Source organism: Coffea eugenioides, chromosome 8 (assembly GCF_003713205.1).
Source record: "Coffea eugenioides isolate CCC68of chromosome 8, Ceug_1.0, whole genome shotgun sequence".
NCBI classification, from domain to species: Eukaryota; Viridiplantae; Streptophyta; class Magnoliopsida; order Gentianales; family Rubiaceae; genus Coffea; species Coffea eugenioides.
Window position 1 is genome coordinate 6405602 of NC_040042.1, and position 72089 is coordinate 6477690.

The window sequence follows — 72089 nt, forward strand, 5'->3', positions numbered from 1 at the left end:
TGAGCCTCCATTGCTGAACGAGGAAGAAAGTTGGGAGCTGCTCCGCAAAAAGGCATTACGAAATAGAAGTGACGAAGGTACGTATGTGTATTTCTTCTTTTTTTTTCCCATTTTTGTTCACAATTTACATTATAAGTTTTAGAGCAAACTCCAATTTATCCCCCTGTGGTTTAGTGTTTTTTACATAACCCCCCTATGGTTTCAAAAGCTATACATAACCCTCTTATGGTTTGGATTAAAGTGTTAAAGTGAGGGAAATGATCATTCATAATGGAGTTACCTAAAATGTCAAAAATAATCTTATGCAAAGTTGAAAATTACTTATTAACTAAGGGGAGTTATATGTATATTTTGAAAATCATAAGGGAGTTATATGTTAAAATATTAAACCATAAAGAGGTTATATGGTAAAGTATAAAAATTATACAAGATTAGTGTGTCATGTATTTATAAGGGTAATTTCAACATTTTCAAAAGTTCCGTTACGAATTACTATTTCCGTTACTTTAACATTTCAGTCTAAATTATGAGGGGTTTATGTATAGTTTTTGAAACTATAGGAGGATCATGTAAAAAATACTAAATTACAAGGGGGTAAAATGTAATTTGTCCAAAGTTTTATGGACAGGCCTTAACTGTACATGACAAAGAATTAGCCATGCACTGGATAAGCTCAATTGCATATCTTCTCATTAAGCCTACATCTTCACGAACATGAATTAGCTTGCATAGTTTCCATCTTTTTTTTTTAAGCAAAAAACTTTTTCTTTTGTTGATCAACAGAAGAGAAGCTTGTACATGATATTGAATGGGAGAATGATTTTCCAATATGGCTGACTGACTTAGCTAGGACGGATATGAGGGTAGTATCCCTTTTTTGTAACTAATCCTTGTAAGGTCAAGTGTTAATATCTATAAAATGATATCGTTTGTTGAAAAAAAAAAAAAAAAAAAACAGAAGAGAAGCTTTACAAAGGAAGGAACTTCCTACTACATCAATCACCGCTGTATAATCTATACTATACAAATTCTATACATGTCAGGATAACTAATCAAGATAACAAGTTAATCCATGAGGCATGCCTGATCTAACCCCCATTCCATCATCAATTCCAGATTCGCCTTAATACAGAATTTCCATCTTATACTCTTTATGTTTAAATGGAAATGTAAAATAGACTTGGTTACCATTTTCCTGGTTCATCTTTTTGTCTGCTAAGAGATGTACACGTCTAGTATTTAGTCATTTATTTATTTTTATTTTTATTTTATTTGTTTTCAAATGGGACTGTAAAGTCTTGCGAGGAAGAACAGAGTAAGGGGAGGGTTTTATAGTCAGAATCCTTATCAGTTTTAAGTAACTCTCTATACACAAACTCAATTGAGTTAAATCTTGAGGGCCACTGTTAGTTATTCTAACTAATATTCACTTTTAAGATATTTTTAGTGAGGTCTTAACGTGTTAATAAAGGTGGAGTGGAATTGAAACTATTTAGAACTATACTCAAATGTTATCTTCTGCAGTTGGTTCTATTAGTTTAGGTAACATATCTAATTTGCTAAAAGTAGTCGCCATACCTTATGTATGGGTAGAGGCAAAGTTATAACTTATGTTTTGAAACTCAGATTGGCTAGCAACTTGGTTGAAGAGGTCAAGAGTTAATGGGTTTGACTGATCAGACCAATATTCAATACATCAATAATATCATTCCGATGACATAAATATGCATCAATTTTTTATATATAAATAATATAGAAAATTGACTATAAATACATTAGTTATATTCATTTTCACCCTTATACTCCTTCTCTATCAAATTCATTTAAATTAGTTATATTCCTTATCCATCAAATTTGTAAAAGATCACTAAATTGCTAATTCAACAAATGTCCAATCAACAACAATTACTTAATAAGAATTTTCAACAAAAAAAAAAACAATCAAGTTTTGAATTAATTTGCTAATGTTTCCAAAGTTCAAATACACATCGATGAGCCGAAATGTTTAAAATGGATAATAAGTCTTCAACAAATCAAGGCTTATTTGTAAAGAATACAAAAACTAAAACTGCACATGAAATTATAATAACGGTTTGGGAACGTACTTATAATTATTCAAAACATCAGGCTCAGAACAAAGTACTAAAAAATTTTTACACTTAAGAGGCAATATCTTGCTTAACTTCGTCTTCTTCAACATTCATCATCACCAACATGACGCGAAGTTCCAGGCTTGCTCTGCATCTTTTCCATTTTTTTTTTTTTTTGACGATTTTCCCTTCCTTGTTGTTTCCTTCCTTCAAATTGGCACCCTTCAACCTTTCTTTAATTTCATTCTTTTTTGCTGTTTTTCTTTTCCCTAATTTTTATTTAGATCTATAGATCTTAGAAAAGACATTCATAGATATAAAGATCCATTATTTTTCTTCCTCTCTTGCTATTTGGTTGGAAGTTTTTCCTTGTGGTTTCAAATGTGTCATTGATTGTTGGGGAAATAAAATTAGGGCTTTAGAGATGAAGGGAATTTAGGATAAAACAAACAAATCAATAACTTTTTTTTTTTTAAAAAAAAGAATGGCAACAAAAAAATGAATAAAACACGATTTTTTACCAATTTTTACGGTTTTCAGTTCAACCCAATTTTTGATCGAGTTTTTGTTGAGTAACTTTCTAAGTAGACTTAGACCAAATGCCTAATCGATTCCCAATTCAACTAGTTGAACTTGCCAGTCTAATCCAAGTTTTAAAACACGGTTTACAAGTATAGTAAAAAGTTATTTTATGACTATGAATTTAAAAACTATCAACTATATATCATTTTTCTCTTTTTCTTTTTGTTTCTTTTCCTTAATGATTTAATCTTGATATTGAATTACAATTCAAAGCAAAATAGTTTAAACCAAATATCTATATGAACCAGTTTTTTGGGATCTCATGATGACGTGAAAGATAGCAATAGTAAAAATTAAGTCTTTATTCGCTGCAAAACTTGAACCCGATGGGAACCATCTAAGAAGTCCTAATCAACAGAACAACAAGAAGAAACCCAGACCAAGAGAAACAAAGGACAAAATAAATCAAAACTCTCCTCGCTCCTTGATATATACAGAGTCAAAGGCTTCTGTTCTGAAAAGCACACCATGAAACTTCAGATATTCTTGGATTTACTAAATCATTTATGCTCTGGTGCGTTCTGAAACTGAACTGACGGTATCACGGTGTCTACCGGTCTACATTCAAATTGCAATGAAAAAACATAAAACCAAATATCTTTCTGGAGAAGTAAAACAATCATCTTGATACTCCTTTCAGTTATATACTCCTATCAAACATCTTTCTTTCAAAAGGCAGTTAATCACCATTTCCTAGTCCAAATCAGAATCCTGAGAACTATTCTCCCAGTAATGCCAGATCAATCAACAGATACCAAGTCTTGGGAGTAGAGAATGTTTCACCAGAAAGGGATCCTTGACTAAGTCAGGTAGGAGGATAGCAAAATGTTGTACACAAATCAACATGTGCAATTTTGGTATGCCAAAACCATGGTAAGTAGCATACGCAATGAATGTCCCAGAAAAATCATTGAAAGTCAAAGTCAAACCATAAGCACTAAAAAAACGCCCAGATATGTTGCATCTTATAAGCCAATGATAACCCAAAGGGTCTCACATAGATCAAGAATAATCACTCAACAAGAAGAAGAATAATACATTCAAAAAGAAAAAAAACACATGCCAAAAAGGAAATACAGTTTGTGCTTAATAACATCATGTCAAGTAACTACAACGCACTTGAACAATCAATCAAAAAGAGAACTAATACATGCAACAGAACTCATTTGTGAAAACTGCCGTCAAATCTCAGTATCTTTTTCATTTAATCCAACCTCTAGCAAATCATATCAACTGGGTATGGTATAAATTGAGTACTAGTGTTGGTCTTCTCCACACTTACAGGATAGTACACAAATAGTTTATTACGTAATACATGAATATGCAGACCCACTCATATATAATTGTATTACTCAATTTTCAATTTTCAGGTCCGGGATGTGCTTAATTTTGTGCCATTCCTCTCCTCCCCTTTTACACTGTCGTCCCAGTCGGTAGCAGCGAAATATAGTCAAATGTTGGAGTGTCGTCATCTTTTGAATGCTGGATGGAAGTGTTTCAAGCGGACAATATTTTAGTGTCAGGTCTTGAAGAGAAGTGAGGTGGTCTCCAAACCAATCTGGCAATGAAGTTAGATTGGAAAAACTCTGCAGCTCCAGTTTTTGTAGTGCAGGCAAATGTTTGACTTCCTCTGGCAGAGCTGTCGCGTGTGACCCATTGATGCATAGACGAGTCAGGGATTTGAGGGCTTTAGTCCCCATTGAGAGACTCACCAAATTATAGCATCGGACCAAATGGATTTCCTGCAAAGAAGCAAGGCCTCGCAATCCTTCTTCTGGCAGAGAATTCAGCTCGGGAGAGTGCTTGATGGTCAATTCCTTCAAAGCCGTGAGATTGGAGATTGAAGCCCATGCCATGTTCGGGCAACGGTCGACGCATAACTCCTTTAGGGACAGCATACGTGGCAGTGGCAATGTCAACATTGGGCAATCCTTAAAGGACAAGGATTGAAGTTGAGAGAATACCCCTGGAGTACCTTGGACTTCTCTTCCTAACATTCCTTTTAGGTTGGGCATGTTCTCTAACTCCAGCTGTTTCAACGATGGGGACATTGCAGCAGCAGCGGCAATACTCTCTTGGACCCCAACTATGTACTCCGCTGCACTCTCGTGCACAACAACTTCTGTTACAGTTGAAATCCAAGATGGAAATGATGAACCGTTGAAGCCTAGGACACGTAGTAGTTGAAGGTTGGGCCGGGGTTTGAGGGCTTCGAGCACTTCCTTATCATTGTACCGTTGAATCGTTCTTTCGGAATCCCAATACAAATTCAACCCGTGGAGACTCTGTTTTTTAATTAAGCAAGCTTCTTCTGCATCCTTTTTGTCTTCAATCCTCTCAAGGTGCATAATTGTTAGCCCTCCTCTAAGCATATTTAAGTCTCGCAACTCACTTAGTCGGAAGCCTTTTTTGCCACTCGGGACGACCATACTTAACGTCCGTAGGCAAGTCAGCTTCCCAATTCCACTTGGCATGTGAGTCAAACTCCAACACCCATGTAGACAAAGATGTCGAAGATTTCTAAGGAATCTCATGCCCTTGGGTAGACTCCAAAGAATGAGACAATCATTTAGGTTTAAAATTTGCAAATTCCACAAGTCACAAATTGAATTGGGTAGTTCAACAATTAAAGATCTTGAAAGATCTAGATGCCTTAAATGTTTCAGTTTGCTTATTGCATGTAAAAGCTGCTTATTGTATGACATTACCTTGAGAGCCCTCAGGGAGCCACATTTTGACAAGAAAGAAAAGCATTGGTCAATGCCTGTGATTGTAATAGGAAAAGCCACTGTTAGCTGATCATCTGGCATACCTAATATCATGGTTCTATTTGACTCTGTTCCACCGTGTTTTGCCTCCATTACTGATCGAGCCAAATCATGGACAAGGTCATGCATCTTAAAAGTGAGGGCATTGCCAAATTCATCTTCCTTTACTGCTTGGAATAGTGATCTATAATATAGATCAGTCAGCACAGCAACACCAACATCTTCCACTTCCATTGTTTCATTAGATGAAAGCAATCCATTTGCCATCCACAAATGTATTACCTCTTCTATTTCAAATTCATAGCCCTTGGGAAATGCTGCACAATATGCAAAGCAACCTCTCAACTCTATCGGAAGATTAAGATAGCTCAATCTCAACGCGGGCAAGATATGTGTTGTATCTTGAGGTAAGTTCCAAATTTCACTGCATTTCACGGAGTTCCATTCATTTTCTTGCCTTTTAAATCGTAGAAAGCCTCCAAGAGCCTTTGCAGCCAGAGGAACACCACCACATTTTTTCACAATCTCTTTTCCGATAACTACAAGGTTAGGATATTCTTCAGCCTCTTGACGGCCAAATGCCCGTTGCCTAAACAGTGACCAACACTGATTCTCTGACAAACTCGACAGATAATATGTTTTTAATGTGCCCATTATTGTGGCAACCTTCTCCATGCGAGTTGTCATGATGATTGAACTACCTCTTGATCCGCATTCCAGAACAGATTTCAGTTTCTCCCATTCCTCTAGATTCTCATTCCAGACATCATCCAGTACAACCAGGTATCTTTTCCCTCTCAACAACCCTTGAAGTTTTCTTTGCAGAGGATCCAATTCTAATTCTTCAACAGGAGTCCCTCGTATTGAATTAATTAAGGCTTTTATAATCCTCTTCACATTGAAATCCTCTGAGACCCAAACCCAGAGTTTTGGCTCAAAATGCTTGGCTATGCGCTCATCATTAAGCACCAATTGGGCAAGTGTTGTCTTTCCAAGGCCTCCAACACCCACTATAGGGAGCACTGATACATTTTGATTATCTCTGACTTGATTCACCAATATTTTCACAATCTCGTCTTTCGCCTCGTCCCTTCCAAGGACTAGATCAGGTTCCTTTAGCAAGGAACCAGTCTCACGTGTTCCAGTAGAATCAACCTGAAAGTGGTTGCTCCCACGCTTCTGATCAATCAAACCAAGCTTTATCCGCTCATCAGCTATTGCATTAAATTTTTCAAGGATCTCCTTCATCCTTGTCCCAATCCTGTGACGAAACACTAAGTTTCCTGCTATAGGGTAACACATCAAACTAAAACAACCAGAATTTTTGTACTTGACTCTTGAGGCTTCAGCTGCGTAATCATCCAATACATCATCGATTTCATAGGCAACACCATTGAGCTCCTGAAACCAGAGTTGTATTGCCTTGTCTGTGAATTGCTTCTGCTCAGCATCTTCAAGGACTGCCTTGATGGTGGAGAGCAAGCGTGCAATCTTTTCCATGTCAGTTGCAACACCACAAAGCAATCCACTCTCCTTCTGGATCATGGAATTCAAAGTATCGACGAGAATTCCCACAAATGCTTCCATCACGTGTGACCTGAAACTCACAGTTCAAGAAAGTTAAATCAATGTTAATAAAGTTATTAGAGATTTATAACTTGATAGACCCAATAGAAAATGAAAAATTGGATCATAATTATAAGCAAAAGTTTCTGTTACTAGGAAACGAAGAAAACATATCTTCTACATTAACATGAAAACATTGTTCGGATTCATTTTAGGCAGCCAGTCAATGACCACCAAGAATACTTATCGATTAATCAAAGAAATATTTTCAGAATAATTGGTGGACATGCATGGTTACAAACTCGAGGAACATGTTAACAAAATACATACATAAGGTGGAAGATCTTTGAATCATGAGCCATGGAAGATAATTTAAAAAAACCGATTTAAATGAAGTATTGTCCCTATTCCAAAACCAAATTATCAAGAATGTTATGAAAAAAAAATTGGGACAATCCTGGTGAATGAATTTTAGGAAGAGTTCAAAGCATACGATATAGAGTCCCAGGAAAATGGAATCTTTGGATGTTTCAACCCTAAAGCCTAAAGTGAGATAGGAGCACACACAAAGGCGATGACCTTTATTCATTTACAGGGTTTTATAAGCCCGAGGTTTTCACAAGGAAAAATGGACATTACTATTTGTAGGAAATGCTTTCAAACACCATTTTTATCTCGAGTAAAATTTTTTGGGTAAATGACTTCCAATTGTCCCTCAACTTTTACCAATGATTTTATCTAGTCTTTCAACTTGTATAAGTGTTTATTGAGTTCCTCAACTTATAAATTAAGTTATGAATAGTCCATCCAAGCTAAATCTCATTATGGTAATATTTACTTTCCCACTGAGGTTCAATTTAATGTCTATTTTCCTACTCTAATTTTAAATATAAAACATATCTGTCCTTTTTAATAGTTTCAGTTAAGTATCTAATAGTTGACTTATTTGAATAATTTAATATGTGTTGAAAATTCTGAATTTGGTTTTAATTCATCCCAAAAACTGAATCTAATCAAGACAATTTTCACTCTATTAGACTAAGATTCATTTTAATGTAAGTTTGGCTCCTCCCAAGTTAACTTATAAAGTAGTCAAATTTGCCATTTTAATGGTTTCCATAAATATTGAGTTGTTGACTAGTTTGGTTACTAGCGGCGAGGGAGGGTTCTTAGAATCCTAACCACAACCTTATTTAGAATTCAAATTTTGTACCTAGCAGCTGGGGGTGGAAAGGGTGTGGAGAGGGATGGAAGAGTTAACCAAAAGAAAAAAAAAACTAGTTTAACTAAAAAAACTGATAACAATCTCCTTTAACAAATTTTGTCTGAGCATATTAATTCCAAGCTACTGTTATGCAAATTATCGTTCTAATTTGGGGCTAATGATATATTTAGATTCTAATGACATGTTTAGCCAAGAAGCACACAAATTATCGTACTTAAAAAAGAAGCACACAAAGAAGAAGAAGAAAAAAAAAATCAAAACAAGATATTGGGATTTTTATTTATGTGTATCTTTTTTGTAATCTTTTCATTGTTAAACGTTATGTTCTTTTCTACAATAACAACTATACAAAAACATTAAATAGTTAAATAAATCTCTATTATTTATTTTGTATATAATCTTTTCTTATTCTTGTTGGATTAATGTTTCTTTTTAGATTATTTTAGGTTTATTAGAATTTAAGCAGAAAAATAATGATGATGACATTGTAACAGGACTAAATAAGTTAGCAAAATTTGTAACATAAGGCGATGCTAACTTCTCATGTGTTGAAGAGTAATTTTTCAATTTTTTTAGTATATGTAAATCGTTAGAAATATTGTGAGTGTGTTTGGAAAACAAAATTATTTCAAATAATATTTTGCTTGTATCACAAATACAATTTTCAATTAATTTTTTACTTTTTAAACTACTTTTATATTTCACATGCATCACTTCTCAAAAAGTGCTATAGCAATTTTTTTCCATATATTATTTCAAATAATCTCCTATTTAAACACACTCAAATTATTTTTTTGTTAGTCAAATTATTTGGTTATTAAATACTTAAACTATTAAGTATCATAAAGTAAAGTAAAGGATTAATTTTATATACATTGACAATGCATGAACTATCATTGTTAGATTAATGACACATATGCAAAAGTTGGATTTTAAATTCAAAATTTGCATAGTTGTTATTTATCCAACAATGAAATAGTTGATTTTAGACAATGATAAGCAAAATAAAAATCAAACCTTAAGAGCAAAATGAATATTACCAAAATTGGATTTGATTTGGAGCGACCATTTAAAACCAAATTTATAAGTTGAAGGACTTGATAGATTCAACAAAATTATGGCTGAAAGTTGAGAGATTATTGAAGCCTGATACCTAGTTTTTTAGAGAAGTTGTAATTTTTTTGGCAACAAAGGGAACATCATGCAGCAAACAAATTAAATGTTTTCTTTTTTTTTGAGAAATTTAAAAATCAATACACACCTAAATTAGGGATATGGAACTTTCTTTTTACACTTAATAACTTAAAAAATATTTTCGTTGGACATGCCACCCAAAATATTACTTTATGCGTAACTAGAAGCTATAAACTCATAGAACTAAGCCAGAGACGAATTCAATATCTGTCAAGATCAAAGAGCAAAGCGGAAACTATATGCATAACTATACAAGAAAAAGTGGAAGCAAAATTCCAGCCCAAAAATTTATTTGACGACAAAGGAAATATTAGCAGAAGATATTTGGAGAACAAAATAGTGGAAGCTATATTTCAACCAAAATTTTATTTGATATAAAAGTTAAAAGAGCATGAGAACTTACTCCAGAAAGTTTAAATACTCTGGCAACAGCTCTGATAAATGTATTGAAACTCCCTGTATGTTGGAAAGCTATGTACTCAAAATTTTGAATTTAAGCAAAAGAGAATATTAGGACGAAGATGATAATTTCCGCAAAAGAAACAAGCAAATTAACAAGTAGAAGAGATGAAGATTTCGACAAAAATAATAATTTCAACCAAAGAAAGAAGCAAATTAATAATAGCAAAAACTTTTGCAGTTATGGTGGAATATACAGGAGAAAGTAACAATAGTAGGTAAGGAATCACTAATTTTATTGATTTTTATTCACTACCTTTATTGATTTGTGTAGTATATTGTTATAAATATTATTATTCTATTGTGGGGCTAATCGATTTATTTGGATTCAAATGACAGATGTAGCAAAAAAAGGTACCTTAAAAAGAAGCGAACAAATTAAGAAGAAGATGAAGAAAGATATAGGAATTTTTGTTTACTTTAATCGTTTTACAATATTTTGTTTTCACATTTTATCATCTTTTCTGTAGTATTGACTTAAAAAAATGTTAAATTGCTAAAAGAAAATTCTTTTAGTTTATTTCTGTACTAGTTTTCAATGTTTTCAGAACCGGACCGGACCGGCCGGTTCGACCGGTTGGACCGCGAACCGGCCATGTCACCGGCCCGGTCTAATGCTAAAGCTGGAAGTTCATGGAGAACCGTTGAAACCCGGACGAACCGGACGAACCGTGCGAACCGTTAAGAACCGTGAACCGGCGGTTTTTTAAATTTTTCAACAAAATATCAAGAATGGTGTAGCTAAGATTTGAACCTGGGTCTCCAAGTTTAAATATGACAATCTTACCGCTAGACTGTACTTAAGTTTGTTGAAAATTCTACTTGACTAAAAAATATATTAAAACATCAAGTTCTTCTCTTATTTTTTTTTTTTTCAATTTTTTCTTCTTAACCATTTTTAACCCAAATATCCACAACAAGATTTTCTCAAGTCTTCACCATTATTATCTGGTTATTATCTTTAGCAGATTGTAAACAAGTTGAAAATTTCAAATTTTCTTGTTTTCCAACATTTTAGTAAGTTTAATTTTTTTCTTTTCAAGGTTTTTTTCTATATTATTATCTTTAGTAGATTTTTTTGCATTTTCTTCTTTTCCCCTCAATTTCATATGTTCCCTCATTTTTGTTTTATTTTTATTCGTTAATAAGGATGAAATTTTGGCAAAAGTAAGTGCACATCCGTGTAGGAATTGGGTAGGAATTACAAATTAAAACAATTGGGTGGTCAAAAATATGGTAGTTGCACATAATCGAAACTATTGATAATTGAATTTAAAATAATTAATGGTATAGGATCATTGAATTTAATATAACATGTTAATTAGTAATGTTTTAGTAGCAATTAATTTTTATGTGTTTAACTGTATATTTGTTTTTCAAAATTTTTAGTTTTTTTTTAGTTTGAGCAATTAGATTTATATTTTTATAATAAAATTTTAACTTTTTCAGCTTAAGTTGATGAAATTGTGAAGGTGGTGTGGTTGCTTATCATGCCACTGATAAAAGTTTGCTATTCAAATAGTTTGTCTTAACTTGAACTCTTTTATGGATTTTTTTAAGGGTTGTAAAAGAATTTCAATATTTAATTAATTTATTTTTTGTGTTTTTATTTGTGATAATTGGTGAACATTTGGATTGTATCTATTTATGTTTATAATGAATTTATGAAAACTTGTGGTGAATTATGATATTTTAATTATATTTATCATTCCATGTTTTATGTATAACTTTTAGAAAATTTATTATTATCATAACTTAAATTAAGTTATGTTGGTAAAGTTCAAGTGTAGAATGAAACCTGCTTAGTACTTAACACTAAAAAAAAAAAAAAAAAAAAAAAAAAAAAAAAAAAAAACAGTGAACCTTTGAACCGGCCGGTTGGACCGGTCGGACCGGTTGAACCGCGAACCGGCCACCTCTCCGGTTCACTGACCGGTCCGAGTTTAAAAACATTGCTAGTTTTCATTATTCTTGTTAGATTAATGTTACTTTTAGATTTACTAGTTTAGGTTTATCAGGCTTTAATAGAATAATAATGATGATGGCATACTAATAACAAAAAACAAAGGTAGCAAAATTTATAAGCATAAGGTAATGCTAAGCTTGTGATGTACTAGAGAGTAATTTTTTTACCTTATGTAAATTTTTACAAGAATAGTGTTATTTTTTTGTTACTCAACCTGGTCAACCATAAAATACTTAACCAAAAAACTATTCAATATGGTTATACTTTATTTTCAAGCTTTGAGAAAGAAAATATACCTGAAATCAAATGAACGTTACCACGCTTCGATTTGGCTTGGAGGGAATCATATGAACAATTTGGAAACAAATTTATAAGTTAGGGGACCTGATAGACAATTTTAAAAGCTAAGAGATCAAATAGAAAAATCACTGGTAAAAGTTGAGGAACAAATTGAAGCCATTCCCTAGTTTTTAAGACACATCTCCAAAAATTAGTGTACAAACCATCTTTTTGGTGACAAAGGCGACATCATGTAGCAAACAACTTAAATGGATTTTCTCTTCTCCGAAATTTCAAAATCAGTGCAGACCTAAATTAAGAATATGGAACTTTCTTTTTGCACTCAACAATTTTAAAAAAAAAAAATTGTTAATGGAAGTATTACTCGAAGTACGTCTTATGCCTCACTGCAGGCTACTGAACCATCAGATAAAGCCAGAGATGAATTTGACACCCGTCATGATCAAAGCGCAAAGTGCAAAATATATGCATAATAAAACAAGAAAAGCTGGAATTAGCTGAAGAAATGTTCCCAAAAAAAAAAACAGTAGAAGCTATACTGCAACCAAACAATTATTTGATCAACTAGTTAAAAGCAGTTGAGCACTTACTTGAGAGGGAATGAATAATCCCGAGAGGCGACAACAGATGCGAAAAATATGTAGAAATTCCTTGTATATTGTAAAGCTACGTTCTGAAAACTCTGAATTTAAGCAAAAGAAAATATTTAGATGAATTGAACCAAAGAAAGAAGCTAATTTATATTGGCGAAACCTTTTGCAATGCTGGTGGTCCAGTATACAGGAGAAAGTACTAGTAATAGGTAAGGAATCACTACTTATATTGATAAGAAAGCAAAGCTAAGTTCTTGCATTTACTTTCCAGGTTGTGTAGTGCACAAGTATTGAACATTACGTAAAATCAAGCTAACTCTTAGAAGTCTCACAAGTTTTTTTTTTTGTTTTTGAAGGAAGAAATCTCAAAAGTTACAAGCAAAGGATTTGTGACATTCTCCTACAATCTTAACTTGGAATCATTAGGTCCAAATTTTGGCCCACACAACCCTGGATTCTTTTCTTTCTTTTTCAACCTAAGTGTGAGTAAAAATTGATTCATTTGATAACGTTAAGACGTTTCGTATAAAAAAAATATTCAAAACCCCCTCTAACAATTATTCTATGGTAGGTAATTCTTTTCAATTTTGTGAAATATCTAACCATCTTAGTTTCAGAATGATATAACTTCTTCTTCTCCATAGCTTTCGACCATTATAGGAAACATGTTTTGCTTAAGAGATTCTCCTATTCTTTCCTACAAAACAAAATAAATTCTTCTTCAGAGAATTTTTTGCCCTTTCCAGAGAAGTTGGATTCACGAGGGAGTTCTAAGACATTAATTAGTTGGATTTTGTCCTCCTAAATTTATTTAATCATCATGCCTTGATTTCATGTTTCTAGTCCTTCGGTCATATTTGGCGGTTAGGTCCTTTATGGAAGTAAAAGGATATAATAAATGTGTACATTCATAAATATTTATAAAAGAAATGAAAAATCCCTCACCACAAGCAATCACCCGCAAAGCCTTTAACCGGCTAATGATGCTCATGCACAACTGACACATATGCATTAGAATTGCGAGTTGAGGTTTCAAGGTGTAGGATTAATATTGGTCTTTGTATATCTTCATCCAGTTGCTGCAGCAAAATTTTTTTTGGCGAAGTGGATTTAGATATAGAAAAAGTAATTAATTCTGCGACACTAGCTCATCATTATTCTTTCATTATTTTGCTTTCCTCTATTCATTGAACAAATCTATTAGCCCTTATATTTAGTTTATAAATAGAGGAGGTAAAATGAGCGGGATGGACGGGATTTGCTTGGTTTTGAGATGGAACCGAGTCATATAGGTTTGGGCCCAACCTTACCCATATGTGTTTTGAGACTAATTTGAGTGGGATCACTTTGGAATGGGTTTAGATTGATCCCGCCCAATACCCAAATCTATTTTTTACATTTTTTCCCTTTAATTCATTTTTTTATTTTTTATATAATTTTAATATTTTTGATTTATTAAATTTCTTTTAGTTTTATTAAATAAACATGCAAGTGCTTTATACTTAGGATTTGCACCAAAAATTGGATTAACAAATAAAGGAAAAGATAAATATACAGCCATATTCCAACATATATCAAGATGGCCAAGGTACTTAGAGTGTTGAATATTTATCCTCATCATTGTCCAAGGATGACAGGTCTAAACTGATTGAAATGCTTGAAATTCTTGTGGATAATGACTAAAAAGACTACTAGATTATATTCGCTGATATGACTATAAAAATTATTAAAGATAATTTTTGAATCTAGACTCCGTTTGGATTGACTATTTTTTCAAAAAATAAGTTTTTCAAATACAATGTTACAGTAATATACAATAACTCAAAAAACATCCCATCCATATTAGTATATCAAATATTTCAAAAAAAATTATAGTAAAAATTTTTCATATACACTGCTACAATAAAATATTTCAAAAACACCCTCCAAAAACAGCTAATCCAAACGGAACCTTACTATTTGAGCCCAATGGGTACCCAAGTATTTCCCAAAATTTTTCATCAATTAATGGGTACAATTGAGATTTGTCCCATTTTAAATCCAATATCAAATTCTAGTACTCATCCCGCCCAAAGTCCCCATGGGCATGGGTAACCCATTGGGGCTTGGGACAAATTGTCACCTCTATTTATGAATTTCTCAATCTTCAGTCTTTGTTTAAGGAAACTATGCCGCTAATGTCACAAAATGGTTAACTCAAATTACAAAGTAACCGTTGGATCCATCATTTTAAAAAAAAAAATTGTTAATGGATGGGTCACTCGAAATACATGCCTTATGGCTAACAAGCTTTAGGGGTACAAAATTTCTACAAAGTAAACGTAGAAAAAGCTCGATGTCATCAAATACAGAAATGAAATGTTTAAAACCTTATGATAAAAAAATAAATAAAAAAGGTTCTCATATTAGACAGCCATCGGTTACCTGGCATATTAATCCCCAAAAAAAAAAAACAAATGGTTGCAAAACCCAGAAAAAATCTGGTAAAAGATAGACTAAAATTAATCAAAATCTGAAGAGATAGGAAAATTCTATGTATGGTCCCATCAGACAATTATTCCTACAATTTTAGTTGTTAAGAAATGACAGTGGTTCACATTTTAAAATGATTGAAAATATTACAATCTAAGAGTCTAAAACAATTACTGTTTCACCATCCAATGGTGAATTTAATTTGAGAATATGACCAAAAGGAATCTTAAAATCTGCCGAAAAGATAACCAAATAACATTACCTTCATCAAGTTTAAATAATTAAATATTTTACCCTTCTCATTTCTTTCATGAAATATAGCATTCAAAATAATTATGTACAAAGAAACACGGGTAATGTACAAAGCACTTTTTGCAGTGGAGACGGCCCATTTCAAGTTTGTAACGGACAAAGCAGGTAAGGGGTCACTATTTGTTATTGAAGAAAGAAAAGTAGAGTGAAATTGCTTGAGTTTCCTGGCCGTATTGTAGTACTATAATTGAACTTGTTGACTTAAAGAAAGTACATGACTACAAGATACTTAAAAGTAAATTTTACTTTGAACCCTTAGACGGTAGATGCATTCCACTCAATTTGGTTTTGGATATTTTACTTTCTAAAATAAGAAATCCATTCCACGAAAATATCAAAATTAACAAAATACTCCCTCCCTTTTTTTATAACTGACGTTTAAGGTTTTGCACACCAATTAAGAAAAGTTTTTCATTGTTTAAATCTATACACTACTTTCCTTTTGTACCCTCATTAATTGTCCAATTCACCCATATTTTCTCTCACTAGAGTACTAAATGGTGCTGTTTTACTAGGCCAAAAGCAATGCAAACTAACTAGGAGTAGTAATTAAGAGCCCTGTATTGGAAAAGAGAGATAAAAGGATAAAATTGTGAAAAAATAATTAATGCTGCATGGGGATAGTAAAACGACAGATAAAAGTACTTAAGAGCAAATTTCTTAAACGTCAGTTATAAAAAAAGGGAGGGAGTAGTAAGCAAGTGATGCTTAAAATTTAGGAATTAAAACTACTTCCTTTGCCCCAAGAATCGAGACATGCACTTTTCATATTCTTCTAGTCTTAACCATTGTTTGAACACGAAAATTACCAAACTAAAAACAAAAGGTCATGGAACTTGTGAAATTGTGCATGTGTTATGGTGGGTCATAGCAATTATTTATTATTAATTAATGGAATCTTGTCATTATTAGTCAAGGGTATAAAAGAAATGTAGCATTGAAAGTTGTTTGACATTTGCAACAAGACTCTTATTTTGGGATAACAAAAAAAGTAGAAGCATGACATTAATAATGAAAAAAATGGAGTAGATAAATTTCATATTTTAGGGATAGAGTAGTGAGAGAAGGGTGGATTTTATATTAATAGGGGTAAAGTATTCAAAACTAAATTTCAATGACTAAGGTGAGAGTGAGTCTATAACTTAAGAGAGTCCAAAATGGAATTTAGCGAGTTAAAAATTCAAGGGTAAATAGTAATGAATCGGTGAAATTTCTTATTCACCAAGTTGAAAATAGTGCTACAGTTGTTCGATGATAGATCAAGGCTTTCTAGTTAAATATTTGTTCATACTAGGTTTAATAACACTTTGGCACTTTGAACTAAGGGGGTAGTCACATCTACTCCTTTAATCTCCAAAATATAACATTTGACACCTCCCATGACAACTAGTCAAAGTTAAAAATAAAAAAAAAATAGTGTAATGACATTATTATCCTTTTATTCATGAACTTATCTATAACTAATAATCATTTCCTTTCATTGCTAAAAGATTTACATCTTCTTTATCATATCAATTGTAGAAAAATATCAACTAAAAAGAGTTAAAATAGTTAATATTTAGTTTATACTCTTGAAACTTTTTTCATTAGATCAATGTTCACTTTTGTATATGTTTTATTCAATTTATTAGACCTTAAGTCAAATAAAATGGATAAATAACACAATACTAAAAATAAATACAATTGCCAAAATTTCAAAAACAGGGGTACTACAAATCTCATTATTTTAAGGAGCTTTTTATTATTTTAATTTATTTACACTAATATTATTTCATTTATCAAATTAGTCAAATAAGTCCAATATTAGATTCTTAATCTAAATTTGCTAAAAATATCTAGTATGCCGTATTTTTAAACTTCAAGAAAGAAAACAGAGATTAAATCAATTTTATTTTTAAAAAGAAAAGGCAATAATAGTAAACTGTAAATATATAAACAAAAAATGAAAATAGTATGAGCCCAATCCCCAATGTTCACATAAACGAAAATAATAAAAAATTAAACTTTTAAACAAAAAAGTTAGTATTACCTACTTAAAGTATGATAAATTGAACAATCCATACATAAAAGTGAATAAATTTTTAAGGATATAAAATAAATATAAACTTGTTTTTAGCTTTTATGATTATTTCGGTTGTACAATCACCATAGATTTTGATGACTTTGTTATACTTCCAAAAGTAGTAGTGACTTTTCATGATTATTGAGGGTATTTTGGTAATAACAGAATTGAAATTTTAGTTTACGAATATACTTTTGCTTGAAAAACAATTTCCACAATTTTCTTGAAAATAAAATCTTGGATTGAAGGAAATTATTTGGTCTTAGATTTTTTTTAACCATTTATTTTAGAAACTAAAGAAGAACACTAAGAATCTATAGTTTCCCTTCCTATATTAATTAGGCTAAATTCTTAGAACATCTTTAAAGAATTTCCTACTCTAGTATCTATTTAGTGGTATGCTGCATTGCTTCAATTATATACATTATATTCTTTTGAACTCTGCATCCAATCAGGAAGTTATCACTATGGCTTTCTTCTAGGGTTGCTTCCAACTTAATTTGAACTTATAGTAGGCTTGTATCATTTCAGAATATTTTAAAAAAAATTTTGAAAGAAAATTAGGACTTATATTTGGAAAAAGAAAGAAAAGGAAAGCACGCAAAGGTGCACAAAATGTTCAACCGTACACGTATTCTAAATCCCACAGCAAAATAATTTTTGTATTCCTAACTCTGCAAAATTCTATGCCGAACCCACTAATTAATTTTGGTTAGTCTGGTTTGTAGAGAATTCCTAACTGGTGCAATCAAATCACCACAATTTCTTTTGTTTATGTCCCTTCATTTATTGAGTGTGACTCCACACTCAATATAATTGTGTTAGTAAACATCCTGCTAACTAAACCATAGGTGTCCGTGGTTAATTCGGTCGGAGCTAGATACGTTATTGGCAAGGCTTGAAATGGACAGTGGGGCATTGTTCTCACGAGGCAAATTAGGTGGCAGATGCTTTAGCCAAGGTGGGGGCAAGTCTGAGGATATTGTCATGTATACATCATAGTTGGATTTACCAAGATTGGCGAGGGGGGCCTTGAGTTTAGATAGATCACAGACCCCGTCATGCGCATTAGAGCTGTTCGCAAATAAAGACTTTTGTAATTTAAAAAAAAGGGTTTAGAATTAAAATTCAGAAATTCATATATTTCTTTTCAGTGCTTAAATTTCAGCAAAAAAAAAAAGTGTGTGACTCCACAATTATTTTTTTTGTCTTTTTTGAAAAGAGAGAGAGAGAGAGGGGGGGTTAGCAAAAATATGATGATATTAGAAAGCATGTCAACCTAGAGTTTCCTACTCCAACCATTCCCTTCCAAAAGATAGATTATTCATCTATACATCCATAACGGACAAGAGGAATTTATTCTAAAACTTGCTTAGTATTTCTTTAAAAAAAACCACACAATAAAATTTGAGTGTCTAAAACAAATTAGCATACTAACTCTAAAAATTACTATGGTAGGAACGTAAAACTTGAAATCTCAAAAAACAGCATTACGTTGAAAGGAAAAGTGTAAAAAACAAAGAAGCCAATAGTGCTTGATTTTTTTTTTTTTTTTGACCAAAACTGTGCAACTTTATATAGAGGATTAGCAAAATTGACAAAGCCTTAGTAATATTATAAGGAAAAATTTAAGTATTGAAAAAGCACATTTAACAAAAAGCAAGTAAAATAGAATATTTATGGCAGCTGTAGTAACAAGTATCTATGCCTAAACAAAAGGGATAATTTCAGAAACCTCCCCTGAGGTTTCTGACATTTACACTTACCTCCCCTGTGGTTTAAACAATTACACTGACCTCCCCTGAGGTTACTAATCCTATACAAATTCAGTCCAAATAATTAAAATATTATTTTAGAGAGTGAAATTAGAATTTTGTACCTGATTTGTGCTTTGTGTTACATGTCCAATGAATGATAAAGTGTTACAAATTAATTAACAATTAATAAACTTTAAGAAGCGTAGTTTATATGCAAATACGTATTACATATTTAAAATATCAACTTTTTACGGGTATTTTACTTTCAAATATTTACTTTATTACGAATATTTATTCTCAAATACAGATTTGTATTTACTCTCAAATATTTAATTTTTGTTAAACACAAAACCTACCAGTTTTTCTTCCGTAGAAATATTAATATAACACTTTTTTAATTTTAGTTATAAATATTTATGTATTTAACATAAATTAAATGATTCAGGATAAAATATCCATAAAGAGCCAATACTTTACTCATGTAATGGATAAAAGTCATAAAAAATTAATATTTTATGAGGCCATTTATTTTTTAAAAAATATTTAATTTATATTAAATAGATAACCTACTGATTTTTTTTGCAAGAATATTACTGTAACACTTTTTAATTTTTAATTACAAATGTTAATATATTTATCATAAATTAAATATTTGAAAATAAAATATCTATAAAGAGCTGATACTTTAAATAGGATATGCGTATTTGCCTATAAACTACACTATTTAAAGTAAGGAGTATAGTTTATTGATTTAAGTTAAGGAGTGTAATTTATTGATTTAAGTAAGGAGTGTAGTTTATAGGTAAATATGCATAACTTATTTAAAGTACCAGCTCTTTACAAGTATTTTATTTTTAAATATTTAATTTATAATAAATATATCAATATTTGTAATTAAAAATTAAAAGGTGTTACAATAATATTCTTGCAAAAAGAAAATCGATAGGTTATCTATTTAATATAAATTAAATTTTTTTAAAAAAAAAAGAAATGGCCTATAAAATGTTAATTTTTTATGGCTTTCATCCATTACACGAGTAAAGTATTAGCTCTTTATGAGTATTTTATTCTGAATCATTTAATTTATGTTAAATACATAAATATTTGTGACTAAAATTGAAAAAATGTTATATTAATATTTCTACGGAAGAAAAACTGGTAGGTTTTGTATTTAACAAAAATTAAATATTTGAGAGTAAATACAATTCTGTATTTGAGAATAAATATTTGTGATAAAGTAAATGTTTGAAAGTAAAATACATGTAAAGATCTGGTACTTTAAATAGGCAATACGTATTTGCCTATAAACTACGCTCGTTAAAGTTTATTAATTGTTAATTAATTTGTAATACTTTGCCATTCATTGGACATGTGACACAAAGGACAAATCAGGTACAAAATTCTAATTTCACTCTCTAAAATAATATTTTAATCATTTGGACTGAATTTGTAAAGGATTAGTAACCTCAGGGGAGGTCAGTGTAATTGTTCAAATCACAGGGGAGGTAAGTGTAAATGTCAGAAATCTCAGGGGAGGTTTCTGAAATTATCCCTAAAAAAAAAGTATGTATGCCTAAAGATTTGTCAGTGTTGAATAATTTTTTGCAGAGAGTACAGTGGTTTTCACCCTATAATTCATTTATTGGTACCCTATAATTAATGATGATGCAAGAGATTATGGATCGATACATTTATGAATTTAAGTGACGCATTAGCTTGATCATCAAAATTTATGAATAAAAGCCATAATAGATCCAGAGTTTAGAAGTTTAATTCATGATGCATTAATTAGTTGACATATGGATCGTATATATTGCCCTTTTCTATAATGTAAACGAGTCATATTGCACTGTACTATTTTCAGTGATTTCTTATCGGTTTCAAGAAAATAATACTCCAAACGATTCATATGTACAAAAAAAATTACCCAAACTAATATGATATACCAAGAATAACAGGAAGCTACTCGGCAACATATAAAAGTATATGCTAGCAGAAGAATAAATGTCAAAAACACATGGAAGCCAGATATATATTTCAACCAAAAATGTGTATAATAAAAAAATAAAAGAAAAACAGAACTTACTTTGGAGAGAATGAACACTCTGGCAAAAGCTGATCCGTTGGATTTGCAGAAGTTCCCTTTATAATGGTGAGTCTACGTTAAAAAAAACATTAAGTTTAAGGAAAAATAAATAAAATTCAGCTCTTACTTGAGAGAGAAAAAGAAATCTCTGGGAATAGCTGATCCGATGAATATGGGAAAATTCCTAGTATAACGTGAAGCTACTTACTCAAAGTAAAGTTTAAGAAAAAACTTACTTTTAAGTTTGAAGGAAAAAAAAAATGAAATTCTGCACTTACTTGAGAGAAAAAAAGAAACATCTGGGAATAGCTGATCTGATGTATATCGGAAAATTCCCAATATTTCGCGAAGCTGCTTGATTACTCAAAGTAAAGTTTAAGAAACAATATTCGGAGGAAGATGATAATTTGAACCGATATAGAAACAATAAGTGTATGCAAAGCTTTTTGGCAATGAAGATGGTCTTTTATTGAGGAGAAAGTAGTGATTTTCCTAATAGTGTAGTAGTACAATTATTGAATGTGGTGGACCTATAGATTACAAATTTTCCAAGCAATTGCATGATAGAGTAGAGTGAAAATATTACTGCATGCCTTTTCAGGCTGTCTAGTGATAAACTTTTGAACATGTGGACCCAAATTAGATTCCATCCTAGAAATTTGGTTCACGAGTGGGAACTTGGAAGCTAACTGTGAACTTTACCGGTAGAACAAGTGAAGGTTGATGATAACCATGCTTCTTTTTTTTTTGCTTATACAGTTAAGCTTTTTTTTCACAAGATTATTTTAAGTTGAAAATAAAGATACTAAAATGAAATTATGAGAAATCCACAGTTAAAATAAGTTTTAGGACAAGTTGTATCAACCTAATTTTTGGAAGTCTTAGGGGTGATATAGAATTCGTGGCATTATCTTGCAATCTTGAATTGATTGAGAAAGTTGAAATATTGGCCAATGGGACAGTAAATTATTGTCGTTTTTGTCCTTATAATTGTAAACAAGAATTGGCTCAAATAATAAGATTTAAGTATTTTTGTAGGAAAGTTTAGTCTGTTTTCAAGTCCTATCCTCAATATTGTTTTCAAACCCTATATTTAATATCTTTTTCTTATTCGTAGTTACAACCATATGATCGCTCTGAAAATTATTGAACATATGATTTTTTCTTATTCTTGAGTAAGATAACTTCTCTTCCAAAACATTTCACCGCCACAGGATACATGTTTTTCTTCAATCACTCCATGATTCTCTCCTAAGAGCATCATTTGCACCTATTGACTAAGTAAGTTGAAATTTCTCAAATATGGCATAGGAAATTTTTTTTAAATATTTTACTTTGCCTAAAGTAAATGACCATGTTTTCTTTTCTTCACATCATGTGTTGGCCTTACACTGAATTGTTTCGTGACAAATGGTCAAAACCTAATGTAAATTCATATTATACCTGCAGTATACGTTCTTACACTTAGTCCTAAATAACTACAATATTTTGTACATTTTGAAAATATTTTAAAATACTTATACTTTATAACTAATAGCATAAGGCACGTAAAAAAGTTTAAAATATTATAGCTCTCCAACAGTTACCATTTGTAATAAACTCTAAAATTTATGAACGATTATGACATATCTCATGAGTCATGCAGAAAATAACGAACTATTTTTATCCTAATTTGTTTTTTACATTTATACATATAAAGCCTCAACGATGTCAAAAGTTACTGAGTTAATATCTTATTATGATAAGAAGAGATAAAATTGATATTCATGTAGTATAGTATGTGGAAATTATAGTAATTTTACTCATATATTTAGTTGTGTAATTTTACTCGAAAATCAGTGGTGAAAGTATTTTTACTTTGTCTTGGGAAAGAGACTATAATACCCTTGATATTTGGTCGCGCATCTTACAAGATGATGCTTCCTGTCAATTTTAACTGCTGGATTTGACAGAAGGACCACGAATATGCTATTTTATTAGATCGAGGGCCAAACCTTTATCGTTAATTGTTGGAGGGTTAAAACTTAATCTGGAAAAGAGTTGGAGAGCCATTAGGACTCTTTTCCTTATAAAAATATGTGGAAAGAGGAGGAGAACAAATACTCAATAATTTATTTCACTCAAAACTCAATAGTAGCAAATATCAAGTCGTTTCACTCACGACAACTCACAAATCTCAATTATGAGATTTTCTCTCAAGTCTAATCTCTCAACTCAACTCAACTCTCCACTTCTATTAATAACCTACTAGACTGCTAGAATTTAGAGACTCTAAAGTTTCCTACAACAAATATAATTGCAAACCAAAACTTATTTGGAAACTAACTTGAGATTTCCTAATCTAATATGGAAACTAAACAAATAAGCTACCAAAACAAATTAGGAAACTAAATACTAAAATAGCTTGGTAATTTTCTACGGGAAATTATAGTAATTTTACTATTTAGTTGTGTAATTTGTGGATATGCTTATATTATTCATATAGTGCAGAAATTCTGATTATATATGCCTTGCAATTACATATGATTCGGAAAAAATTGTTGAATCTGATATGCCACCTTTAAATGATCTATTTCTCTATTGATTTGACATGAGCTTCAAATCTGATGGCACATCTGTCCGACCCCAGCCAATTTGCACTTGGTATGAGTGATGCTGCAGTTCATGTGATGGAGCCATTGGATGCAAAGGCCAAAATTGGGTTAGTTTGAATGTATCGTCTAATTCCTCAAGTTTTGTACTGAACAGTCAGCCATGTGAAACGCCTTCTAGGTGACATTTTGCATCAGTTATTGGTTTGATAGGATGAAGAATCTTGTGTGCTCAAGTTTTGCCCAGATAGTTATCTGTAAAGTTATGGTCCATGTCCCTTCCTAGTTTGAGCTAAATGTTAAAAAATGCAAAGGATACAATTTTGATTGGTTGTTTGTTTGCTTTAGGGGCCTGCAAGGTTTTCTGATTTTCAACCACTAATAGATTTCAATAGATTATTGGTTTATCCTGCTCTTCTACAAAGTCCAATTTATCACTCTTTAATTCAACTCTGGCCCCTTTTTATTCGATCTTTTCCTGAGGAAATTTAGGTCAATACCATTTCTGCCTTAGGCATTTTAAGATTATTTTAATCAAATCCCTAATGTTGAGCCAGTTTCCTTACTCCTCTCCAAAGTAGATGCAAAATTATCATGTTAACTAGTGATCTCTGTCCAGTGCTCTATTGTAGTGCTCTCCTCCTTGTTGTCATGATTTAAACGGTTTATTCTATTGCAGTGGTATCCATGAGACGCACTTTCTGCCTCCATTTCAAGTGCAATATACTCTTGTGATGGTCTGTTCGTCTACACAGGATTTTTGGTCTTTAAGTGGTGCGTTTCTATGGATCTGACGTGAGTTTTCAAATGTAGCAGCAGCAGTAGTGCTTTTCCCAGCCAATTTGCTCTTGGTATGAGTGATGGTGCTGTTCATGTAATCCCTCAAGTCCTGCAGTGAATGGTCAGCCATCTGAAACGCCTCCTAGGTGACATTTTGCACCAATTATTGTTTTGGTAGGATGAAGATACTTGTTTGCTTGCCTTTCGCCCAGATAGTTAAAACTGTAAAGTTATGTTCCTTGTCCCTCCTAGTGAGCCAAATGTTGAAAGGCAAAGATACTTTTTTTTTTTATTAATAAGATGTTTGCTTTTGAGACCTGCAAGGTTTATTGATTTTTGACCAATGATTCATTTGTAAAATTTCAGCAGTTAATCCTGATGTTGCAAAGTCCAATCACTCTCTCCCTAATGCAACTCTGGTCTCCTATAATTGGATCTTTCCTTGAAGAAACTTAGGTCACTACCAGAATGATCAAAACAGACTGTTGACATAGTTGCCATTTCTGCCATGGGCGTTTTAAGACTTTTTTAAAGACACTATCGCTATTTTATACCATTTGCTCCTCCCCTTTTACGCCACGGTCCTAATTGTTTGCATCCATAAGAATGCAATACTAACGTGCACTTTGATTTGCAGTTTATAGTTTCATTAAGAAGAGGAAGGTGCGACTGCTGAAAATTGCAATGATTTGAATTTCCAAACTTCCAACTTCCACATCGAGAATTTTCCAATCATATCTATTTAGAATTCTAATTTTGCAACTTCAATGCATAGGTCCATATGTACTTTGAAAAATTTTATGTCGGTCCAAATCAATTGCTTGACATGCCTAGTAATTGGGTAACACATCTAAAATTCATCTAACCTATCATGTATATACGCATAATAATAATTATTACTCGCTCTTACATTTATGTACTTTTCTTATTTAATCTTCCCTACACTTTCTTGTATTTATTTATTTTTCATAATTAATCTTACATTTTCAAATGTGGATGGTCTAAAGTAATAACATTATGAAAAAAAAAAAACTAGAACTACAATCAAATCCCAATATCTTCTTCATTTAATCCAAGCTCTAGCAAATGACTGAATTCATATCAACTAGGCATTGTATCAATTAGGTACAAGTGTTGGTCTTCTTCACACTTACAGGACAGTACACAAATACTTTATTACGTAATTATGTTATAAGCAGACACACCCATATATTAATTGTAATGCAGAATCTTCAGGTCCGGGATGTGCTTAATTTTGTGCCATTCCTCTCCTCCCCTTTCACACCGTGGACCCAGTAGGTAGCACTCCTCTATAGTCAAACTTTGGAGTGTTGTCATCATTTGAATGCTGGATGGGAGTGTTTCAAGCTTCGGACAATCATCTAGATTTAGGTGTCGAAGAGAAGTGAGGTGATCTCCAAACCAGTCTGGCAATGAAGTTAGATTGCGAAAACCAATCAGATGCAGTTTTTGTAGTGTAGGGAAATGTTTGACTTCCTCTGGCAGAGCTGTCGCGTTTGACCCTTTGATGTGTAGATGAGTCAGGGATTTGAGGGCTTTAGTCCCCATTGATAGACTCACCAAATCATAGCATTTCTCGATACGGAGTTCCTGCAAAGAGGCAAGGCCTCGCAATCCTTCTTCTGGCAGAGACTCCAGCTCGGGACATTCCCTGATGGTCAATTTCTTCAAAGCCGTGAGGCTAGCCAAGCTTTCAGGTAAGGCTCGCAGACCCTTCATGTCACCAATACCCAGGGATTCAAGAAGACTAAGATTTTGTAGCATCTCTTCTGGAAAACAACTCAATCCTTCAATCGACTCAATTATAAGGCATTGAAGACTAGTGAGATTGGAGATTGAAGCCCATGCCATGTTCGGGCAGTACTTGACGTCTAACTGCTCTAGGGATGGCATACGTGGCAATGGCAATGTCAACGTTGGGCAATTCATAAACGACAAGTATTGAAGTTGAGAGAATACCCCGAGAGTACCTTGGACTTCTCTTCCTAACATTCCTTTTAGGTTGGGCATGTCCAATAACTCCAGTTGTTTCATTGATGAGGACCTTGCAGCGGCTGCAGCAGTACTCTCCTGGGCCCCATATATGTACTCAGTTGAACTTTCGTTCACACCAACATTTGTTACAGTTGAAATCCAAGATGGAAATGATGAACCTTTGAAGCCGTCTATACACAGCAATTGAAGGTCGGGGCAGGGTTTGAGGGCTTCAAGCACTTCCTCATCATTGTACTGTCGAAGCGTTCTTTCGGAATCCCAACACAAATACAACTCGCGGAGACTCTCTTTTTTAATTAAACAAGCTTCTTCTGCATTCTTTTTGTCTTTAATTCTCTCAAGGTGCTCAATTATTAGCTTTCCTCTAAGCATATTTAGGTCTTGCAACTCATTTAGTTGGAAGCCTTTTGTGCCACTTAGGACGACCTTACTCAACGTCCGCAGGCAAGTCAACTTCCCAATTCCACTTGGCATGTGAGTCAAACCCCAGCAGTCTTGTAGAAAAAGATGTCGAAGATTTCTGAGGAATCTCATGCCTTTGGGTAAACTCTGAAGTTGGACACAACCATTCAGGTTTAAAATTTGCAAATTCCACAAGCCACAAATTGAATTGGGTAGTTCAATAATTAAAGATGCTGAAAGATTTAGATGCCTTAAATGTTTCAGTTTGCTTACTGCAGGTGGCAACTCTGTAAACCCTGCTTCCTCCAACGGCATTGATCTTACAATGAGTGCCCTCAGGGAACCACATTTTGACAAGAAAGAAGAAAACTGGTCAATGCCTGCGCTTGTAATATGAAAAGCCACCATGCCTAATGGGTCTATTTGACTCTGTTCCACCGTGTTTCGCCTCCATTACTGATTGAGCCAGATCATGGACAAGGTCATGCATCTTAAAAGTGAGAACATGGCCAAATTCATCTTTGTCCACAGCTTGGAACAATGATCTATGATGTAGTTCAGTCACCACAGCATCACCAACATCTTCCACTTCCATCGTTTCATTAGATGAAATCAATCCATTTGCCATCCACAAATGTATTACCTCCTCTTTTTCAATTTTAGATCCCTTGCGAAATACTGCACAATATGCAAAGCAACCTCTCAAATCTACCGGAAGATTAAGGTAGCTCAATCTCAATGCGGGCAAGATATGTGTTGTATCTTGAGGTAAGTTCCAAATTTCACTGCATTTCACAGAGTTCCATTCATTTTCTTCCCTTTTAAATCGTAGAAAGCCTCCAAGAGCCTTTGCAGCCAGCGGAACACCACCACATTTTTTCACAATCTCTTTTCCGATAACTACAAGGTTAGGATATTCTTCAGCCTCTTGATGGCCAAATGCCCGTTGCCTAAATAGTGACCAACACTCATTCTCTGACAAACTCGACAGATAATGAGTTTGTAATGTGCCCATTATTGTGGCAACCTTCTCCATGCGAGTTGTCGTGACAATTGAACTACCTTTTGATCCGCATTCCAGAACAGATTTCAGTTTCTCCCATTCCTCTGGATTCTCATTCCAAACATCATCCAGTACAATCAAGTATCTTTTCCCTCTCAACAACTCTTGAAGCTTTCCTTGGAGAATATTCAAGGCTAAGTCTCCAATAGAAGTCCTTTCTACAGACTCAATTAAGACTTTTATTATCCTCTTCACATCAAAATCCTCTGAAACCCAAACCCACAGTTTTAGCTCAAAATGCTCGGTTATGCATTTGTCACTGAAGACCAATTGGGCAAGTGTTGTCTTTCCAAGGCCTCCAACACCCACTATAGGGAGCACTGATACATTTTGATCGACTCTATCTTTTTCTTTCGTCAAGATGCGTACGATCTGCTCTTTTTCCTCGTCCCTTCCAAGAACTTCAGGTTCATTTACCGTGGATCCAGTCTCACGGCTTGCATTGAAATAGCTCCCACGCTTCTGATCACTCAAACCAAGCTTTATTCGCTCATCAGCTATTGCATTAAATTTTTCAAGGATCTCCTTCATTCTTGTCCCAATCCTGTGACGAAACACTAAGTTTCCTGCTACAGGGTAACACATCAAACTAAAACAACCAGAATTTTTGTACTTGATTCTTGAGGCTTCAGCTGCGTAATCATCCAATACGTCATCTATTTCACAGGCAACACCATTGAGCTTCTGAAACCAGAGTTGTATCGCCTTGTCTGTGAATTGCTTCTGCTCTGCATCTTCAAGCACTGCCTTGGTGGTGGAGAGCAAGCTTGAAAGCTTTTGCATGTCAGTTGCAAAGCCACGAAGCAATCCAAGCTCCTTCTGGATCATGGAATTCAAAGTATCTACGAGAATTCCCACAAACGCTTCCATCACGTGTGACCTGAAAATTACATTTAAAGCAAGTTACATCAATGTTAATAAAGTTATTAGAGATTTATAACTTGATAGACCCTATAGAAAATGAAAAATTGCAATATAGTTATAAGCAAAAGCTGTTTTTCTGTTACTAGTAAACGAAGAAAACATATCTTCTACGATAACATGAAAACATTGTTCGGATTCGATTTAGGCAGCCAGTCAATGACCACCAAGAATACTTATCGATTAATCAAAGAAATGTTTTCAGAATAATTGGTGGACATGCATGGTTACAAATTCGAGAAACGTGTTAACAAAATACATACATAACGTGGAAGATCATGCATGGAGCTTAGTCTTTGAATCATGAGCCAAGGAAGATAATTTTAAAATAACCGATTTAAATGAAGTATTGTCCCTATTCCAAAACCAACTTATCAAGAATGTTATGAAAAAAAAAATGGTACAATCTTGGTGAATGAATTTTAGGAAGAGTTCAAAGTGTACGATATAGAGTCCCAAGGAAAATGGAATCTTTGGATGTTTCAACATTAAAGCCTAAAGTGAGATAGGAGCACATACAAAGGCAATGACCTTTATTCATTTACAGGGTTTTATAAGCTCGAGGTTTTCGCAAGGAAAAATGGACATTACTATTTATAGGAAATGCTTTCAAACACCATTTTTATCTGGAGTAAAATTTTTGGGTGAATGATTCCCAATTGTCCTTCATCATTTACCAATGATTTTATTTGGTCTTTCAACTTGTACAAGTGTTTATTGAGTTCCTCAACTTAGAAATTAAGTTATGAATAGTCCATCCAAGCTAAATCTCATTATGGTAATATTTACTTTCCCACTAAGGTTCAATTTAATGTCTATTTTCCTACTCTAATTTTAAATATAAAACATACATGTCCTTTTTAATAATTTCAGTTAAGTATCTAATAGTTGACTTATTTGAATAATTTAATATGTGTTGAAAATTTTGAATTTGGTTTTAATTCATCCCAAAGACTGAATCTAATCAAGACAATTTGCATTCTATAATACTAAGATTCATTTTAATGTAAGTTTGGCTCCTCCCAAGTTAACTTATAAAGTAGTCAAATTTGCCACTTAATGGTTTCGATAAATATTGAGTTGTTAACTAGTTTGACTACTAGTGGTGAGGGGAGGGTTCTTAGAATCTTCACTACTTCCAGGTTCAGAATTCAAATTTTTTGCCTGACAGTAAGGGGTGATAAGTGTGTGGGGAGAGATGGAAGAGTAACAAAAATGATTTAACTAAAAACCCTGATAACAATCTCCTTTAACGAATTTTGTCTGAGCATATTAATTCCAATCTACTGTTGTGCACATTATCATTCTAATTTGGGGCTAAATGATATATTAGATTCCAATGACATGTTTAGCGAAAATAGGGTACTTAAAAAAGAAGCACACAAAGAAGAAGAAGAAAAAAATTCAAAACAAGATAGTGGAATTTTTATTTACGTGTATCTTTTTTGTAATTTTTCATTGTTAAACTTTATGATGTTCTTTTCTACAATAACAACTATACAAAAACATTAAATAGTTAAATAAATCTCTATTATTTATTTTGTATATAATCTTTTCTTATTCTTGTTGGATTAATGTTTCTTTTTTATTTTTTTAGGTTTATTAGAATTTAAGCAGAATAATAATGATGATGACATTGTAACAAGACTAAATGAGTTCGCAAAATTTGTAACATAAGGCGATGCTAACTTCTCATGTGTTGAAGAGTAATTTTTCATTTTTTTAGTATATGTAAATCGTTAGAAATATTGTGTGTGTTTTTGGAAAAACAAAATTATCTCAAATAATATTTTGTTTGCATCACAAATACAATTTTCAATCAATTTTTTACGTTTTAAACTACTTTTATATTTCACATGTATCATATCTCAAATAGTGCTATAGCAAATTTTTTCAAATAGTATTTCAAATAATCTCCTATTTAAATACACTTGAATTACTTTTTTTGTTAGTCAAATTATTCGGTTATTAAGTACTTAAACTATTAAGTATCATACAATAAAGTAAATCCCTATAATGTCTAAAATAGTTGATTTTAGACAATGATAAGCAAAATAAAAAATCAAACCTTAAGAGCAAAAAGAATATTACCAAACTTGGATTTGATTTGGAGCGACCATTTAAAACCAAATTTATAAGTTGAAGGACTTGATAGATGCAACAAAATTATTGCTGAAAGTTGAAAGATTATTGAACTTTGATACCCAATTTTTTAGAGACATTTCCAAAAGCAACCCATGTAATTTTTTGGCAACAAAGGGAACATCATGCAGCAAACCAATTAAATGTTTTTTCTTTTTATTTTGGCAAAATTTAAAAATCAATATAGACCTAAATTAGGGATATGGAACTTTCTTTTTACACTCAATAGCTTAAAAAATATTTTCGTTGGACATGCCACCCAAAATATTACTTTATGCATAACTAGAAGCTATAAACTCATAGAACTAAGCCAGAGACGGATTCAATATCTGTCAAGATCAAAAAGCAAAGCGGAAACTATATGCATAACTATACAAGAAAAAGTGGAAGCAAAATTCCAGCCCAAAAATTTATTTGACAACAAACAAATTATTAGCAGAAGATATTTGGAGAACAAAATAGTGGAAGCTATATTTCAACCAAAATTTTATTTGATATACAAGTTAGAAGAGCATGAGAACTTACTCGAGAAAGTTTAAATACTCTTGCAATAGCTCTGATAAATATGCAGAAACTCCCCGTATGTTGGAAAGCTATGTACTCAAAATTTTGAATTTAAGCAGAAGAGAATATTAGGATGAAAATGATAATTTCCACAAAAGAAAGAAGCAAATTAACAAGTAGAAGAGATGAAGATTTCGACAAAGATAATAATTTCTAGCAAAACTTTTGCAGCTATGGTCGAATATACAGGTGAAAGTAATAGTAGTAGGTAAGGAATCACTAATTTTATTGATTTTTATTCACTACCTTTATTGATTTGTGTAGTATATTGGTATAAATATTATCATTCTATTATGGGGCTAATCGATTTATTTGGATTCCAACGACAGGTGTAGCAAAAAAGGGTACCTTAAAAAGAAGTGAACAAATTAAGAAGAAGATGAAGAAAGATATAGGAATTTTTGTTTACTTTAATCATTTTACAATATTTTGTTTTCACATTTTATCATCTTTTCCATAGTATTGTCTTAAAAAAAATGTTAAATTGATGAAAGAAAATTTTTTTTATTTATTTCTGTACAAGTTTTCATTATTCTTGTTAGATTGATGTTACTTTTAGATTTACTGGTTTAGGTTTATTAGGCTTTAATAGAATAATAATGATGATGGCATACTAATAACAGAAAACAAATGTAGAAAAATTTATAAGCATAAGGTAATGCTAAGCTTGTGATGTACTAAAGAGTAATTTTTTTTTACCTTATGTAAATTTTTACAAGAATAGTGTTATTTTTTTGTTACTCAACTTGGTCAACCATAAAATACTTAACCAAAAAACTATTCAATATGGTTATACTTTATTTTCAAACTTTGAGAAGGAAAATATACCTGAAATCAAATGAACGTTACTACGCTTGGATTTGGCTTGGAAGGAATCATATGAACAATTTGGAACCAAATTTATAAGTTAAGGAACCTGATAGACAATTTTAAAACCTAAGAGATCAAATAGAAAAATCACTGGTAAAAGTTGAGGAATTATTGAAGCCATTCCCTACTTTTTTAGAGACATATCCAAAAATTAATGTACAAACCATCTTTTTGGTGACAAAGGCGACATCATGTAGCAAACAACTTAAATGGATTTTCTCTTCTCCGAAATTTCAAACTTAGTGCAGACCTAAATTAAGAATATGGAACTTTCTTTTTGAAAAAATTGTTAATGGAAGTGTTGCTCGAAGTACGTCTTATGCCTAACTGCAGGCTACTGAACCATCAAACAAAGCCAGAGATGAATTTGACACCGTCAAGATCAAAGCGCAAAGTGCAAAATATATGCATAATAAAACAAGAAAAGCTGGAATTAGCTGAAGAAATGTTCCAAAAAAAAAAAAAGAAGCTGAAGAAATGTTCCAAAAAAATAAAACAGGAGAAACTATGCTGCAACCAAACAATTATTTGATCAACCAGTTAAATGGATTTTCTCTTCTCGGAAATTTCAAAATCAGTGCAAACCTAAATTAAGAATATGGAACTTTCTTTTTGCACGCAACAACTTAAAAAAAAAATTTGTTAATGGACGGGTTGCTCGAAATACATGTCTTAAGCCTAACTACAGGCTACTGAACCATCAGACAAAGCCAGAGACGAATTTGAAACCCGTCAAGATCAATAAGCAAAGTGCAAAATATATACATAATAAAACAAGAAAAGAGGGAATTAGCTGGAAAAATGTTCCAATAATAAAAAAAAAAACAGTGGAAGCTATACTGCAACCGAGTAATTATTTGATCAACTAGTTAAAAGCACTTACTTGAGAGGGAATGAATACTCCTGCGAGGCGACAACGGATGCGACAAATATGTAGAAATTCCTTGTATATTGTAAAGCTACGTTCTGAAAACTTTGAATTTAAGCAGAAGAAAATATTTCGATGAATTGAACCAAAGAAAGAAGCTAATTTATATTGGCGAAACCTTTTGCAACGCTGGTGGTCCAGTGTACAGGAGAAAGTATTAATAATAGGTTAGGAATCAGTACTTATATTGATAAGAAAGCAAAGCTAAGTTCTTGCATTTACTTTCCAGGTTGTGTAGTGCACAAGGATTGAACATTACGTAAAATCAAGCTAACTCTTAGAAGTCTCTCGAGTTTTTTTTTTTTTTCGAAGGAAGAAATCTCACAAGTTACAAGCAAAGGATTTGTGACATTCTCCTACAATCTTAACTTGAAATCATTAGGTCCAAATTTTGGCCCACATGACACTGGATTCTTTCCTTTCCTTTTCAGACCAAGTGTGAGAAAAAATTAAGACATTTGGTATAAAAAAAAATATTCGAAACCCCCTCCAACAATTATTCCATGGTAGGTAATTCTTTCCAATCTCGTGAAATATCTAACCATCGTAATTTCAAAATGATATAACTTCTCCTTCTCCATAGCTTTCCACCATTATAGGAAACATGTTTTGCTTAAGAGATTCTACTATTCTTTCCTACACGACAAAATAAATTCTTCTTCAGAGAATTTTTTTCCCTTTTTAGAGAAATTGGATTCACGGGCGAGTTCTAAGACATTAATTAGTTGGATTTTGTCCTCCTAAATTTATTTAATCATCATGCCTTGATTTCATGTTTCTAGTCCTTCGGTCATATTTGGCGGTTAGGTCCTTTATGTAAGTAAAAGGATAAAATAAATTTGTACATTCATAAATATTTATAAAAGAAATGAAAAATCCCTCACCACAAGCAATCACCCGCAAAGCCTTTAACCGGCTAATGATGCTCATGCACAACTGACGCATATGCATTAGAATTGTGAGTTGAGATTTCAAGCTGTAGGATTAATATTGGTCTTTGTATATCTTCATCCAGTTGCTGCAGCAAAATTTTTTTTGGCGAAGTGGATTTAGATTTAGAAAAAGTAATTAATTCTGCGACACTAGCTCATCATTATTCTTTCATTATTTTTCTTTCCTCTATTCATTGAATAAATCTATTAGCCCTTATATTTAGTTTATAAATTTCTCAATCTTCAGTCTTTGTTTAAGGAAACTATGCCACTAATGTCACAAAATGGTTAACTCAAATTACAAAGTAACCATTGGATCCACCATTCATTTTCACTTCCTTCCACCGAAGTGGGAATGTGGGATGCTACTTCCTTCTGCCTTGCAAAGCGACAGGCTTTAAAGGTGACTCCCATTGGATGCGATAATTAATCCCGCACAGCACTTAGATTCTTATAACTCAGTTGGCTCGAACTCATCCCACACATAGACTTGTTGACAACATTTCCTTATATAGTCGAAACCATAACTCGTTGGCCAAAAGTCATCCCATGCAAAGAGCATGCGAGATTTGCTCTAATACCATTATGCCCAGACTCATCCTATCATTGTATCTCTAAAACTTTGAAAAATTCTTTCCTGCCGGGAAAACGAAAGTTTATAATGTAGTCACATTTATTGCCTACTTTAAACATTAAAATTCAAAATGAGAATCAAATATTATTTGAATGCAAAAGAAAAATTTTAAAATTGTTTATACACAAAAATGAACTTCAGTAGTCTGCACTTGAATTCATATTTCTTGAACTATGATTATCAAGTCCAAAAAACGCTAATCATATCATTGCTTTGACATTATTATTGTATGTAAAACTCTTTATGGTTTTGAAAATATTGGCATGTTCGTCTAATGTGCCAGTTATATATAGTTTTCTAGTACGCTAAAACAGTTGCCCTCAAACCTTGGGGTCCTAACTCCGGATGCGACCTTCAAAAGTCCATGTCCATGTCTACTAGTGTAGAAATATTTTCTATCCTCTTTCTCCTAAAATATCAGGATTGATGGTGCTGTAAGCTTTACATGATAACCGGGAAAACTCATCTATACAGCAAAAATTTAAGCAATTTTGCTCCCCTCTTTGTCATGATCTTAACTGTTATCCTACTGCAGTCGTATCCACTAGACTCATCGTCTACCTCCATTTCAATTGCAATGTACTCTTGTGATGGCCCGTTTGCCTACACGGGATTTTTGGATGGTGATAGCTTGAGGCTCCAATCTCAGATAGCACCATCGGCTTATATTGCTTCATCAATTGTCAGGTATCAAATGATGATACTTCTCCTGCTTTCCATTAAAGAAGTTGGTCATGCTTCGTAGTTCTTTTTAAGTTTCTGCCATGGTTTGAGTCAGTCAAACAGGTTCAAGATGCACCATGGTCTAAAAATCTCCCTTTGCTAGCGCCCGTATCTCAGTCTAGATCCTTAGTTTGTTGTTTCTAGTGATCCACCCATATGTCTTTGACTAGAAGACTGGAATAAGTCATTCATGAAGTCTGCGGTTGTGTACTTTGAACTTTGAAGGCATCCTATTGCATCAAGTATACAACCTGGCATTTCCTGGTCTTTAGAACTATTCTGAATCCCAAAAGTAGAAAGTTAGTTGAAAATGTTCATTTTTGACCAATGATTCATTTGTAAAACTTCAATAGTTAATCCTGCTATTTTGCAAAGTCCAATCTCTGTCTCTTCCCCTAATTCAACTCTTATCTCTTATAATTGGATCTTTCGTTGAGGAAACTTAGGTCACAACCAGAAAGATTAAAAAAAAAATGTTAACTTGACAATGTTGCCATTTCTGCCCCTGGTATTTAAAGACTTTTTTAAAGTTCCTCGTGTCTAAGCCAATGGAGGAGAAACTACTAAAGTGTTTTGTTTTGGGTTATTATCAGTTTACCCCTTTCAACTATAATACTACTATCAGTTTATCCCCTAACGTTATCTTTTAGTCACTTCACCCCATAAATAATTCAACTCAACATGTTAAGAAATTTTGAACGAAAATACCCTTTTATTCTATAGCATTACTATATTGTTATTATTACTTTATTCCTCTAAATTGTAGTGATATAATCGCTTTAATTCCTAACATTATTTTCTAGGCATTTTACTTCATCGTTAATCTAATTAATACGGTAAATTTTTTTTAAATATATTGACCTTTATATATATATATATAATTAAAAATAAAAAAAGTTGGAATGATTATTCTTTTTTTTTTCACTTTAAGAGATCCAAAAATATAAAAATAAAAGGATTTTCTCAAATCTCTTTTTTCACACTTATTAATATTAAGAAAAGAAAAGGAGATAGGAAAGAAGGAGATAGAAAATTAGATTTTGCAAAGAAAATAATAAAGACAAGTCTAACATTATCGTATTAATTTAAAGTTGTTGGGATTAGAATTGAAATCTGGTGGTAGACAGTAAAGTAAAATAATTTTAAAATAATAAAAGTATTTAATTCTTTTTATTTGTATTTTTTAAAAAAAATTGGGCTCTCTCTCTCGCTCTCTATCTCTCTCTCCCCCTCTCCCTCCCCCTCCCAATCTTTCTATTTGTTTTAATATTAATAAGGTTGTCACGAAGAAAGAGATTAATACTTTAACTTTTTTTCTTGATACTAAAGATGAAAAGAGTCACTTTAAATTTTTTATCATTGTTATTATACAAAGAGGAGGGTACTTTCTCTAAAATTTTTCAACTTGCTAAATTGGTTTAATAGTGGAATAGATTACCTAAAAAAATAACTCTATGAGATAAATTGATAATGAGACTATAGTTTATGGGGGTAAAGTGATAATAACTTTTAGGGCTAAACTTGTCTTTTTACTTTAGTTAACAAACTCCATTAAGCTTGACCATTAGTCTTAGGGGTAAAAGTGACTAAAAAATAACGTTAAAGGAGAAATTGATAGTGGCACTAAACGTTTAGGAGGTAAAGTGATAATAACTCTTTTGTTTTTGATACATCTCTTCCTTCCATGAATGATAAGAAGGTTTTTAGACTCACCAGATATCAGATACCTTGAGATAAACTTGTTATCTAGCTGTAGCTAATTAATTATCATGATAAACCGCAAAGTTCCTCTGTAGATCTGCTCCAAATAAATAACATATTTAAATTCTTGAATCATATGTCGGTTCTCTAAAGAAATTCAAGGATTAACTATTATTTGTTATGGACCACTCTATGCTAGTTATCAGAATAAAACTAAATTGATGATTTTTCTTTGAGTAAAGCTATACAATTAATGAAACGCTAGTTTATATATAGTCGTGCAAACATGAAATTTGAAAATGTAAACAATTTTTGGATGGTCTATGAGTTTCATCTAAGATTTTGTTGCTTGAGTTGCATGGAGATATTTGGATGGTATGGTCTAACGCAATACTATGGCGAGAAAACATAAAACTTTAATCAAACACCAAAAATTTTATTTATCTAATCCACGCTCTTGCAGATGACTAAATTCATATAAAAAAAATTATTGGTGTGAATTTAGTAGGTGAAATTAGGTGTTTTTGGAAATATTTATTATTCCTGTATTTAATCGGAGAAGATTCTAATCTTATTTTTTCCCCTAGCTCTAGCTGTAATAATTTGCTTTCTAGAATAGTCAGGCTAGTGGGTGATATGACACTTGGAAAATTTGATTTTATGCCCCTTAATTTGCAGTCATTCATATACATAGTCACATTCACATTCATATTCGTCTGTTTTTCAATGATAGATCGACTTCTAACCTCTGTTTTAAAACTCGAACCGGACCGGTCGGTCGAACCGATCGAACCGAGAACCGGCCAGATAGCCGGTCCGAGTCATATTAAAAAACCGGAAATTTAAAATCCGGTCAAAGCCAATAAAAAATCGGGTTTGACCGGGAAAAATCGATTTTTTCGGTTCAACGTAATTTTTTTAAAAAAAATTCAAACTTTTTAATATTATGTTTTGACCCCCTAAATTGTTAAAACTTATTGATATACCTCAAATATTTGATACTTTATAAATATTGTCCTAAAATTTGATGTTATTTTTCAATTAAATTCATAATTTTAATTCTAAACTTGTTAATATTTATTAAATAATACAAATTGCTACTTGATTGTTCTAATTTCTTTGTATTTTCTTGTTAAATATATTTGAAACATCAAATATATATGAATATATCTTTATTAATATCAATATATTATTAGATATTATATATATAATATTTTAATTTTTAAATAATTTTTATTTATGACGTCATCCGGTTCGACCCCCTATCGACCCCCGGTCGAACCCATTGACCCCTGACCCCTGATCTCGACCGAGTCGCTATCCAGTCCGGTTCTGAAAACATAGCTTCTAACTCTCGAGTGTTTATGATAGAGGAGAAAAGTACCTTTTTTTTGTTTCATAATAGGAGCGAAATAATAGCATATTTATTCTTCATAAAAATCAATAACATCTTTCATATACATAAAATTGCAGTAAAGAACAGAAAGATTAATCGACCTAAATAGCGGATCCATTAATGGCCAACTTGTCTGAAGCCTTGGAAGATGCCTTATATTTTGCCATTTACAGTTTTGTGCCGTCGACCCATTATTTCCAAATATTGGAGTGTGGAATATGCTTTATTTTATACCATTTCAATCCTTCCCTTTGCATTGTGGTCACAGCAGGTTGCAGTCAAATATAGTCAAACCATTGAGTTTTGATTCAATGGTCACCAAAATGGATTAAATCCCTCTTTGGGTTGAAGGTGGAGGGTTCGAATCCTACGCGTAGTGAAAAAAATTAGAAGAGTTTCATTTACTTTATCAATTTCCTACATTTGTTGGCACTAATTTCAATCACTCTACTACTTTATTTTTTCTCTTTCTTAAAATTTCTTTTCATTTCTTATATGTATCATTTAATGTATATTAGTATATGTAATAGAATTGATATTATCAATTATACTGCTAATTATACATGTCCCTTAATAAAAATTATTAATTATTTATACCAAATTTATTAATACATTTATATTAAATTCCTAACTACACTAAATACAATAACACTTTTTTCTAAAAAAAACACAATAATAATTTAGTAATTGTATTTGTATCAAAAGTGAAAACTTAATTATTGCAGTTATATTTGTTTTATCATATTAGATTGTATTCAAATAACTTTCATTTAATTATTTCTATGAGTTTCAATTGTGAAGTTACAATGAATAATAATTTGGTGATGTGTTGATGATTTAGTACTTGATTATTTGTAAAAATTTAATTATAATGAAATTATATAACAAAATTTTTTTAACTCCACGGGTGCCCCGCGAGGGAAGCGGGGCGGGGCGGGCCGGGGGAAGCCACCCATTGCCACCCTTAAGCCTGAAGTGATGACTCATTTCGACTTGTAGGCTGATTTCTGTCCGATTTCGTTCTTGTGGCTAGGTATCACTAGAAAAAATAATTCTCTTTTTAATAGGAGTAGATCCTAATCCTTGTTTTCTTAATAATTCCTCTTTTTAATAGGATACGACACATGTTTTTTAACTCATTGATCACATGTTTTTTATTATCTTATTATACAGATTCAATTTTTGTTTTAATTTTTTCCTGTTTGATCCATATCCAACTTCAAGTATTTAGAACAAAGATGCTACCATTTTTTGTTACGACTATCCGAACCAATTAAAGTTCAAGAAAAGGAAACAAATCTCAGCACTTATTTTAGAAAAATGAAACCTCTGGCAATAGCTTTACTGTAAATATGGGAAAATTACCAGTACATCGTGAAACTACCCAGTCAAATCCAAGTTTGATAGAAAGAGAACACGGGAGAAAGATAATAATTTGAATCAAAATTAAAGCAATTCAGTATGTGCAAGACTTTCAGCAAGGAAGATGGACTATTATTATTTAACAGATGCAGATCCTAATACTTTTTTCTTTTTCCCCCCTTGGTTCTATCTTTATTATACTCTCAATCAAAGGTTAGGAAGAGGATATGACACATGTTTTTTGCTATCTTATTATACAGATTCACATTTTCTTTTTATTGTTTGATCTATATGCAACTTCAAGTATTTAGAACAAAGATGCTACTAATAATTTTTTTAAACTATTCGAACCAATTAAAGGGAAATTTTTTTGGGGTTGTTTAAAAAACTGACATAGCACTACCATAAAGAGGGAAAAAAACAAAAGATCAATTATTTGGAATAGGAGTTCATTCATGCCTACATTCTCCTTTTTTTTCCCTTCAGGGAAGGGGTCAGGGTCTTCTCTACATGACTTACAGGATAGTACACAAATAGTTTCTTATATAATGCCAAAAGAAAAAGAGCAAATTTATTTTATTTTATTTTGTACAAGTAAATATCAAATATGGTAATGAATGCTATAAACCTTAGCATGAAATCAAATAAGTAAAAAGGTTCTCATCTTAGATAGCCAGTTATCCTGGAATATTAATAAGAAAAAAAGCAAATGGTTGTGAATGTGAGGAGTCGCAAAATTCTTCTTATTATCTTAAAATTTTCTTTTATTTTGAATAAATTAGTTTATAATAGCTTTACTACTCATTTATCTTTCCCATAGTTGCAATAACTCATAAAATTAAGAGTTTCCCCTTTTACTTTCATCGTTAGGGTATATTAGGGTTTTCGCGTATTTTGGTAGTGTAATTAATTAGTGAATTTTAGATAAGAGGAAGTGTATGATTAGAAGTGCTATTAATAAGTTAGTGAATCATAGGTTAAAACCCTAGTATGCGCGAGTTAAGAAAAATAAGCTTGAACCGACGCGCACCGTTTGCTACCGATTGAGTGCACCACTTGAACACTACTTTATTACCTTAATCTCCGTATTATTAATTGAGCAAAATCAGCCCCAAAATATCCTCAAGCCAGCCGAAATTTTTGACCAAGAAAAAGAGAGAAAAGAAAAAAAAAATGACCACAAATCAAAGTGTGACACTTGTTGTTTTTGACCAAGACATTTTCCTTTCTTCTTATCTTTCCTTTTGGCTAAAATCCTCTTCATTTTGCTTCCTTCTTGGCCGAACTAAAGAGAGAGAAAAGGGAGGAGAAACTTCATATTCCATCTTGCCAGTGGCGGAGCCAGAAAAAATTCTCAGTTGGGGCAAAAGTAATTCTAAAATTTTTTTTACCTACTCTTTTTCTAGTTTTTTAAGCAAAAAAAAATATTTACCAATAAGTACAAATGATGTATATATTCCAGGAAAACATAAAGAGACAAACTCAAAATTATTAATATAATAATAATTTTATTTCAAAAAGCAAATAAGCAATTTACAATTACTCACGATGAATTTTCATATTTTGATAACAGTTTACAACCTTCTCATTTTGAACTTCACAAAGTATATTTTTCTCAATGTCAGTAACTAAGCAATAATTCATTCAAGTGTCTTCCATTCTATTTTGTAATCAATTCTTCACTATATTTATATTTATAACTAAAAAACCCATTCTACAGTAGCTGTAGCAATAGGTAAAATCAAAGCCAACTTTAAGAGCATATAAACTAATTGGATACACAAAACTCCAGGAGGCACACTTGAAATTATATCAAATTTTTATGAATACTATAGAAATTTAACGGGAGCAGTGGGGGCCCGTGCCCCCATTGTAGATCCGCCCCTGCATCTTGGGTTTTTCTTGATTTGGAGAGAAATCAACAAGAACCACAAATCTAATCCGAACAAAGGTGCAATAACGTGACAAGGAAGCTTGAGGTGGAGTGATCTTGCATAGACAGCTCTTGTTTTGTATTTTTCTTGGAGGTTTGAAGGTATGAAGTTGAGGAACTTCCTTCTCTTTCTATTCTTGCAATTTATTAGGAAGATGAGTTGAAATTGGAAGTTTTATGGAAGATAACCTAGATTTGTGAAGTTGGTCAAATTTCCAGCTTAGGGTTTCATTTTCCAGCCATGAGATGATAAATTTCAATTTGATGGATATTTTCCAGATTTGATATAAGTTATTCCATCTTTGATTTGGCATGTATATGATTAGTAGAAGCTATTTTAGTGTGAAGGTGGAATTTCTAGCTTTTAATCGCAATTAGTGATGGTTATTTGCAAATTTTAGCTTAAGAAGTGTAATTTCAGTTCTGCCCTGTTTTTGGAACTGATCTGACTTGCACATTCGTCCATGATAACGTTCGAATCAGTCTTTGCTCAAAACATAAAAGTTGTAGGGAATGGAGTTAAATATTTTCCTGTAAAATTTCAGCTCAATCGGAGCACTTTATCTTGTTAAATGACTAAAATACCCCTGACTGCCCAAATACCCAATTTAACCGACAGTTTTGTGTTTTCTCTGAGATTTCAAATTTTGACCTTGAAAATGCACGAACTGAGTGTTGATGTCTTCAAAGGAAATGTAGGTATCTGTCTTAGCTTCGAAACGCCATAAAACTTACTCCAATCTGATAAGCGTAGCTTCAAATGTGACCAAAATGCCAAAAGATGTCAAACCTGCTACTTAGCCATTCGTCTTTAACACTGGTTTCCAACTTTGATTTTGATTGTTACATTGCTAGAATTGCCTTGTATTTGTGTTAAGATTGTTTATGTGTGAATTTGGACTGAGTTGAGGAAAATAATGAAGCCTTAAGTGGCTGAAAAATAGCTAAATACAAAGGGCATGCCGCATAAATTTCTATTACTTGCTCTTATGAATATTAGTAAGATGTAAGGTTTGATTTTAGGGTTAGTTGGATCTTAAATTACATATGTATCCTTGAATGCACTTTAATAGTAATATATGAGTTGTTTTGACCAATATTTGATATCAACTAAGATGAAAAGTGTTAGTTTTATTTCGAAAATTTTGAATTACATTTGCTCACTTTAATTTGGGATTGGTTATTCTTAGGGTTTGTCGGTGAGCAAGGGCATAATCCAGAAGGAAACTTTTGACGTTATTTTGGCTTAGACTGATGAGTGTTCCTTGTGTGTTTGTACAATAAGTGACTATGCGACTATTTGTGAATGTTTGCTTGAATGTTAAATGCTTTCTAAGGATTGCTAAATGGATTTTTGATGGGCGAGTGTGTACTTTATCACACTCGACCCAAGTCAAAGTGAATTTTCAATGATTGAATGCTACTTGTGCATGAATGTAAACCTTTTGGCTGAATTAGGCCCTTTCGTTGCCAAGCGACTCGAGTCAGAAGCTGATTCGGTCGGGCAGTTGGTGACCCTGGGACATTATTTTGATATACTCGAGTATGACCACGAAGATTGGTAGAGACTGGCCAGTGAATTGGCTAGTGGCGGGAAATGAAATGAATGAATGAATGTGAAGAACATTGGAGGAGTTTCCACTTGCCCAAGCAAATAAAAAATATGGCCCGATGGCCCAATTCCTTAAGTGATCTAGTGACAAATTTGCAGAACAGTCCCTATACTTTTGAGTAATTATATTGTGGCTCTAAATACTTTATGTTTCTTTCAATTAGATTCTTGATTTAATTACAAATAGGTCCCTAAACTTTACTTTTCTTTAATTTGGACCCTGTATTTTTATGATAATTATTATTTGACCCTAAAACTTTGTTAATCTTTGCAATTAGGTCCTTGGCAGATTTTATTTCTCAAATAGAAGTTGTTTTTCCTCTTTATTTATGAATTATATTCCATTTGAATGATTCAATTGATTGATTTCATGTTTATTTCTATTTTTATAATTTATTTGTTAAATAAATTGGTGTCTTGATGGTTTTTGTTAATTTTGGAATTAAATAGGCAAATCCAAACCCAATTAGCTACTATTTCGAGGGAGGTATCTTCTTGTTTTATTTTAAATTTTGTTATGTGCTTTTATGTGTTTTCATGTGTGAATTTGCATGTTTTGAGTGATTTTCTTTTAGTTATTTGGTTTTATTTGCTTTAAGTTTCATATATTTGATTTAATTTTGATGATTATTTGAGAGGTAATTGAATGCGAAATTATAATAGTTAGATTATTATTTATTTCATTCTTTACCCCTTTAGATTGTAGTTAGGGTTCTCAAATGTAATAGTTAGGTCTCTATTTATTTTTATTCGCTTATGTGCTTACATGCTTATGTGTTTACTCGTTTTTCTTAGGATCTTTGCATCTAGATATCATGCTTATGTGTTATGTACTTTAAGTGATTTATGTGTTTATCTGATTTTATTATGCTTCATATAATTTATTTGATTATAATAAATGCATGACGTCACCACACTAGTCCAACGCTAGTTGTGGCTCTTTTCCGTTTCTCACTAGTCCAACGCTAGTGGGAACTTATAGAAATGGACTAGTCCAATGCTAGACCCTTAGATTGTTAGTGCGTTAGATTCATTTTGTGTGATATTTATCTATTTCATGCATATTTTTATTCTAGGATCTTTTTCTCATTTGCATGATATTTCCTATTGTATTATCCTCTATCCCCTATCCTCTATATGTGTTAATCATATCATTTAGAATTACATATCATTTAAGAAATTGTGGAATAAGTTAGTTCATTTGCTTGTTCATATTAGGAGAATTATTCTTTGAATATAGGAAATGGGTGATTATAACTTTTTAGTTTAAATACCCCATTAATCCCTGTATAAGAAATTATGTCACGAATTTTTGCCTTCCATACCCATTATGTTGCATTCCCTATTCTTTGGTCACTTATACCTATGTATATAATTTAATTTTCTTTTCTTTTGATTTCATCATTTGCATACTCGTGACCCTTTCAAGGAATTATTTTGGCATTCGCAACTAATGCGATTGGTATCAATTAAACCCTTGAATGGACATTTTGTCCCTCTCAATATTTTTATTTGCATCCTTATAGGAAACATTCAAATGTGATAAATTTAAGGGTTAGATTAAGAAAATTTTGACTAAAGCACGCAACTAGTTTAGACTAGGTTGAAAGGGTGCCTTAGGTTTGAGTCAATTGAACCTTTGCCTTCCCTTCCTCAACCGTGACTCTCGAACTCATTTTCTCTTGTTTTCAAAGACCTGGAGTTGTCTAAAAGGGTTTTATTTTATTTTATTTTTGTTAAAAAATATTTTTGGGTGACTTGGTACATCAAAACTCAATACCAAGTGGTGTCTCCTAATTTTTCTTAAAAACCTTTTTTAGACTAAATTTTGGACCTTAATTGTCGCATTTTTTTAAAGTCCCATTTTAGGTCCTCTTTTATTTTAAAATAAAATCACATCTTTTTATAAATACATTATATTTTATTTCCATCGCGAAAAATGGGGCGCGACACTTTCAATGAGTGTGTTTTCATTGCTTTTATCTGGTGAATATTTTCTCAATTAATTGTTCTTCAATGAATAATGTTCTTGTTGAAATTGTTTGATTACTTGTTTGGGAACCTCACTGGATTTTTAACTCATTTCTTTAGTTTTGTTTTTCTTACAGAGGATACAAGCGAGGGCGTGAGACTGGTACAGGCTAGCATAGTCTAGTTTTTGAAATTTTGCGATTGTACTCGCGCTAGTGCTCGGTTAGGGTTGAATGTATTTGGAATTCATAACTTTTGTTATATTTGAGATTGTATGAATGTTTGGAATAGATATGAATGTAAGTACACGTTCCAAGTTTGGAAACTGTTATTTCTTTTACTCTCGTGGGTGCAACATATATTTTTTAAGTGAGTGAGTGAGTCCTGACGAGAATTGGGTAGATGGTCCGCTAAACCTTGAGGTAAGCTCTAGGGGTAGGTGGGGTTGTCACAATGAAACTTTAAAAAGATCTGGCGAAACTTTTTTTTTTTTTTTAATGTAAGTGGAAAGTCTCTAACTTGGGATCTCTCAATTACATTCCTTTCCCTACATATCACCCAACCCTGCGTGCAATTATTCCCACAATTTTTGTCCCTAAAAAAATGACATGGTTCAAATTTTAAATGATTGAAATATTGCAATCTAAGGATCCAAAATAATTGCTATTTCATCATTTAATGGTAAATTTAATTTGAGGGTGTGACGAAATGGACCCTTAAAATCTACCAAAAGATAACCAATTAATAATAGCTTCATTAAGTTTAAATATTTTACCCTTCTTATTTATTCATGTACAAAGCACATGCTTCCAAACCAGTGTACTAAAACATGAATAAGCCAAATTGCAGCCCTAAAGGTTATTTGGCAGCAAATAAGAATATACCCGCAGAAGAAATGTTAAAAACAAATAGCAGAAGCTATATTTCAACCAAAAGATATGTCTGATGAAGAGAAAAGAAATTCAGCGCTTACTTTTGAATGAATGAGTACTCTGGCAAGAGCTGATCTGTAGAATTTGCAAAACAAATCCCTTCATATGGTGAATCACTCATAATTTTGTATAAGAAGAAGAGAACATTCAGAAAAAGATGATTAATTTCAACCAAAATACAAACCATAAGTTCAAGACTTTTTGCAAGGGAGACGGTCCATTATAACGGACAAAGTAGTAGTTGCAGGTAAGGGGTCACTATTTTTTTTTTTTTTTGTTGTCAAAGGTCAACTTCTATATATAAGGGGTCACTATTTGTTGTTGAATAAAAAAACGTAGAGTGAAATTGCTTATGAGTCTCCTGGCCGTGTTGCAGTATAATAATTGAACTTGTTGACTTATAGATTAGAATTTTGGGATAATTTCATAAATCTCCCCTGAGGTTTATGATAATTTCACTGAACTGCCCTTAAGTTTGAAAAATTACGTTTACCTCCTTTAAAATTGATAGTTTAACAAAACTTTAAAATAATATTGATTTGGTCAAATTTTTAAATGAATACCCAAAATGCCCTTGTGTAATGAGTTTTAATTTATTTTCGTATACAATTATTGTGACAGCCCCACCTTCCCCTAAGGCGAACCAAAGAGGTTAGCGGACTGCCTGCCCAGCTCTCGCCAGGACTAACAGTGCAGTTTAGAGCGATCTATTTTGTTCCGGAACTTATAACGCGCGTAAACAAGGCAAAAGGGAAAAATAACCCAAAATAAAAAAATGAAATTCGGAGTCGGCCATGAATAGTAGCCGACCCGTCAGAACCCAACCAACTATCAAGTAAACATTCACATATGGAATTTGAGCAATTACAACCCAAAGTAACATACAAAAGTTTTCAAAAGTGAATATATACACGGTTTGCCAAATTGAAAGTGAAATCGGCCCTAAAGATACATTTAGGGTTTCCCTTCATATACAATACAAAAGAAATATACATCTAGTTCATTCGGTAACCATCTGTCAAGATTCATTCCAAAAAGAGTCATATTCCTGTAAGGAAAACAAAAGAACGGTGTGAGCTAATTGCCCAGTGAGATACTATCACTTACGCACCCAAGTGCATATAAGCATCAAGCTTTCATTCAATTTAGTAAAAATAAGCAAAGGCACACTTCAAATATGGTGATAAAAGGATACAGATGGCTTTCAAGAGCCCTTTCCTCGTTTGCATTTCTTGATCGGACGTCATTGACTCTCCGTCAATGTTCAAAAGTAACTAACCGTAGACTCCACTTCTCTCCCAATCCTTCCACCTAACATCCCCCTACCGGGCCCGCACTCCAAACACTTGCATTGTGGTATTACTCGAGTATACCGGAATCGAGAGTCTCTCATACTACAAGATTCCTTATAACTTTACCCAAGGCTCATTAATTGTCACGACCAAACCCTTGCCGGCTCGATTCAATCAACTACCAATGGGGTTGAGCTCAATGATAACATTTGTAGTCGTTGGATACTCGCCCGATCGACACCAAATCATGTATTTCATTTCATATAACATTTCATATAACATTCCAATAACTTTTCAATAACATGCGAAACAATAAGTGAGAGTGATAAAGTACACTCTCACTTCATTCAATTAACATTCAACATCTCAAGTTCAAATATCAAAGCCATATAATAGCACACAAGTGAGTAGTACACTCACCAGGGTCAGTGCAGATACCTCCCAAAAGAGAGCTTTAATCACCAATAAACCCTAAAATAATCCAAGGAAAACAATTGAAGGTTCCACTTTCAAAATTGAGTATACAGAATGCACATGTGAGACTCGACTACCAGTCGTATGCCTCGCCAAATAATTACTAAAGCAAGGTGCAAAACATGATTTTTGGTAACGAAAAGGTAACATGAAAACCTAGGCTCAAACAACCCAAAAGCCCTTCGTTCAAATCACAAGTAAATCCAACTAGCCCTCAAGAAAAATTTCGGCAACATATCCCTTGTTTTTACCTATTTTCCAGCCATCATGGCTTCATTATATCCTCAAATCAGTCCCAACATCTCGTACAAAAGAATCTCATTCCCAAAAGCCGTTCACTAGGCTTAATGGCATTCAAGTACAAAATTTAACTAAGAAATGTCCGGATATGAAAGTCAAGCCCTAAACTATTCAAATAACCACAATAATACTCGATTACAAGTCATAAACCAATTCTATCTACTACCAAAACAGGGTTCCCTAAGCATATACAAACATTAGAGGAAACCAGAAAATTCGGAAATGCAATTAACTTTGGCCCTGAAAAAAACAGTTTTTGTCCTCATTTTGCGGTAATGGCACCAATTTCACTACGATTATCGGATGAGAGTGAAAGACCCACCATATCGAAGCTAAAAGACAGGGCTACAACATCACAGAAGGTCACTCAACCCAGTTTTGAGTGCAAACAGGTCAAAAACGCAAGATACTACATCAAAAACGTAAAACAGATTCACCAAAACGCATTCTAGCGGAAACATCATAACTCAGGCTCTACAAGTCCAAATCCAGAAATTCCAAAACCAACTGAAAACTAAGAAACAGGGATAAATTTCATAAGAAGGCCTCAACAACTAATTCGGAATCAATTCCAGCCAAAACAACCAATTACAGGCGCAATTCTCCAATTCGGGTAAAACCAGAACAGCAATAGTAATTTCGACTTATCTCATTTTACACTACTCCGATTGACCTGAAATTTTGTAGACACCTATAAAATGTCATTCCCTACAACTTTCATGTTTTAAGTCAAGGCCAATTCAGCCTCTATCTAGGACCTAAAATTTCGGACAGAATGCTCCCTCAAGAACCCTAGTTTTCTGAAATTTCTTCCAAACCAGAAATTGGTTGCAATTAATCACTTTTCCCACCTCCTTAAGTCATTATAGACCATTTCCAATCATCATAGATAGCCACACAATCATGCTTATATTAAAACAGAAAAATCCCCAAAAATAATAAAACTTGATCATTTCAACCACAAATCAAGAATTAATCCATAAACTTGCATCTTCTACTACCACTAAGCATGATTTAAGCATCAATTAAAGGAGGAGGGTGGTTCTTCACAACTTACCTTAAAACAAGAGAGAGAGAGAGCTATTGGTCACCTTAGCTTTCCAAATAATTCCACACAACAACTCACCAACACTTCCTTAAGTGGTTTTATGGAGCAAAATCAAGGTTGGATGGTTGAGTAAGTTGATTGAAGCAAGATGGAAGCCAAAATCTTGAAGAGTTTTCTTTCTTTCCTTGCTTAAGAGATTCGGCCAAGAGGAAGAGAAGAATGAGGGATTTTTGGTGAATTTTTAAGATATTTAAGTCAATTGGTAAGACATGCAATAGTAGTCAAATGGTCCAACCAATAGCCAAGTGACACTTGTCACCTTTTATTAAATACCTACCTAACTTGTCTCTCTCATATCAATCCAAATTGCAACCTCTACTTATCTCTTAACACCCGATAAATTAACTCCAGTATCTAAAACTTAACCTAGTTGGTCGAATTTTTCTGAACTTTTCGCACTAGTGGGTCCCACGTCCGGTATACGCTCTTAATTTCTCAAAATCCATTCGATACTAGAAAAAGCATCTAAAAATTATATCTGCTCCTTAAAATTATCTAGAAATTTTTTCTAATCACGAAAATGCAGAAAACAAGCCATAAAAATACGAGAAATCTAGAAAATGAAAATTACGAGTTCTCACAATTATAGGATTATCTAGTACAATTATAAGGAAAAGATACCAAAATTTTCATTTCCATACCTACTATTTAATAAACAACTACAATGATAATTTTATCACTATGATAGGATACTTTTAATGGTATTTTATTATGGATTTAGATTTATAAGATAGAAAAGAAAATATTGAAATAATTCATTTAGAGTTTATGAATTTTTTGAATAGTAGGATTATTATAATTTAGTAGTGGTTTTGGGCCATTTTATTGATTTATTATTAATTTTAATACCCAAAAATAGAAAACAAAGATCAGCAATTGCATGTAAGTTAACTCATAAAAACAAATCATTAGTTCGACATTTGGTTATAATAGAAACTAGAGGCAATAGTGCAAGTTCTACAGTTTTATTAGCAAAAAATTAAAAAAAGGAATAAGAAGAAAAATAATAATAAATAATTTTAAAAGTCATTCTAAATATAAGCATACCAAACAAGGAAATTTCAATAAAATATTTAAGGGTAGTATTATTATTTTAAATGATAAGAAAGATACGTATAAATTTTAAAACCTCGAGGCAACAAAATGAAATTGTTAAAAACCTCAGGAGAGGTTTTTGAAGTTTTCCCTAGAATTTTTCCAAGCAATGGAATAAGAAAGTAGATCGAAATTACTACATGGCTACAAGATACTTAAAGTAAATTTTACTTTGAACCCTTAAATAGTAGATACATTCCACTCAATTTTTAAATTTATTTTTAGATGCTTTACATCCTAAAGTTTAAAATACATTGCACTCCAGTTTTGGACACTTTACTTTCTTAGATATGAAATCTACGGAAGTATCAAAACTAATGAAATAGTAAGCAAGTAATACTCAAAATTTATGAATTAAAACTACTAGATAAATTTCACACTTTAGACAGTTAAAATTTAAGAACTAAAAGTAGGGTGGATTTTATATTTTGAGGGTAAAGTATTCACAACTAAATTTTAATGAATAAAGTGAGAGTGAATCTATAACTTAAGGTCCAAAATGTAATTTGGCGAGTTAAAAATTCAAGGGTAAATAGTAATGAATATGTGATATTTCCTATTCTTTTTTTTTTAAGGAAATATGTGATATTTCCTATTCGCCACGTTGAATATAGAAAGTACTACAGTTGTTAGATGATAGACCAAGACTTTCTAGTTCCATATTTGTTTATAGCGGGTTTAATAACACTTTGGCCCTTAGAACTAAGAGGGTAGTCACACTCTACCCTTCAATCTCAAAAATATATATTTTACCCCCCACGAAGACTAGTCAAAATTAGATATACAAAAAAAAAAGTGAGTGCAATGATATCTTTATTCATGAACTTATCTATAACTAACAATCATTTCCTTTCATTGCTAAAGGATTTACATCTTCTCTATCGTATCAATTATACAAAAAAATATCAACTAAAAAGAGTTAAAAAATAGTTTATATTTAGTTTATATCCTTTGAAATTTTTTTTTTTTGCATTAGATTAATGTTCAATTTTATATATGTTTTATTCAATTTATTAGATTTTGAGTCAAATAAAATGGATAAATAACACAATACTAAAAATAAAGGGTAATGTTATTTGCATTCTATTTACCCATTTTTATCTTGATGAGACTATATTACCCCTACTCTAATTTCTTTTCCTGCCCTATCTCGTGTTCACATGCAATGAAGTTAGGTACAATTGTCGTATGTGCTCAGAAGGTATAGAAATTTAACTTTTGCTTTTCTTTTACCAAATCTACATAAATGTTTTTTAATTTATTTTTCATAGTATTATTTCAATTTCAATTTTGTAAATTTGAGGTTCCATTGCACCATCAAGATACTAGATGCTATTATGCTTTTGTTGGAATATACTATAAAGCTTCACTCCCTCTATGGTGGCTATATGAGTTACTCTTAGTAGACTTTTTGAAGTATTAGTATTTGATTTACGAGACATGTAGTTATAAACTTTTTTTTAGCTTTGTTTATAAATTATTATATAGTTTATATGATAGAGAAGATGCATATTTTTTTAACAATAAAAGGAAATAACATTAAGTTATGGATAATTTCATGAATAAATAGACAATAATGTCATTGCACTCAACTTTTTTTTTTATTTTTTGAGTAATTCTAACTTTGACTAATCCTTATAATGGGTAAAGTGTATATATTTAAGACTGAAGGGGGTAAAGTATAACTACTTACTAAGCTCTAGGGGGCAATGTTGTATTGACAGTCTATTTTGTGTAACATACTAAAATGTCCCCAGGTGGACGCAGGTATACACGTAAATGCGTAATTTTGCAGTCCACAAATCATGACACGGAGTCCTTCCAGATAGAGGGACAAAAAGAATGTCGCCAAGGCATGAAAATCACTAGCGTTTGCTTTCGGTGGGCTTATTCTGCAACGGCGATGGAGCAATGATTACATTTTCGGACTCGTTAACCAAAATTTAAATCTTAATCTAGCTAAATATGTGGTAAACATCAGATTTTCCTCTGATTCACTGTGCTATAGTTTTAGTCTGGTACTAAACTCTTGACTGTCCCATAGTTGACATTAGCTCTGATCCCACTGCTACTATCTTGATTCCCTCTATCTTCCGTTGCACCTATTTAACAGTTCAAATGAGAAAAGTGCCCTCATCAAAACCTATCTTTACACGGACTTGAGGATAATCCATCTTGTGTTAAAACGTATTTTGCTTTGAACTTTGAAGATGTACATCAGGGCATATCCAGATAGTCCCACAAAGCAAAATGTTAAGAGGCATTGTTGCTCATGTTCAGTGACAGTTTAAGTAGTACCATTCCCCTAGCCATTGTTTTTCTGCATGAATTGATACTTAAAAATCCATGGTGCCCCGCGGCATGGATTCCCTAGAGTATTATTAGAATATATATATATATATATATATTAACCCCTCTCAACAATTCAAAGCAAATGAGAAAGCTCTTCCATGCTACAAATATTTGCATAATTCTGTTCCATATTATGGCATATATCCCAATGCAGTGTTCTTCTAGTAATATTATCTCTTACTCTGCAGATGTATGAATTTTCCATTGTTAGCAGCGAGCTTAGAATCTTCTTCTGCAATTTGAAACTGATTTGCAGTCCACATTTATTAGCATGAAGAAATGGTTCCTGCACTATTTATCAGTTGTTGAGCTCGCTCACACCAAATTATACGTTTTCCAGAGTAATTTCCTCAGTTAAATGTTAAATCCAAACTTCCATTTTCCTTCATTCCCTCCCTTTTAACGGATCCAAGCTAAAAACTTTTGTAACTAGTTCTGCCAGCCAATAGAAAGTGTGGATGCATGACAAGCTGCATTGCATCAGGATGCACGAGATCTTGAGCCTTTAATTTTTAAGTGTATATATGCTCTTTTCTTTTAGTAATGTATAGCTTAAATCGGCTAAAAGACACTAGACCAGCGAAAGCTCCACCATTCAAGGGAAGTTTTCACAGCCTAGTGACTGATTGTTCACTACATGCCCAACTCCAGTTCCCACATAGATTGTTTCTCAGAATCCTTCCTCAGACAAGTTAATTCTTCGACTGTGCGACTTTTGAAAGCTGTAACTCTGAAGTAAGGAACACCTGAATAGTGTTTAACGCATTAAACTAAGCTAAAGACAAACATATGAAGGCATAAAGCAAGCAGTGGCAGTGCGGGACAGCAACTAAAGTTTAAGGGTATAGATTAGACATAATGCATGTAAAGAGAGCTAGGGATAAACGCATAAAGAAGATAGCATCTACCTGCATCAACGTTCATTAGCCATCATTAAATTGATAGCTTTCTTTCAGTAATTTCATACGAATATGTTATTTGTTTAACATTTGATACAGTTGTATGGACAAATATAATACTGGATGCAAAATTGGAGAAGTAACTCCATTGTTAAAGCAGAGAAAGGAATGAAATCCATGAGAAAAATATTCGAAACCTAGTCTAGAAGAAGAATAGACATCCAAGAAAAAAAGGCTGTTGGTAATTTCATAAGCAAGGGATAAAGTCATGTTTTGTGATGATCACATGACCAAGTATACGTAACCAGCCAAAACACAGATGGGCAGAGCAAATTCTTGCTATATCATATTACTCTCACATACTATATAGTAGTTCTTAATACTATTTTACACATATCTGATTTAAATGGCAGATGCAATTCTATCTTTTGCTGTGGAAAGCATTGGCAAACTATTGATTGAAGAAGCAAATTTTCTTCAAGGTGTCAGTGAGCAAGTTAGGTTACTCCATGAAGATCTGAAACAGATGGAATGGTTCTTAAAGTATGCAGATACAAAGCAGAGTGTAAGGGAGAGATTCCAACCATGGGTTGCTGAAGTTAACGCTATTGATTATGAAGCCAATGATTTGGTTGAAGATTATGCATTCAGAGTTTCATCCCAAGATTCGAAAAGTTTCCTTGAAAGGTATGCTTGCATCTTCAAAGAATGCTATACGCGTCATAATCTGGGCTCAGAAATTCAATGTCTCAGAAATAGGATCTCTAGTCTTACCCACCGTTTTGCTGAGTATGGTATAACTACTATTATAGAACAAGAAGCATCAAGTTCCATGCAACAAAAGTTAAGGCGGATGTACTTCTTTGTGGCTGACGATGATATCATTGGATTGGAGACTGATGTGGAGATTTTAGTCAAGCGTTTGCTCGATGAAGGTCAAGTTGGCTCCCAGAAAGTCATTTCAATTTTTGGAATGGCAGGTTAGGGTAAGACGACTCTGGCTAGAACAGTATATCACGATCCTAGGTTGAGGAAGTACTTCAGTGGTTTTGCATGGATTTGTGTGTCACAACATGGCAAGCAAGAGATCTTTTGCAAGAAATGCTTGTTAAACTTATCCCTGACTCTGAGCAAAGAACACTAACAATGAATACCACAGAGCAGGAGTTGGGAACAAAGCTTCGCCAGGTCTTGCAGCAGAGAAGATGCTTGATTGTTCTTGATGACATTTGGTCAATAGAGGCTTGGGATTCCATAAAACACGCTTTCCCGATGACAGAGGAAGGAAGCAAAATACTGCTAACAACTCGGAAAAGGGACGTGGCACTACACGTTGACCTGGTTACCTGACTAATATCCTTATCAGTTTTAAGTAACTCTCCATACCCAAACTCAAATGTTAGCTATTCTAAATAATATGCACTTTTAGATATTTTTAGTGAGCTCTTAACGTGTTAATAAAGGTGGAGTGGAATTGAAACTATTTATAACTATACTCAAATGTTATCTTCTGCAGTTGGTTCTATTAGTTTAGGTAACGTATCTAATTTGCTAGAAGTAGTCGCCACACCATGTTTTTTGGGTAGAGGCAAAGTTATAACCTATGTTTTGAAACTCAAATTGGTTAGCAACTTGGTTGAAGTCAGAGATCAAGAGTTAATGGGTTTGACTGATTAGACCATTATCCAATGCCTAGATAATATCATTCCGATGACATAAATATGCATCAATTTTTTATATATAAATAATATAGAAAATTGACTATAAATACATTAGTTATATTCATTTTCACCCTTATACTCCTTCTCTATCAAATTCATTTAAATTAGTCATATTCCTTATCCATCAAATTTGTAAAAGATCACTAAATTGCTAATTCAACAAATGTCCAATCAACAACAATTACTTAATAAGAATTTTCAACAAAAAAAAATCAAGTTTTGAATTAATTTGTTAATGTTTCCAAAGTTCAAATACACATTGATAAGCCTAAAATGTTTAAAGTGGATAATAAGTCTTCAACAAATGAAGGCTTATTTGCAAAGAATACAAAAGCTAAAGTTGCACAATGAAATTATGAGAAAAGTTTGGGAACGTACTTATAATTATTCAAAACATCAGGGTCAGAACAAAGTACTAAAATATTTTTACACTTAAGAGGCAATATCTTGCTCAACTTCGTCTTCTTCAACATTCATCATCACCAACATGACGCGAAGTTCCAGGCTTGCTCTGCATCTTTTCCATTTTTTTTATTTTTTGACGATTTTCCCTTTCTTGTTGTTTCCTTCCTTCAAATTGGCACCCTTCAACCTTTCTTTTATTTCATTCTTTTTTACTTTTTTTTTTATTTTCCCTACTTTTTATTTAGATCTATAGATCTTAGAAAAAGACATTCATAGATATAAAGTTCCATTATTTTTCTTCCTCTCTTGCTATTTGTTTGGAAGTTTTTCCTTGTGGTTTCAAATGTGTCATTGATTGTTGGGGAAATAAAATTAGGGCTTTAGAGATGAAGGGAATTTGGGATAAAACAAGAGAAATTAGTCACTTAAAAAAAAGAATGGTAACAAAAAAATGAATAAAACACGACTTTTTGCCAATTTTCATGGTTTTCGGTTAAATCCAAATTTTGATGGAGTTTTTGCTAAGTATTTTTCTGAGTAGACTTAGACCAAATGCCTAATCGATTCCCAATTCAACTATTCGAAATTGCCGATCTAGTTCGAGTTTTAAAACACAAGTTACAAGTAATAGTGAAAAGTTATTTTACGACTATAAGTTTAAAAACTATGAACTATATATCATTTTTCTCTTTTCTTTTTTGTTTCTTTTTCTTAATGATTTAATCTTGATATTGAATTACAATTCAAAGCAAAATATTTTAAATCAAATATCTATATGAACAAGTTTTTTGGGACCTCATGATGACGTGAAAGATAGCAATAGTAAAAATTAAGTCTTTATAAAATAATAACAAAGCTATATCCCAATTGATCAAAGATTCAAAATATGCTTTAATATATTAAATTAACATAACTACTTGTATCTCTATCTTTTCATTTTTTTTTAACCATCTTTCATGCAAAAATATATGTACATATATACATACATGCAGACATTCATGTATATATATAAACTTCCACACACTTTAGTACCAAATTTTAGAGAATAAAAAAATTCCAAATTTTAAATTTTTTTTGGTTAAAAAGGGAATTCCAAAGTTTAAGTTCAAAGTATACGAATGAATTATCCAATTAGCTATGAACTTTGACCTATACGTTCATAAAGAGATCTTTTTAGAGACCGTACATAAGATTTTGAGAAAACGATACTAAAGCTTTTAATAAAAAGCTAATTTTGCATATCAACTAACTAAGGCTGTCTAAAAATTTTAAAAAGCTAAAAGTTAATTTTTTCACGTGACAAAAGTCAGGTGGAAGGGTCAATGGAATTTTCCTAGTATTCTAAGGGTCAAACAGTGGTTCTCAATGAAAATTAGATAATTCTTAACATTTTTCAAGGGCCAAAGCCCCAAAAAGGTTTTGTGAAAACTTTTACTTTTTTCGGGGTGGTGTGCTGCTCCCACCGGCCGCCCATGTGGATCCGCTCCTCCAAAATATAGTCAAACTCTTTTTGTTGTTCATGTTAATTCTATTAGAGTTACAAGTTTCCTGTTATTTTACTTTTTAAAGACAAATCATTTCTTTGTGGGATAAGAAGCTTTTAAAGTCGTGAATAACCAACACTAAAAGTTATTCGCCATTTTTGTAGCTGTTGAAGATTACCATAAGTTGGAAAAGAAATGGTAAAATATTGTGGGGGTCTTCATTTCGCTGTGGTTGTTCTTGGAGGAATCCTTAAGACAAGGAAGAGCCTAAGTGAGTGGATGGTTGTGCATGAAAATGTTAAGTCCTATCTTGAAAAGGGTGGAGGCATTGGACAGGGTGAAGGAGCTGTCAAATATTTTAGCTTTTAGTTACTACGACTTGCCCTATCAACTAAAGCCCTGCTTCCTTTACTTGGGAAAATTCAAAGAAGATACTGCTATAGATGCAGAGACGCTATATGAGCTGTGGCTCGCTGAAGGCATGGTACTTGCAAATGATAGGGTAGGGCAAGAATCAATGATGGATGTTGCTGAGCGTTACTTAGAAGAATTAGCAAAACGATGCATGGTTCGGGTAGAAATACATGAGGTGCTGCCTGTAGTCACAAAGTTCAAGTCATGTCGTGTGCATGATCTCATGAGAGATCTATGCTTGCTCAAGGCAAAAGAGGAGAAATTGTACAAGGTTATTGAGTTTGATCAAAATGCTGTTGTCAAGTTAGCACAATCTCCACCTCAAATAGGAGGACATTACATATTTGCCTTCGTTTCCATGCAGTGGAATCCTTATACCCGAAAGTATATATTCCCCTGCACAAAGATCAAACAAAGCATCTTCGTTCATCTGTGTATGAACCAATGAATGAAGACAACAAAAACAAATTTCCAGGGAGGAGAATAATGTCCCAAGTTAACAATTTGAAGATGCTTAGAATTTTGGCAGTTGAAAACTCCAATATGGCTTCCCAAAGCTTTTATTCAAGATCACTCATGCAATTTATAGGCAATCTTATCCACTTGAGATGCTTGAGTTTGAAAGGTTGTACTGATTTGAGCTTGCCATATTCCTTGGGCAATCTAAAGTACTGATTGGAAAGGTTGTACTGATTTTACCAACCATCCCACTTGCTCCCTCCCCCTTGCCTCACTAAGTTAGAGCTGCATGGGTCTGGAATTGAGGAGGATCCGATGAGAACGCTTACCCTCCAACTTGCAAACACTAGGTTTGCATGAAGCCTCTTTTGAGGGGAAAGAAATGACATGCCACGCAATGGGATTTCCGCGACTCAAAGTTCTTGAACTTAATTCTTTGAGGAACTTAGAGAAGTGGAAGGTGGATGAAGGATCCATGCCCAAGCTCTCAAGTTTACAGATTAGGCGTTGTGAGAAATTGGAATCTTTGACTACCCTAAAAGAATTAAAACTTCTCACCATGGCCAGAGAATTCATAAACAGAGTTGAAGTGGTTAATGATGAACAAGGACCAGATTATGATAAAATAAGTCATGTGCATTCAGTTGAAATCCGCTGAGTCATCCAACCTTCCACCGTGAATATAATCTGATTCTAATTCCAGAATTCAGGTACTCATTGCTCAACTTTTGCTTCTTCCTCCTCTAATTTTTGTTCTCTTGTAATTATTCAGCTGCCCCTTCTCACATGTCCTTGTTTTTTGCACCATAATCTCAAATTGATCAATATGTTGGTTTGTTATTTGAAAATTTTCTCTTTCCAAAACATAAACAGGTCATATATATAAATTCAACTAAAAGTGCACTTTTAAATCTTAGTTACATATTTAGGTGTGTAACCTTGTTTATGATGCCATCTGATGTATTGCATTTAATTCGTGAACACGACTCAAAAGGGCGTTTCTTTCCTCGACTAGCTAAATATTATTTATCAATGCAATTTCCATTTGTACCCGGATAAAAATTTTGTTTAGGTAAGCTTGTTACAACAATTGCCTGGCACTTTCTCACAAGAGGGGAAAAAAGGGCAGAAAAAACGTCCCTCCTGCCTGGCATGTTGGTTAATGGTAAATTGGTAATAGTAAGAATCAAGCACTATGTTTCAGCACACTATTCCTAGTTCCTAGCCCTTAAACAACAAAGCTATTGTGTTAAAATTGAATGAATGGTTATCTATTCTTGTAAAACCTATTCCTGAATTTTATAGGATTAATATTTAAATAATTTGGGCAGAAGAGACACAGGATATTCTTGCTCTAGTCTCGCTGAAGTACTTTTTTTTTTTTCAGCTGAAGTACTTCCTTAGCCCTTTTAGAGTATTAGTTTTTCTATTTAATCATTATTTTTTTCTACTTAGACTGGTTTTAATAGTCACCTCTAATCAAATTACTGTTCATAATTGTTTTGTGCAAAGTTCAGTGCTCTCATGAAAGAAGGTCCATCCGCAATAAAAGACAGATGGCTTGCCGGATTGCAACGCTGAAGTAATTGAGAACAGTTACATTCAAGAGAATGCTCTTGTTGCCTTGCCTACTCAAAACTGGTGTTCCTATTATTGTAATTTGCAGAGTTGCTGCGTTTCAATTGAGTGTTTTTTTTTTTTTTGTTCTGTCCTTTCGTGTGGTTTGATGTGTGACAATACTTGTGTCGTTTTGTTTTTGTGTTGAACTCTTACATCTTTGATGTCTGACAAGATTTGTGCTGTTTTGTTGTTGTATTTTTACTTAGTGTCAGGACTGTTGTGACAGTAGGGAAATGTACCATAATATGCTTTTTCCTTCTTCTGTTCCCAAATTATTGATGTCACTGGTCAAGACAAATGTTTCCCTAAACTTCCCTCGGCCGCATACCACAGAAAAACAAGGATGATGAAATTTATGAAGAGAGAGAGAGAGATAAAGAAATAAAATTTCTAGCAATTTTGGAATTATCTTTTTCTTTTAGAGGAATGCATAAATTTTTAACTTGTAAGTTGTAACGTACCACTCAATGCATGAATCAGGTTTTACTTCAGCCTACAGCTCCAATTGCACCATTTTGTGAAACTTAATGACGGACCATTAATTCATGCCTTTGGAAGCAAAATAAGCTACTCTAATCCGTCCAATCCTTCACAGAGTGGCTACTTTCAATTTCATCAGTCATACTTCCCTTGGCTGGGCCAAAAATTAAATTGAATTAAATTAAATAGAAAACAGAAATCACCATCCACAAATATCGGGGGGATAAAAATATTGAGTTGTACCATGTTACTTAGACTCGAGTACCAGAGTCCTGTGGATATGGGTGAAATGAAGACTGAAGAGTGGCGGGAGTACGGTAAGACAAAATGAAGAGTCGGAATGGCAGTAAAATTTGCAAAAGTCTTGCTTTGCCTATCAAATTTTCATTTCCGGAAAAGTGGAAGCCCAGAGAAGGAAGAAAAGCATTCCATTGTCTTCTACTCGTTCAGCAGTTCTCTGAATCACTGCAAGTGCAAGGATAAGCTCAAGTAGCAAAACTTCTTGGCAATTTCTTGGAATCAAACAATCAGTCACAAGTTTAATTGGTGTATAAGAAGTTGCCCCCAAAAAAGGGATAATTTTAGAAACTTCCCCTAGAATTTCTAATAATTGTAGACAGCTCCCCTCAAGTTTATTAAATTAACACTTACCGCCCTTACTTTTAGTGTTCATGTAACAATATGAACCCAAAACTCTATTAATCAAGTTTAAGAGAAACCTTAGGGAAGATTTAGACATGGATGGGATTAATCAAGTTTAAGAGAAGGAAAGGCATCATTATGACTATAGAAATCTTTAAGAAATTCATTTGGTCAAAAATCAAAATTCTATTCACAACTTAACATGCCTCAAACTTCAAACCCAATGCCGTCACCATCTCAAATCAAAATAATCTAACATACCATTAAATCCCCAAACATGTTAATATCTTAAATACAAAGAAGAAGCTCTACCTCCATCAACCAACAATTGCTAAGCATAAAAAGAAACCTAAATGCAGTTATGCAATTATTAATATCTTACAAAAGTTTTATGAATAACTGTAGACAAATTAGCAAATTCACCAACTTTAGTCCCTCTTCCTCTTTTGGCCAATGATTGCATTATATGTTCCAATATTATTGTGAGTCTTTTCATCTCCTTTTAATTTGACAATGAAATCAGATTTTACTTTAACAATGAAATCTAATCCATCAATTGAACTTGTGATTTGCCAATTTCAAAGAGAAGACAAAAAAGATGGGAATATACAGCAAAGTTTGGAAGGATCACTTGTGGTGTATTTGGTAATAGTTCTAAGTAATGGTTGGTGGGGAATTTGAGTGTGTATTATGAGAGGAAGAGGTTAATAGATGAGAACACAATAACAATAAGTGAAAGAGAATTGTCATTGTTGGTTGTGATTTGTGAGTAAGAGAGCCGAAGAGGTAGGGTTTCTTTTTATTTTTTTAATCTCATTTCATTATACTATGAATTATCTATTAAGTGAAGATTATTAGAGTTATTTTACTATGACAAAGGGGGTCAATATAATTTGTAAACTTTAAGGGAGCTAAGTCAAATTGTCATAAACCTCTAGAGAGGTTTGTGAAAGTATCACCAAATAAAAATGTTGGATAGAGAAAAAGCAAAACCGGAATTAATTGGTGTATGATTCTCATTCTCCCAGAGTCAAAATTCTTACTTAAAATCAAATAGAAAAAGGCCTTTCAAGTTTTCTACTTTTGGACGTCTTGAAACTATTTCACAATTTTCATTCCTTTTTTTTTTAAAAATATTATCACTTCATTATCATTCTTCTACTGCATCATTTTACTTTTTTTTTTTCAAAGGTTTCATTGATGGACCATTTTATGGTAATTTGAATATAGTTGTTTACTTGACAGCCCATTGGGTAGACATTTAAAAATGACTTTATTGATAGGTGATCTAAAACTCTACGGAATTGAGTCCAGAAAATGAGAAATTCCTTGTGGTCATCGCATTCTGATTGTGATTATACATCCATATTTTTCTTCCCTTTGTTTTTTGTGCCCCAATCCTTATTCCATCAAATACCTTATGACTTCAATTTCTCATTGGAATATCTGTTGAGGCACTAGGATCTGAAAAATTATTTGTATTTTTTTTTTTGCTTTCCTAGGTTTTAGAAATACGACATAATCAAACTCTCCTTCTTTTTGTTAATATATATATATATATATATATATAATCAAATACTGTCATTGATTGCTGAATGGTATATGCCTAACTAGACCATGAAGTTCATAATTTTAAACGCAATTGCATACTGTGCTTTGCGAACTTTTATTTTCCTTTTAAAGTTTGCTGAGGTTATCAGTTCGTAAGTATAGGATTTGGATGGTACACTTATTCATTTGGGAACTTTTATCGAATCAATTGCTTTACCAATAGATTGGCAGCATTAATAGCCACATTTTACTTGAAGAAACCAAAAAAGCTTCAATTTTTAAAGGTAAACCACGTAATCATGTTTCAATCTGTTAATTTTAATATGTTAATTGTCCTTTTGTTCTTGGTTGAGCCAAGCTATGAAAAATGAAACAAAATCATGCAACAAAGGACATTAAAGTTAAGCATGATTCTCAACTATCAAATTTAGGGAGTGAGCAATTTAATTTAGTATTTTAAATATTCATCTGATTCTTGCCTTTTCATTTTCTAATGAATTACAAATCCAGGTACAAAAAGAGTTTCACCGAAGAAGACAATACTATTTGGAGAACTAATTTCCCTAATCCATGCTTTCAAACAAGGGATAATTTTGGAAACTTCCCTTGAGGTTTTTAACTATTTCATCTAGTTTCCTTAAGATTTCAAAAGTTATGCATACCTCCCTTCAAGATCAAGTTACCATTTTGGTAACAAAAACTATTCAATGGTCAAAATTTTGAATAAATAACCCAAAATGCCCTCAAAAAATTTTGAAGTTCATTTTATTTCTCCATAAAATTCTTTAAAAATTTTGGAACATATATAACATCACAAATCTACTTTTAACCCTCATCTCTACTATTTTAAACCTTCTATATTCCCACATCCCAAACCAGTACCACTATCTTCATGACTACCACTACCATGTCCTTAAATTTTAGAAACTCAATCTTAAAAAAAAAAAAAATCAATACTATTTGAAAATTTTTTACCAATTGCATTAATATAACACCTTATCTCTCAAATATTGGACTACTAACACTAGCCTCGTTTTACTTAACCTTTAACTTCGTATCTTCTTCTATTTATCTCTAAATCCTTCATGTAAAACTAAAATTAATTTGCAACATGTTAAAATATCATTTAGGACATAATTAGTTATTTCATAAGTGAACCTTGTTTTTGTTTATGTTTAATGTCTAATTAGGTGAAACGCATTTGTATGCGCAAAATTAGGGGTGGATTGTTTGATTGCATGAAAAATATTGATATGTTAAGGTTATTAGAGTCATTTTATAAGACTAAGGGAGATAAATGTTATATTGAGAAGTTTAAGGGTACGAAGTACATTGTTAGAAACCTCGAGGAAAGTTACAGAAATTATCCATTGAAATTATCATTTTCACTTGGGCCCTGTTTGATTTCATTATGCATATTGGCCTAATCTCCAAACACCAGCGGAATAAACTACTTCAGCAGAATGCAGGTATCCGGTTAATAAATGCTACGCCCTCTCTAACGTCAGTCGGTAGTATTCGTGACCCACCACACGTTTGATAAATTGACTCAACGAGTTTTTCATGGCTTGCCAAATGAGTTTGCTCTCTAGTTTACTCCATTCTTCCAAGCAGAACACCCGCTAGTTTTTTGCCAACGCTCTGCCTTCTTTTCTTGAAACCAGTTTAATAAACTGATCTTGAGTTGAATGGAGAACTAAAATGCTGCAACATGGTTGACTATGTCTTTATGTTTCTCTCTGGATGTTTTTTGTTTGAACATGCATTTTGTGTTTGAGGTATTTAGCTATTTTTGTGTCAGACCGTTGCCTGATGGAGCAGTGGCTTGACAACTCTTTGTTATGTGATATTATCGTCTGTTCACCAAGTATTTATGCGGACTGAAGACAAAATATGATTTTTTTTTTTTAAAGTTGTTTCTTGCCTTTTAAAAGTCTGGAAACTCTCAGTCTCACTTCACTTAGGAAACCCCATTGTCTGCTTTTAATTCAGATGCTGATCAAAGATTTGGATATTACAGTTTCAAGAATGAGGACAAAAAGATGTTGCTTTTAGAAAAGCACAAACAAGCTTCTACTGTTTGGTGTCGAGCTGATGCTTTAAGAAGTCAAAGACGTATTTTGTCGGACAGCAATTTGGGTGTGCAAAGAAGATGATCAAATGTTGATTCATATTTGATCGGAGGATGTCTTAGCACTGTACTTCCGTGATTATTGCTCTCGGTCAGCTATCCCCTTGGTCGGAAAAACACAATAAGTGCCAGGTATAGAAAATTAAGCTGGAGCAACACAGGTGGATAGAAATCTGTAGAGCATGGCCATATCTGCTTAAAATCCTGATTTTGGCAGGTTTTACCTTGTCTCCATGTTCCTGAATCTGAAAAGGGTATCACTACCAATATATTTACACTCGGCCAAACTGAGTTAACTTCCTCTCACATGAAATTGCATCCCTTTCCCTTGAAATATATTTTATCCCCCCAAGTACTTTTAAAATCCATTCGCTATGTCTCTTCGAAACCCCAGTGGAATTCAAACCCGAACCCCAACCTCATCATCAGCCACCCAACTCTAGTCCTCATTGAGTCATGCAACTCAATGCCTGAACTGAAGCAACTTCAAGCCCACATGACCCGTACTGGTCTCATATTCCACCTCTTCCCCATCAGCAGACTTCTATCCTTTTGTGCCTTAGATCCCAATGGAAACATCCATTATGCCAATCTGTTATTTTCCCAAATTTTGCATCCCAATACATATATTTGGAACACTATGATAAGGGGTTATGCGAATTCCCCATTTCCTGAAATGGCTTTGTTCTTTTTTAACAGAATGATTAGTGAAGATGTCGAAATGGATAATAAAAGTTATGTTTTTTCGCTGAAAGGATGTGTGTTTTTGAGTGGGATTGAAAGGGGACTATTGGTGCATTGTAGGATTTGGAAAGTGGGTTTTGTGGATGATTTGATTGTGAGGAACGCTCTGGTACATTTTTATAGTGAGAAACGGCAATTGTGCAATGCAAAAACAGTTTTCCATGAGAGTACTGTGAGAGATGTGGTGTCTTGGACCTCGATGATTGATGGCTTTCTCAGAAAGAGTATGGCTGATGAGGCCTTGAATTTCTTCCAGAAAATGTGCTCAAGTGGTTTTGAGCCTAATGAGGTTACAATGATAGCAGTGTGTTCTGCATGTTCCCTTAAGGGGGATTTGACTTTGGCAAGATCAGTTCATGAGCTTGTGGCAAGGAAAGGTGTGAAATGTAGTCTTAATCTGATGAACTCTATTCTAGATATGCATGTTAAATGTGGTGATTTGGATAAAGCTGAGAAGATTTTTCAGGAAATGGACGTAAAGGATGTGTTTTCATGGACAAGCATGATCAATGGCTATGCCAAAAATGGAGACATTGAGTTGGCAAGGAAGTGCTTCAATGAGATGCCCCAGAGGAATGCAGTTTCTTGGACTGCAATGGTTGCATGTTATTCCCAAAACAACAGGCCAAGAGAGGCCCTGGAGATTTTCTCTAAAATGGAAATGGAAGGATTTATTGCTACAGAGAGTAGTTTGGTCTGTGTGCTCTCTGCTTGTTCTCAATTGAGTTGTCTGCACACAGGAAAACGGATTCATGATTATTATGTCAAGCAAGAGCGTGTAACTCTTAGTCTGATCCTAGCTAATGCGTTAATAGACATGTACGCTAAATGTGGTTGCATTGATGCTGCTGCAGACATCTTTAATAAGATGCCAGAGAAAGATTTGGTTTCTTGGAATTCACTCATTGCAGGAAATGCTTCTCATGGGCATGCTGAAGAGGCTCTTGTCCTCTTTGAACAGATGATAAGTATCGGCTTCAAGCCTGATAGTATCACATTTGTTGGCATCCTTTCAGCTTGTGCTCATGGTGGATTAGTCAATCAAGGTTGGAATTATTTTAGAAACATGAAAGTCCATGGGTTAATACCGACAGTGGAACACTATGCGTGCTTGGTTGATTTGCTTAGTAGAGTTGGGCACCTTGAAGAAGCCCATGGGTTGATAAAACAAATGCCAATGCAACCAGATGCTGCTGTCTGGGGTGCCTTGCTAAATGGTTGCAAAATGCATGGAAATCTCAAGCTGGGTAACCTTGCAGCTGACAAACTCATCTTTTTGGATCCTAAAGATAGTGGCATTTACACACTTCTTGCTAGTTTATGTGCTAAGGAAAGGAAGTGGAGTGATGTAAAGATGGTTAGAAGCATGATGAAAGCGAAAGGCACCAAAAAGAATCCAGGATGTAGCTTTATAGAAGTGGATGGCAAGTTTCACGAATTTTTGGTTGCTGATGAAACACATCCTGAGTCAAAAGCAATCTACCTACTGTTAGATGAGATTTTCCTGCTATCAGAACTGGAATTGTATAGTTCAGGTCACGAGTACACTTGTGATTTCTCTCCCGTGTAAGGAGTCCAACAAAATCTATATAAGTTTTTACAATCTTGTGTACCATAATATTCACTTAAAACATTTGTGCAGAAAATTCCATGAATAGAATTGGTACTGCTTCCTACCAAGGAGGATGTCACCGTTGTGTTAACAAAAGAGCTGACTATTTCAGAGCATGGTGTCTTGGTAAAGTTTGTGAAAGTGCATGAATTCTAAACAGGGTGTGATAGCAAGTGCTCAAGGTTTCACCAAGTTCTGTATCAAGGATTATTTGCAAAATGCCTCAGAATGGGAGAACACAGAAGCCAAACCATGGAAGCTTAAGTTATTTGACTAATCCCCAATGTATAGCAGAAATCAATGTGGAGTATATGAAGCTGCACTCTGCTCTGTAACATGTGCCAACCATGTCAATGCAATTCCAACTAGAAAATGTGGTTCACAAACAAAATGCCCTTATTTCAAGCGTCTGCTATTTCATCTGCCAGTTTCTTTAATAGTTTATGGTGGAAACTACAATTCACTGGTTCTTAGAAAAGTCACTGCTGATGCTAAACCTTTTTGTCCAGAGCTCACTGAGGCATTTCATGTGGAGTTTGACACTCTTGAGTCTTCACTACACAGGCTGCTGGCAACCGGTTCCTACTTTTAGTTTGATTGGTAAGTAAAGATTACTTGAGGCGAAGTAACTGATGTTGTGGTTGCTGCATCTTCCTGTAAATATGTGTTCTAATGTGTATCTAATGTGTAGCAGTGGCACTTCAGATGTATATTGGAACACAGCTATGTTGCGGTTGCTGCATCTTCCTTAAAATATGTGGCCTAGTGTGTAGCAGTGGCACTTAAAAGGTATACTAGAATACAGCTGGCTTAAGCATGTTTGTGTTTTAGAGCTTGAATCAGCTCCAGTGAAAAGATTATTCACATAGCAGCATTCTGTGATTTCAAGTAGTAGCAGTTTCGCTGGTAAGAGCATGTTATGCTCTGGTTACCGTCTTGTACCACATAGCTTTACAAACCCCCCCCCCCCCCCAACACGCACAAAGCCATAAGGGAATGTGGGAGAAATTTTACTCACCTGGTTTAAACTTTGCCCATGTCCTTCTGACAAATAAACTGTAACTACATTCAGGGGAATACCTGTAGAAATGACAAAGACACTCTCATACACATTTTTGTATTAGAATATCCAATTTGATGCAATTTTGTGAGACGCATTTTTTTATGAGAATTTTGCTAGTATGCGGTAAGGTTTCTGGAGATTGAATCTTCATCAAGGAACAATGGTTTATTATTTTCAGAATAGACATATATATACAAACATTCAGGTAGCTGCAGTTAAGTGCGACTTTTCTAAGACGGCTACAACTGCAAACATTTTGCCACCCAGTCGAGCAATGGAACCAAAACAAGCAGCTCATTGAGGTCACAGACGGAATTTCTTGGTGCAAAATTTAATTTTTGAACTCCTAGAATTCCAATCAATCTGGCTCTAACTGAGCTGTAATGAAGGCTCTTATCCTTGTTTTTTTTTTTGGTTGAAATTTGTTATTGAAGAGTAGACGTCTTTGGTGTTATACTCTGTGAAGAAGCTTCATCAAATAATTGGTTCATGAGATTATATGTTCCAAGAACTCACATGCAGGAAGCTGATTGTTAAGTACTTCATGCATTAACTGTTGCTCCTAAATAAAGGACCCTCTTCAAGGCTTCTGGACATATATCTGTTTTCCGTGCTTGATGAATTGAAACATTTTGTCAGGAATAATCCGGGATCTTAGGCAAGAGTGAAGAGTATCCTGATGCAACAACAAGACAAACAGGAGCTAAGAGGCCTGGAAAACCTTAGGATTTAAACATCCCATGACTAGAGTGAAACGCAATGGTCTCCTTGTCGAGATCAATCACCAACGGCAACTTAACCAGCAATGGAACAACATGCCAATGACGCACTTTTCAATGTATAGCGAATGGTAAAAGAAGATTCAGGACCCAAGTGGGACAATTCATGTTACCTTCCTATAAGTCAAATTTAAGAAGATAACTCTATAGTAGTTACAAGAAGTTACTGTGTTCAAAATGCCTAACAGAATTTGGATCCCTAGGGATGGACATTACAAAGGATCAGTCTTAAGCTCCTTTCCACTTCCAAAATAGACAAAACACTTCTTGTAAGCAAAGATAATTACATCTGAAACATGAGTATAGCTAAAGAGTGCAAATCCATTAGCCTACCCTCTGTAGTTAAAAGGCTTTTGAGTTAGTCATAAAGATTTTCTGTTACCAACTGGAAAAGTCTACTAGGAAAAACTGTGATGTTATGTACCAACTGCAGAAAGCAACTTGGTAAATATGAATTCGACAGGAATGCATGTTGCTTCTCGCAGTAGACTACCTCCTTGCTTGCCTAGGCTTACTTTTTCAGAATTTTGACGAGTAATTTGGAGATTGTCCCCATTCTGCTCCGACAAGTTACTCCTTTTTGGTGGATACAAAAAGAACTCCTCTGCCGGGGGAAAATTGGTTGTCTTTGCTTCAAGACCTGAGTCACCAAAAGTTTTGCTGGCTTGTTCACCTTTCTCATCTCTAGCAGGAGGGTGGGGGTTGGTGATGTAGCACACAGGAGTCCTTTTAGAAGTTCTCCAAACTAGTTGATGGGCACTACTATCAGCATTACCATCCATCTGACCGGAACTATTCTTCCTAACAAGAAAAATTGCAGGAATGTCCTCCAATACTTCTACTTCAATAGGGTACCCTATGATGGCCTTCTTGTTTGATTTGCTCATTAGAGAAACAAGAGGGACATGCTCTTTCCGGTAGCTAGCTTGAACAGTTATATTGACATCGATCAACATTGTTTCCATCATATTATGCTGGTTAGCATGGACTGGCCTAAAGCAGAGGCTATCAGAGTCTTCCAAGTACTTGCCTCCAGTAAGAGAACAAAAGAGACTTTTGTCCTCCAAAGCCAAGTGTTCAGCAGATTTGCTGTCAACTCTGTAATTTCTTTCTTCCTTACATGGAGTATCCAGCAGCACTATATCCTGTATGTTGCGTGATCGTTTTCTGGACACTGCAAAACTTGTTCCATTAGTTACAGTGCTTGGAGTTCCACCTGAATTGTGCGTGCAAGGCTGTTCATTTGAGTTCAAGTTCTGAGAACCTGCACCACTGGCAATCTTGGCGTCAGGAGAAGATTCGGATGTGTAACTCAGATGCTCCTCCAGCAAATTAATGCTTCGCTTTTTGCTTCTATTCTGAAAGCTGCCTGAATTCCTCAGTAAAGATGTATCAATTTGATATATACAAGAGTTGTTATGTCTAAGATGTCTCAAAATATTCAACTACTTCTGGAACTAAATGAAACAAAAATACTTTGAACATCATCATTTTTTTCAGGTGCTTTGCTCGCTGTTATTGTAAGATAGTTTCTTTAAAAACCATTTGCTCTATTTGGATCCTTGAGTTTTTCAAAAATTAGTTTTTCAGATACTATAAAATTTTTTAAAAAGTACCCTAAAAGATACTCTAAAAAGTAGTTTAAATTTTTTTTAATGTATAAAAAATATCCCAAAATATATTCTAAAAACTCTACTACTCTTGAATATTCCAAAATATATTCTAAAAATATTCCAAAATATACTCTAAAATCCTGCTAGAGTAAAATTTTTCAAAAAATCTCCAAAAACAGCTAATCCAAAAGGAAAGCACCGCACAAGGATCTAGGGGAAGTAGAAAATGATTCGTGAATGCATTAGGTGATCTTGGTGAATTAAAACCACCATGTACATGTGTCACTGGCGCCCGTGCAATCAATGGCATTTCTTACTATGTTAAAGTGCCTTTCTTTGTTCATAGTTATATCCTCATTTTGTACAAAAATAATTAGTTAGAGAAATATCAAATATCTGTGATGAATATGAACTCTGCCATAAAGTAACAAGAGCACATTAAAGGTATTTTGTCAACCTGTGAGTTGTTTGACTCTGCGTCCATTATCCTTGAAACAGCTCTCAGAGAAACCAGATACCCGTGACTCAGCAGAATCTTTTTCCTCTGCTAAACTGGACACTTGGTAATGGTCTTCTGTTACACATGCAGAGGGAATAACCTTGGATGACTGACAATGAAGAACTGAGTTCTCAGAAGAAGCTTTTTCAACTGGCAAGTAAACACATTTGCTTCTCTTAGCCCGGCAAAGAGGTCCTTGCTTCACATTATCTGTTGCAAAAGCAAAAACGATGGTTTTGGTTTAAACCAAATAGACAGTTTGTGGACTTCATTAATGCATTAGCATAATTAGAAGATTATCTGATTCAAACAAAGTCTAAAACGATTTTCTGCACGTCAGACTTAAATAAATTGGGCATCTATTACAGACTCTTGAAAGGTTGGAAGAGAATCCTGCTCTAAAAGAAGCTCTATGACCCTTAGATTTGGTAAGACTGTCATTTGAGG

General features: G+C 33.3%; 3 protein-coding genes across 4 annotated transcripts in view; 1 reads left to right on the top strand and 2 right to left on the bottom strand.

The window, feature by feature from the left end:
• Positions 1-3790: 3790 nt before the first annotated feature.
• LOC113779238 (putative disease resistance protein RGA1) lies at positions 3791-33734 on the bottom strand. Its single transcript, XM_027324769.1, has 2 exons — positions 33665-33734; positions 3791-7037 (listed from the first exon to the last, which is right to left on the bottom strand). The coding sequence occupies exon 2, from the start codon at positions 7025-7027 to the stop codon at positions 4025-4027; it is 3003 nt and encodes a 1000-aa protein (XP_027180570.1). The 5' UTR covers positions 7028-7037; positions 33665-33734; the 3' UTR covers positions 3791-4024.
• Positions 33735-65603: 31869 nt separating this feature from the next.
• Positions 65604-67713, top strand: LOC113781509 (pentatricopeptide repeat-containing protein At2g22410, mitochondrial-like). Its single transcript, XM_027327461.1, has one exon. The coding sequence runs from the start codon at positions 65640-65642 to the stop codon at positions 67644-67646; it is 2007 nt and encodes a 668-aa protein (XP_027183262.1). The 5' UTR covers positions 65604-65639; the 3' UTR covers positions 67647-67713.
• Positions 67714-69625: 1912 nt separating this feature from the next.
• The window catches only part of LOC113781013 (uncharacterized protein At1g51745-like), a 4051-nt gene continuing 1587 nt past the window's right edge, over positions 69626-72089 (bottom strand). Inside the window, exons 3-4 of one of the 2 annotated variants that reach the window (XM_027326837.1) lie at positions 71601-71852; positions 69626-70794 (exon numbers count right to left, since the gene is read on the bottom strand). In XM_027326837.1, the coding sequence (XP_027182638.1) occupies positions 69947-70794; positions 71601-71852 (1100 nt within the window). In that variant the 3' untranslated portion in view covers positions 69626-69946. Of the gene's footprint in view, positions 70900-71600; positions 71853-72089 lie in introns of both variants that reach the window. The other variant, XM_027326835.1, reaches the window with a different exon arrangement.

Bases quoted from the DNA above. Each gene is read 5' to 3' on its own strand.
- LOC113779238 (XM_027324769.1), bottom strand. From the start codon at position 7,027: ATGGAAGCATTTGTGGGAATTCTCGTCGATACTTTGAATTCCATGATC.
- LOC113781509 (XM_027327461.1), top strand. From the start codon at position 65,640: ATGAAATTGCATCCCTTTCCCTTGAAATATATTTTATCCCCCCAAGTA.